We start from the raw sequence: 72,089 nt of genomic DNA on the forward strand, positions 1-72,089 counted from the left end.
ATCTGAAAGTTTCAAAACCGTTAACTAAAACCTCTCTCACGAGCAAGATGTGATCAGACCCCAGAACTATATGGGTGTTGGACTCGTTGAAATTACATGGTGATGTGAACTAGATTATTGACTCTAGTGCAAGTGGGAGACTGTTGGAAATATGCCCTAGAGGCAATAATAAATTAGTTATTATTATATTTATTTGTTCATGATAATCATTTATTATCCATGCTATAATTGTATTGATTGGAAACACAATACTTTTGTGGATACATATACAAAACACTGTCCCTAGTAAGCCTCTAGTTGACTAGCTCGTTGATCAAAGATGGTCAAGGTTTCCTGACCATGGGCAAGTGTTGTCACTTGATAAAGGGATCACATCATTAGGAGAATCATGTGATGGACTAGACCCAAACTAATGAACGTAGCATGTTGATCGTGTCATTTTGTTGCTACTGTTTTTCTGCGTGTCAAGTATTTATTCCTATGACCATGAGATCATATAACTCACTGACACCGGAGGAATGCTTTGTGTGTATCAAACGTCACAACGTAAGTGGGTGGCTATAAAGATGCTCTACAGGTATCTCCGAAGGTGTCCGTTGAGTTAGTATGGATCAAGACTGGTGAAAGGATCGATATGGTTGACTAGAGGGGGGGTGAATAGGCAACGACCACCTTTTAATTAATCTTAGCAAGTTAGGGTAAACAACATACGGGTTCACAAATATTACAACAATGGGGTGAACCTTAATGAAGCTAACAACGAGAGCTCCTAAGACAAGTAAGAGATAGACAACAACATAAGCATACACAAAGTAAAGGTTAGCGATAACCACAAGTGGAACCAATGGAGACGAGGATGTGTTACCGAAGTTCCTTCCCTTTGACAGGAAGTACGTCTCCGTTGGAGCGGTGTGGAGGCACAATGCTCCCCAATAAGCCACTAAGGCCACCGTATTCTCCTCACGCCCTCACACGATGCAAGGTACCGTGATTCCACTATAGGTGCCCTTGAAGGTGGCGACCGAACCTTTACAAACGAGGTTGGGGCAAACTCCACACAAAGCTTGGAGGCTCCCAACAAGACTAAGAAGCTTCACCACAATGGAATGTGGCTTCGAGGTGACCTCAACCGTCTAGGATGCTCAAACACCCAAGAGTAACAAGATCCGCAAGGGATTGGTGGGGGGATCAACTTTTCTCTTGGTGGAAGTGTGGATCTAGGCCTTCTCAACCAATCCCTAAAGAATCAACAAGTTTGATTGGCTAGGGAGAGAGATCGGGCACTTTTGAGCTTAGGGAGCAACAATGGAGCTTAGGAGGGTAAGAGATAAGGTTCCACAGCTAGAAGAACCCTTTATATAGTGGGGGAGAAAATCCAACCGTTTTCCCACTCACAGCCCGTGCCTAGCGGTACTACCGCTGGCTGCAGCGGTACTACCGCTGGCACTCCAACGGTACTACCATTGGTTGCAGCGGTACTACCGCTGGGCCCCTGGTAGTGCATAAGCACTGCCACCGCCAAGAAAGTCTTCGCAAAAAGGTCCGTCCACGTACAACCGCTAGGCAGGCGGTACTAAGCTCCTGGAGCGGTACTACCGCTGACCAGGGGCGGTACTACTGCCAGCTAGCAGTACTACCACTGGCTGCAGCGGTACTACCGCTAGCACTCCAGCGGTACTACCGCTAGGGCTAGCGGTACTACCGCTGGGGGACCATTTGCAAAGAAGAAAGAAACACCAAGGCGGGAGCCACTCCAAAGTTGCCGACAAGGGGGAAAAGAGGTGAAGTGTACGCGTGCAAGATTGATTCCACCCAAACCTTTCCACTACGGTTCCCCTCTTAAGAGTACGGCTTTCCTATGACTCAAATAAAGAGAATCGTAGAGAACACCGTGCTTCTGTTCCACGAAAGAGGGGGCGAGTCATCTTGTGCCGTTGACGTGTGTTATCTGAAATCTTAATACACACGGTTAGTCCTTTGCGGTACTGTCATCAATCACCAAAATTACTTAGGCATAAACTATGCCCCAACAATCTCCCCCTTTTTGGTGGATTGATGACAATACCGGATTTGCACAGTGAATAATATGAGAACAAAAAGATAGAGATATATGAGAATAAGGAGCATATGACTCATAGCATATGATGGAAATAAATCTCACAGAAGTTCATGTCTCACGTCACACAAAGCAAAGATAGCAAAATAGAAGCAAACCAAATTCGAAGAAAAACACGAAAGATAAGCAAAGCTAAGCAAAGTTCAACTCTCAAAGCAAATCCAGCTCCTAGACTCTCTCCCCCTTTGGCACAAGACACCAAAAAGAGGCACACCTAACGCCACAGGTGGTCACTCCTCATCTTCATCATTGCCAGACTCGTCCGTAGCATCCGGATCATCCTGCTCCTCTTCATTGTCCTCTTCCTCCTCAGCGCCAGACCACTGGTAACCTTGAGCCCGCATCCAAGCAGCCTCTAGAGTGATGTCGTCCTCTGATCCACTGGAGATGTCAACATCAAGTGTCCTCAGGACACGCTTGTGCCTCTGACGGTTCTCCTTCTGAGCCACGTGCGTCTGATACTGGCCCTTAGCCTGCATACAGAAAAGAGTCTCCATCTTATCCTGCAGTTTCATGGCCCAAGATGGCATGGCAGAAGAGCGGGACTGAGAGGTGGTTCCTCTGTCAACAGCAGTCTCTGTGTCAGTGTCCATGTGCTGACATGAAGTTGATGGGTTGGCCCATTTGTCCTTGACGCGAAGCTTGACAGGATCGTGCACAATGTAGTCAGCCTGAATGTATAACTCCTCCTGCGGATAGGTGTCTTGCCACTTCTGACGGATATAAGCAAACAAGTAGGGCCCGTAGATGGGAACCTTGCGCATCATGATGCAGTTCCAGAGCTCAGTGAACATCACATCAGAAATATCAAGAGGGACAGACTCCTTCGTCATAGCCTCCTCACAGAGCAGTAGCATCTCAGCCAGAGAGCCATGTACCTCGTCGAAGTTGCCAATGCGAGGAAAGAGGGTGTTGCGGAAGATACGATGCATGATGTCCAGATGCCTGGGGAGCACACCTTTCTTCACATAGAGTTGCTGCAATCTGTCCTTGGCGGAGGCCCTATCAGTGGGAGATGCAGCATGAGGACGCGACCCAAGTGGAGTGTCAGCTCCCTGGAAATCAACCTTGAGGAATGCCATGAATTCACGCCAGGAACCGGTCATCTTCTGAGTCCCAGTCATCCACACCAGGGAGCGCTCGTCATCAGGAGAGAAGTGAACCGTGACATAGAACTGGGCAACAACATTGGGGTCAAAGTTTGTCTTGAAAGAGATGATCTCCTTAATGCCCAGTTTGTCAATCAGAGAGAGAGCATCACCAAAGTAGTCCATGTTCCGCTGAAGGTGAGCCAAGTCAATCCACTGAACGGGGACAAAGTTCTTCTTGAAATGGTTGATGATATCACGGTAGATCTTGCAGTGATCCCTTGTCCAAACATGCTCGACATTCTTGATCACATCCCTCTCTTGGAGATAGTGGTTCTGGTTGCGGAACCTCAGAAAATCCTTAGGGGGCATGGTGCGAATGTTGAGCCCCTTGTCCTTGTGAGCGGTCTTCTTGAAGGCCTGCTTTTTGGGTTGCAGACCTGAAGTGGCAGAGCCCTCTGGAGCCTCTGGATTGCGATAATGCTTTGACTGTGTGTCCCGTGGGTGGTTCGAGCGGCGAGCACCACCTGTGACACAAAACACACACCGAAAAAGAGCGACAAAAAGAGTCAAGCCAATGAACAAGAAAAAGCAGAAAAGAAAACACTCTATGCCAAGCAAATGAAAAGAATACACAAAGAATCCTCATGGCGGTAGTACCGCTACCCCTAGCGGTAGTACCGCTGGGGTCAGAGCGGTAGTACCGCTACCCGTGGCGGTAGTACCGCTGGGGTCCTGGCGGTAGTACCTCTACCCCTGGAGGTAGTACCGCTGGGGTCCTTGTGGTACTACCGCTACCCCTGGCGGTAGTACCGCTTGGGTTTGATTTTCAGATCTGAATATGAAGAGAACCCATGGAGATGGCTACATGGATTTTACGAGGGCCATGGTCTGTGTATAATCACTAAAAACTCCACCACAGCCCGAACCACATGAGGATCACAAGTACCATCTAAATAAGGACATGCCTAGTCAAGAGAATGCAAGTTTGAGATCTAATCCAAACATAGTCCAAGAGCTTGATCTAAAACATGTAAATCCTAGGGCATGGCAATACAAAAGCAAAGATTCATAGGACCTACACTCCCCACGAATACCTCCTTCATGCCATCCAAGAACAAAGCACAATATCAAAGACATGGATCCAAACCACCAATGCTCCTAACCCTACAACAAGAACATCAACCAAGAGAAGAAGGGGAGGAGCTTTACCGGGGTCCATGGCACTTGGAGGAGGAAGGAGAAGTGGAGCAAATCTCCCAACTCAATGGAGAGAAGGAGCTCCACGGATAGAGATCCAAATAGGGGGAGTTCGGGGTTGGGGAGGGAGGAGCCGCGAGGAAGAAGAAAGAGGCAGGAAAAAACGCCCCCCCTCCTTTATATAGCCCAAGGGGTACGGGCCAGCGGTAGTACCGCTGTGGTCCTGGCGGTAGTACCGCTGGCTGCAGCAGTAGTACCGCTGGGGTCCTGGCGGTAGAACCGCTCCCCCTGGCGGTAGTACCGCTCCCCCTGAGACAGCCCTAAAAATATCCTAGTTAGGTCGTGGTAGATTGGGGTCCTGGCGGTAGTACTGCTACCCCTGGCGGTAGTACCGCTGGGGTCCTGGCGGTAGTACCGCTACCCCTGGCGGTAGTACCGCTGCAAATGTCACAACGGGACCTAGGAGATGAGAAGAACGTGGGCAAATGACAAGTAGTGAAAATAAGAAGATAGCACCAGCAAGATATACTGACTTGTCATTTTGTATCCTTTCTTCCATATGAGAGAAAGGTGGGGGGCGGTGGCCGAGGCCACCTATGTTTGAGATAAAGGTATGACACCGTGAAGAATTATCCTTGGGTTCATGACCAACACTCGTCTTTGAAGCACAAGTGCCATTTGGTAATGGCTAAAGTGAAAGACTAGATCAATTTATGCATAATGGGGGGAGGAAGAGTTCATTGAGAGAACAACACTCCCCCTATGTCCATGCCTACATCTAGAACGAGATAAAATGCATAGTAAGGTGCAAAGTGCCTAGCTTCAATCCACATTATCAATGATATTTAGCTCATGCCTTAACTCCCGGAACCTTGCTTCATCTAGGGGCTTAGTGAAAATATCTGCAAGTTGCTCTTCAGTGTGGATGAAGTGAACCTAAATATCACCTAGCTTGATATGTTCACGAATGAAGTGATGGCGAATATCAATATGCTTGGTTTTGCTATGTTGCACTGGGTTGAGGGAAATCTTGATAGCACTTTGATTGTCACATAGAAGAGGCACTTTGTCACAAGTGACACCATAATCCTTTAAAGTTTGCCTCATCCATAGCAATTGTGCACAACAACTTGCAGCTGCCACATACTCAGCTTCGGTGGATGACAGAGAGACGCAATTCTGCTTCTTTGAAGACCAGCTTACCAGTGAGCGACCAAGGAATTGGCATCCTCCAGAAGTTGACTTCCTCTCCACACAATCTCCTGCCCAATCTGAGTCAGAATAGCCAACTAGATTGAAGTTTGCTCCTTTGGTATACCAAAGGCCAAAGTTTGGGGTATGAGCCAAATATCGAAAGATTCGCTCAACATCCATATAATGACTTCCTTTTGGTGCGGATAGAAACCGTGCACATATCCTTACACTCAACATAATATTCGGTCTAGATGCACAAAGGTAAAGGAGGGGTCCAATCATGGAGCGATATACCTTTTGATCCACTGCTTTACCATTGGGATCACTGTCAAGCTTGCATCTTGTTGGCATGGGGAACTTGACCGGTTTGACATCTTCAAGCTCGAACCGTTTGAGCATCTCTTGAGTGTACTTGGCTTGTTTGATGAAGGTCCCTTCTAGGCCTTGTTTAATCTCGAACCCGAGGAAGAACTTCAACTCTCCCATCATGGACATCTCAAATTTCTCAGTCATTAGTGCAGCAAATTCTTCATTGAAGGAAATGTTAGGAGAGCCAAAGATAATATCATCAACATATAGTTGGCATATGAACAAATCCCATTTAACCCTCTTAGTAAAAAGAGTGGGATCTATCTTCCCAATTTCAAACCCACGATCTTGTAACAACTCAGTAAGATACTCATACCACGCACGTGGGGCTTGTTTAAGGCCATAGAGTGCCTTATTAAGTTTGTACACATGATTGGGGAGCTTGGGATGTTCGAATCCCGGGGGTTGTTTGACATAGACCAACTCATTTAAAGGACCATTAAGAAAGGCACTTTTCACATCCATTTGTTGTAATTTGAAGTTATGATGAGAAGCAAATGCAAGCAACATGCGAATAGATTCTAGACATCGACCAACTCATTTAAAGGACCATTAAGAAAGGCACTTTTCACATCCATTTGTTGTAATTTGAAGTTATGATGAGAAGCAAATGCAAGCAACATGCGAATAGATTCTAGACGAGCAACAGGGGCAAAGGTTTCACCATAGTCGATACCCTCGACTTGGTAGTAGCCTTGAGCCACCAATCTTGCCTTGTTTCAAATCACAATCCCATTGGCATCTTGCTTGTTCTTGAATATCCATTTGGTCCCGATGACATTATGTTCCTCCGTTGGCCTTGGCACTAAATCCCACACTTGGTTGCGCTCGAAGTTGTTAAGTTCTTCATGCATGGCCATAAGCCAATCCTCATCATCGAGCGCTTCCTGTACCTGTTGAGGTTCACAATATGAAACAAACGCGTGATGCTCACAATAATTCCAAATCTGTTGACGGGTGGATACTCCCCTTTTTAAACTGCCAAGTACATTCTTCATAAGATGTGACTTGACTCTCAGCTTGTTCGCAATCTTGGCTGCTCGACGCTCCAAGAGTTCTTCATTGGATAGCGGGGGAGCATCGACTTGTTTACTTTGCTTGCCCTTGCGTCTTGAGCCTCCCTTGGCACCGGCTGTTGGTGCTGCAGAAGGGAATTGTGAGACAGTATCCGGATCATCTTGACTTTCGACTTGAGCAGGTTCACTAGTTTGTTCTTGTATTTGTGGTTGCTCTTGATCTTGATCCTGTGCTTCTACTTGGTCTCGATCTCGTGGTTGCACTTGATCTTGATCATGAGAAGGTTCGGAGTCTTGGGAGAGTGCTTGAATATCATGAGATACATCATCATTGTTGGGCAATTTATCTTGACCTTGAGCTTGTTCATTTTGTTGAGAGTCTTCTCTTTGTTCATCGGAAGCGTGTGGGGCTTGTGGAGGTGATGGCTCTGTTTGAGTAGAGCATTGTCCTTCTCCTTCGGCCACAAGGGGTTCCTCAATGGGGAGTATTTGACCAATCCCCATTCTTCTTATGGCTTGGGGAGGAATTTCATCACCTACATCACAAAGACCACTTTGCTCCACTTGGGAGCCATTATTTTCATCAAACTCCACGTTACACGTCTCCTCAATGAGTCCGGTGGACTTGTTGAGGACACGGTAAGATGAGAGTTTGTAGCATAACCAATAAAGATGCCCTCATGTGCTCTAGAATCAAATTTAGCTAAACATGCACCTTTCTTGAGAATGAAACACTTACAACCGAATACCCGGAAGTACTTGAGATTGGGTTTGTTTCCAGTTAGAATCTCATATGGAGTCTTGTTCAAGCCTTTGCGGATATAGAGCCGATTGGACGCACGACATGCTGTGTTGATGGCCTCTGCCCAGAAGTTATATGGAGATTTGAATTCTGCCATCATTGTCCTTGCAGCGTTTATCAAGGTCCGGTTCTTCCTTTCTGCCATGCCGTTTTGTTGAGGGGTATATGGTGCTGAATATTGGTGTTTTATTCCCTCATCACCTAGAAACTCATCCAAGGTGTAGTTCTTGAACTCGGTGCCGTTGTCACTTCTAATCATCAAGATCTTTGCTTCATGTTGACGTTGAGCTTCATTAGCAAAGTTGATGACAGTTTGTTGAGTTTCACTCTTCTTTTTGAAGAAATATACCCAGGTGTATCTTGAGTAGTTGTCAACGATCACCAAGCAATACTTTCTGCCTCCAAGACTATCAAATGATGGAGGGCCAAACAGATCCATATGGAGAAGCTCCAATGGCCTCTTAGTGTAGATGAGAGTCGTTGGACGATGAGTAGTTTCATGAATATTTCCTTCAATGCAGGCATTGCAAACACGATCTTTAGCAAAACTCACATTGTTAGTCCATGAATATGGTCCCCTGTCAGAAGACTTTGCAAAGATCTCATATTGACATGAGCTAAACGGCGATGCCAAAGCCAGCCCACATCAACTTTAGCCATTAAACACGTCGCGGTCTTAGTGGGTCGCTTTGAGAAGTTCACCACATAAAGACCATTTTCGACATATCCAACATAGGCTACTTTAAGATTCTTGCTCCTCAGGAGGACCACAGTATCAAGATTAAAGAATGTGGAAAAACCCATAATTGCAAGTTGACGAACCGAAAGTAAATTGTAGGCAAGTGACTCAACAAGCATGACCTTCTCAATAGATAACTCTTGAGAGACGACCACCTTACCAAATCCCAATACCTTTGACGAGGATGCATCGGCGAATTGGACATGGGTGGGCATAGATGGAGAAGGATGCACATCCACCACTAAGTCCTTGCTTCCGGTCATATGATTTGTTGCTCCACTATCGAGCAACCATGACACCCCACCGGAAGCAAACTCCTGCAATAGATCAAGGCTTGGTTTAGGTACCCATTTTTTAATGGGTCCTTTCATGTTAGAGACAAGGGTATTAGGAACCCAGATAACCCATTCAATGTACTCATCGTAGGAACCAACAAATCTGGCATAAACATGCCCATCACTAGCACGACATAAGACATAAGAAGAATTGAGTTTATCGGCTGTGTTAGTAGGAATGGTTTTGCCCTTCTTGCGGTTTCCATAGTCCACCTTGTTCCTGTTCACCTTCTGAGTCCCCTCACCCTCTTTGACAAAGATGTCCATGAGGGTAGGAGATCGTTTGTTCCTGTTCCTCCTTTTACCTTTTGACTTGGAGGTAAGTCCAAGTCCCTCCTTTCCTACAACACCTTTTTGAGTGCTCAAGAGGTCGTTCAGGCTCTTCTCACCTTGTATGCATGCCACAAGGCCCTTCTCAAGTTTCTCCTTTAACTTGGCATTTTCCTCCACAAGATGTACATGCTCACAACAGGGATTAGTTGCACAAGCATTATCAATTAACACAAAGGGAGGATAAGTAGAGATCTCCTTGGTAAGCTTTGCTTGGAGTTGATCATGAGACTCTTTCAGAGAGAAATGAACACCTTTCAAGACCTTGTGGGCCTTGTCAAGTGTGTCAAACTCCTCTTTGAGTCTGTCATGGCCAACCCCAAGAGCATACTTTTCAGACTTAAGCCTACGAGTAAGAACAACATCATGATCTAGTTTCTTTTGCATTTTAGCGTAGTCATCGTTATATGACTCCTCAAGAGCCAAACGAAGAATGCGCTCCTTTTCTAGAGCAATAGATAATTCAGCAATTTCATCGGCATAGTCACGACTGTGTCCCTGAAGCTCGGAGATGGTCTCCTCATGAGACTCGATGAGGTCAGTGGCCTCACCCAGTTGTTCCAAGAGAGCAACAAAGTGCTTCTTGGATTCTCCCTTAGTAGTGCACAGAAACTTGTCAAGATCATGTTCATTAAGTTCCCCAACATCACTATCATCAACACAATTTAACAATGAAGGAGCAGTAGCGATGTTGGTCTTAATGATGGGGGTTACCTGATTGATACCTTTTTCCATGAGGCACTTGGTGATGTGGTTCTCGTTGGGGGCGTCGAAGAGGGACACCTTCTAGGGAGAGGTAGTGGCAATAGCAACAGTTCCCGTTGCCACTGTATCATTATCATCATCATCATCGGAAGGGTACTCTTCAAGGGCCACCATCCCTTTTGGGTGGGGTTTCTTCACAAAGTTGTTCTTGATTGGAAATGATTTGGTTTTGTCTTTGCGAATGAGCTTGCCCCCGTTGTCTTCCCTTTTCTCATAGGGACATTCGGGCACAAAGTGGCTCATGTTACCACAGTTATAACATGTCCTCACTCCTTGTTTGGGTTTGAATCCACTCGAGTTGTTCTTGGTGAAGGTGGGTCTTGAGTTCCTCTTGTTGCCCCAGAATTGCCTTGATGCAAGAGCCATGTGCTTATGATAGGCATACTTTGTATCTTCAGGGCAGCTCTCCTCTTCCTCATCCTCTTCTTCTTCTTCAAACATTGCTTTTGCTTTTAACGCAAGGTTGGGTGAAGTTGTCTTTGAGCGAACATGAGCAAGTGCATTGTCGGCTGTTTCGTTCATGATTGACATTGCAATGAATTCATCCAACACCTCACTGGAAGACAAGGAGTGGAAGTATGGCCGCTAACGAATGACAGATGACATGGCTTTGTTGAAAGGCATGATGGCTTTGAGAAACTTGCGCTTGACCCATGTATCATCCACATCCTTGCTCCCATGATCCTTGAGTGCCACATCAATAGCAGTCACCCTCCGATAGAGATCACGAGGGTCCTCGTCTTCCTTCATCACAAACTCATCAGCCTTATCAAGTATCACTTCATAGTTGGATCGTTGAATGCTTGAGCTTACCTTGTACAACACCATAATATGCTCCCAACAATCCTTGGCCAAAGTGAAGGGACACAAGTGAGGAAGATCTTCAGGTGGCACTGCGGACTGGAGAATAAACAAGGCGGAGTGATTGTATTGATTGTCTGCATCTTCTCTTGGAGTGAGGTTGCTTGGATCATGGGGATAATATCCTTGCTCGATGATTCTCCACAAGTTTGTTGAGTTGTGATTCAAATGAGACTTAATAGAAAATACCCAGTTAGCAAAGTCACCTTTCACAAGCTTAGGAGGAGGACCAACAGGATTAAGACGCAGTGCGGGAACGGATCCTCCATAGATCATGGGGGGTGGAACTGAGGCATATGTTCCAGTCCCATCCTTTTCGTGAGATGAGGAAGGTCGCATACCTTTAGCCGCTTCCTTAGAGGAATTGGCCTCCGACTCGGTGATGGTGGGTTTAACCACTAACGCCGGTTCGGGTGGACTTTTAAATCCCTCAATTAACTCTTTAAGCATGGTCTTGACTTCGTTCGTCAAGGACGTCTTGAGGGCGGCCATAGCCGTATTCAAGTCGTCCCTTGTGACTGAAGTCAAGTCCATGGCCTCGGGTTGCCCATGGTTAATTCCCTCTTCGCCTTCCATACTCTTCGGGTGGTGAAACCCTTAATAAAGAGACGTGGCTCTGATACCAATTGAAAGGATCGATATGGTTGACTAGAGGGGGGTGAATAGGCAACGACCACTTTTTAATTAATGTTAGCAAGTTAGGGTAAACAACATACGGGTTCACAAATATTACAACAATGGGGTGAACCTTAATGAAGCTAACAACGAGAGCTACTAAGACAAGTAAGAGATAGACAACAACATAAGCATACACAAAGTAAAGGTTAGAGATAACCACAAGTGGAACCAATGGAGACGAGGATGTGTTACCGAAGTTCCTTCCCTTTGACAGGAAGTACGTCTCCGTTGGAGCGGTGTGGAGGCACAATGCTCCCCAATAAGCCACTAAGGCCACCGTATTCTCCTCACGCCCTCGCACGATGCAAGGTACCATGATTCCACTATAGGTGCCCTTGAAGGAGGCGACCGAACCTTTACAAACGAGGTTGGGGCAAACTCCACACAATGCTTGGAGGCTCCCAACAAGACCACGAAGCTTCACCACAATGGAATGTGGCTTCGAGGTGACCTCAACCGTCTAGGATGCTCAAACACCCAAGAGTAACAAGATCCGCAAGGGATTGGTGGGGGAATCAACTTTTCTCTTGGTGGAAGTGTGGATCTAGGCCTTCTCAACCAATCCCTAAAGAATCAACAAGTTTGATTGGATAGGGAGAGAGATCGGGCACTTTTGAGCTTAGGGAGCAACAATGGAGCTTAGGAGGGTAAGAGATAAGGTTCCACAGCTAGAAGAACCCTTTATATAGTGGGGGAAAAATTCAACCGTTTTCCCACTCACAACCCGTGCCTAGCAGTACTACCGCTCGATGCAGCGGTACTACCGCTAGCACTCCAGCGGTACTACCGCTGGCTGCAGTGGTACTACCGATGGGCCCCTGGTAGTGCATAAGCACTACCACCGCCAAGAAAGTCTTCACAAAAAGGTCTGTCCACGTACAACCGCTAGGCAGGCGGTACTAAGCTCCTGGAGCGGTACTACCGCTGACCAGGGGCGGTACTACCGCCAGCTAGCGGTACTACCGCTGGCTGCAGCGGTACTACCGCTAGCACTCCAGCGGTACTACCGCTAGGACCAGCGATACTACCGCTGGGGGACCATTTGCAAAGAAGAAAGAAACACCAAGGCGGGAGCCACTCCAAAGTTGTCGGCAAGGGGGGAAAGAGGTGAATTGTGCGCGTGCAAGATTGATTCCACCCAAACCTTTCCACTACGGTTCCCCTCTTAATAGTATGGCTTTCCTATGACTCAAATAAAGAGAATCATAGAGAACACCGTGCTTCTGTTCCACGAAAGAGGGGGCGAGTCGTCTTGTGCCGTTGACGTGTGTTATCTGAAATCTTAATACACACGGTTAGTCCTTTGCGGTACTGTCATCAATCACCAAAATTTCTTAGGCATAAACTATGCCCCAACAACTGGGATTTGTCACTCCGTGTGACGGAGAGGTATCTCGGGGCCCACTCGGTAATACAACATCACACACAAGCCTTGCAAGCAATGTGACTTAGTGTAAGTTGCAGGATCTTGTATTACAGAACGAGTAAAGAGACTTGCCGGTAAACGAGATTGAAATAGGTATGCGGATACTGACGATCGAATCTCGGGCAAGTAACATACCGAAGGACAAAGGGAATGACATACGGGATTATATGAATCCTTGGCACTAAGGTTCAAATGATAAGATCTTCATAGAATATGTAGGATCCAATATGGGCATCCAGGTCCCACTATTGGATATTGACCGAGGAGTCTCTCGGGTCATGTCTACATAGTTCTCGAACCCGCAGGGTCTGCATACTTAAGGTTCGACGTTGTTTTATGCGTATTTGAGTTATATGGTTGGTTACCGAATGTTGTTCGGAGTCCTGGATGAGATCACGAACGTCATGAGGGTTTCCCGAATGGTCCGGAAACGAAGATTGATATATAGGATGACCTCATTTCATTACCGGAAGGTTTTCGGAGTTACCGAAAATGCACCGGGAATGACGAATGGGTTCCGGATGTTCACGGGGGGGGGGGGCAAGCCCACCCAGGGGAAGCCCATAGGCCTTAGGGGTGCCACATTAGCCCTTAGTGGGCTGGTGGGACAGCCCAAGAAGCCCTATGCGCAGGAGAAAGAAAAATCAAAGAGAAAAAAGGGGAAGTGGGAAAGTGGAGAAGGACTCGACCTTCCAATCCTAGTTGGACTAGGATTGGAAGGGGAGGACTCTCCCCCTTGGTTCGTCCGAACCCCTTGGATCCTTGAGCCCCAAGGTAAAGCCCCCCCCCCTCCCACCTATATATACAGATGTTTTAGGGCTGATTTGTGACAACTTTTCCACGGCAGCCCGACCACATACCTCCACGGTTTTTCCTCTAGATCGCGTTTCTGCGGAGCTCGGGCGGAGCCCTGCTGAGATTAGATCACCACCAACCTCCGGAGCACCGTCACGCTGTCGGAGAACTCATCTACCTCTCTGTCTCTCTTGCTGGATCAAGAAGGCCGAGATCATCGTCGAGCTGTACGTGTGCTAAACACGGAGGTGTCGTCCGTTCGGCACTAGATCGGAGCGGATCGTGGCACGGATCGCTGGGCGGTTCGTGGGATGGTTCGCGGGGCGGATCGAGGGACGTGAGGACGTTCTAGTACATCAACCGCGTTTATTAACTCTTCTGCTGTGCGATCTACAAGGGTACATAGATGAACATCACCATGATAGGTTTTCGTGCGCGTAGGAAAATTTTTGTTTCCCATGCGACGTTCCCCAACAAATACAACATCACACACAAGACTTGCAAGCAACGTGACTAAGTGTAAGTCAGGGATCTTGTATTACGGAACGAGAAAAGAGACTTGTCGGTAACGAGATTGAAATAGGTATGCGGATACCGACGATCGAATCTCGGGCAAGTAACATACTGAAGGACAAAGGGAATGACATACGGGATTATATGAATCCTTGACACTCAGGTTCAACCGATAAGATCTTCGGAGAATATGTAGGATCCAATATGGGCATCCAGGGCTATTGGATATTGACCAAGGAGTGCCTCGGGGCATGTCTACATAGTTCTCAAACCCGCGGGGTCTGCACACTTAAGGTTCGATGATGTTTTAGTATAGTTGAGCTATATGTGTGGTTACTGAATGTTGTTTAGAGTCCCATATGAGATCCCGGATGTCACAGGGTTTCCAGAATTGTCCGTAAACGAAGATTGATATATAGGATGGTTTCATTTGGTCACCGGAAAGTTTCGGGCAATTCTGGCAGTGTACCGGGAGTGACGAATGGGTTTCGGGAGTTCACCGGGAGGGCCCACCCACCCGGGAGTGACCCCAAGGCACTAGGGTGGCTCCACAAGCCCTTAGTGGCCTGGTGGAGTCAGCCCAAGGGGACCGTGGCGCCACGTAAGAAAATACCAAAGGAAAATAAAAGAAAAAGGGAAAAGAGGGAGGTGGGAAGGAAGAGGAGGACTCCTCCTTCCCAAACCGAATTGGAGGAGTCCTCCTCCTCCCCTTGGGAGGCGCACCTTGAGGGCTTGTCCCTCAAGGCTAGCCCTTCCCCTCCCTCCTATATGTAGTGGAGTTTTAGGGCTGATTTGAGACAACTTTTGCCACGTGCAACTCAACCCTAGACCACATAGTTTTACCTCTAGATCGGATTTCTACGGAGCTCGGGCGGAGCCCTGCAGGAGTAGATCATCACCACCACCAGAGCGTTGTCACGCTGCCGGAGAACTCATCTGCTTCTCTGTCTTGCTTGCTGGATCAAGAAGGCCGAGATCATCGTCGAGTTGTATGTGTGCTGAACGCGGAGGTGCCGTCCGTTCGGGGCTAGATCGGAACGGATCGAGGAACGATTCGTGGGACGGTTCGAGGGACGTGAAGACGTTCCACTACATCAACCGCATTTCTTAACGCTTCCTGCTGTGCGATCTACAAGGGTTCGTAGATCCAAATCTCCTCTCGTAGATGGACATCACCATGATAGGTCTTCGTGTGCGTAGGAAATTTTTTGTTTCCCATGCAACGTTCCCCAACATTTTTTATATCTAACTTGTCGCTATCCGACGCACGGTTTAAACACTACGGTCGTTTTAAAATATGCATGTTTTCTAAAATTAATAAATCCGCAAACCTAAAGAAAAATAAACGGACCGAAATCTGCTAGAGGCCGAAACATGGCAGAGCACTAGATAATTAAATAACGCTTGGGCGCGGTATAGTAACAAGAGGTGAGCTTGCTCTTCTCACCTTGTGGGATCAGCCCAAGACGAGGCACATGACCGGCTCGGTCGGCTGGCTATGCGATGGGCTGAGGCGGCGCAGCTAGCAGTCGGGCGAGCTGGACCTCGAGGACTGGGCGATGGAGGCCCACGCTTGAGGTCCAGGCTGCAGCGGCCTGGATCTAGATCCCCTCGATCCAGATCGGGGACGAGAAGGCAGGCGATGCGGCAACTCCCGACGAGCGAAGGCATGACGGCGGTCGGCGGGAGCTGGGGTGACGGCTTCCGACGGGAACGGGCACCCGCAAGCGGCGGTAGTTGGGGTTGCGGCTCCGGTCGGCAGCGAGGCTGTGTCTGGCCGGCGGTGCGCATGCGGGAGGAGCTGCGGCTCCAGGCTAGGCCGCGGGAGCCTTCAAGGCTCGAGGTTTTGAGCGCGGCGGCGGCTCAGGGCGATCCAGGCGCGGGCAGGCCGGATCTGGGCCTCATAGGCCCTGGAGGCTGATGAGGAGGAGAGAGGCTGCTAGTGTTTGTGGGGTCGCGGATCCCGAGGCGGGAGAGGGATTGGCTGTCAAGATTAGGCAAGGAGGTTGTTTAAATAGGCATGGGGCTAGGCTTATTGTTTTTTACCTCCGGTTTCGACCACGCGATCGCGATCAGACGGTTCCGGTCGTGAGCGGAGGCTAGGCTAGGCCGTGTAACCATGATGGGCTGAGAGAAGAGATGAGTTTGTGGCCCGACACGATATTTTTAAACACCGAAAACGTCCGACAATTAAACGACGACGGTGCCGCTACGGTCGGTCTTTCGGGTATCAAACTGACTCCGATTGCGACGAAAATTGGCACGCGACCTACCTACACTATATTAAGACCGCACGCCGAGTTTCAACCCAATCCAAGAATATTTTTGGGACACCTTTAAAGACAATATTTTGAACGATGTCGCGGTCGCGTGCGTGTGTGGTCGGGCTCAAAACGGTCAACGACAAAAACGGAGAGAACCGGCAACTAATAACGGATGCAAATTTGAAAACTGTCGGCAACGGAGTGCCGATGCAATGCAGATGATGCGAATGATGTGATGATGAATGCGACAGACAATCTAACAACACATTGACAATGGAATAAAAGGGGAATCTTCTAGAGCATCGGTCTCGGGCTGTCATAACTCTCCTACACTAACAAGAGATATCGCCCCGAGATCTAAGAATGAAAAGGGGAATAGGAAGAGGTAAACTTAGTTGCTTCTTTGACAAAGGAGTGAAACAAACGATCCTTGAAGGTTGCAAAGAGATGAAGAATGACATGAGAAACAAGCAAGAATTCACACAAAATTTCGGCAGCACTTCGGTAGGAAAAGAGGACAAAATTTGATAAGATGGAAATATCTTGACAAGATTCACAATAAACCAACTAAATTTATAACCAAGGAAAGAACATGATCTTGACAACCGAGATGGTCGACATAAAAAGAGCAACATCACAACATCTACGGAACAAGAGAATAGAAACTATATCATTGGGGAGAAAGAATGAAGAAGAAAATGAGAACTTCTACCACAATTGAATTTGATGAGAATCCTAACAAGAAGAATAGAACAAAGTTGTTGGAAAACCAACAACGAAAAGAACAAGCTTGTTGTGGGCTTATGGAAACCATTTCAATTAATGATTTGACAACCGGCCGCTAGCAGAAACCAAGATAGCTTGGGAGAAACAAGACAGGCAAACTTCTTACACCAAGATGATATATTGAGAACTTGGATCAACGATAATCACCATAATAGCAACAATCCTTAGGAAAAGCTTTAGGTGAAATCTAAATCCAAATAACTCCATGAAGAAACCATGGGTCAAAATATCTCATGATCACGGGATTTGGTGGGCTTACATATTTCATTGTTGAATCAACTTCTCTTCGAGACTCCTCCACTAACAAGAACACTATAACACCACCTCAAAGGATAAAGGAAAAGAAAAGATGGAGTAGTTGGGAAAAGAATTGATATCATGAGCCACTCTGGACGAAGAATTGAAATCACTATGAAACAAGAATAAGAATTATGTTATGATTATCCTTCATCAAGTTAAATTGATGACAAGCAACGGATTTAGCATACCACTTATTCTTCTTGAAAAGATTGAGGAGAGATATGAGCACAAACTTGAAGAAGTCTTAAAGGAGACACCGGTAAGAATTGGAATGAATGGGGATAACAATAATGAATGGAGATACATGAGAATGAAGAGATCATGAGCCACCTGAGAGAAAAACATGAACAAGGCACCAGAATAATTAAGAGACGAACGAAGAGAAAACAATTGAGAAGAATTTGAGGATGAAATCTGAAAGCTGAGAACGAAGAAATCTTCTGAAATGATGACCTTTGAAGGATCAAGAAATAAACAGCACACCGAAATGCACCGGACAGATATGGATCATCGTAGATTGATCCCTACATTGTTTTTTAGATTGGTACTAGTACTAGTAAATTGTGCTTTTTTTGCCCTAAGTGGGGATCATAGTAGAGGGGTGTTTCTATCCTGACTGAATCCTTTATCATTCATTCGATTGATCCCTTCAAGGGATGAAAGGACACTATACATCAGTTATTGGCGTCCATTTTTATTTTGATCCGGATTCAAGACACAAGAGATGGTTCAACGATGTAGGCAAAATAAGCAAACTCAATTTAGTTTCTCCGATAGCACTAAAATACGTGCAAATACACACCATCAATTTAATTTTTTAATTGGAAAGTGCTACTCGTCCACCGGATGATAAACCTATTAGATCAACTGCCTCAACAACTGTCGGATGCCGCCTGAAACAACCATATGATCTATTGTTTTAGCCAACCCAGGACTTTCGTAATAGCTAGCTTGTTGCGCTCAGAGGCTTTGCAACAAGAACCTTGTTGCAAAGGTCCACCGAGACAGCAACATTGCCCCGCAATGGCTTGAGCGCCTCGTCCATGGAGCGTCGGCGACCGACGGAGTTGTCATGCCTCCTTCAACTCAGCACCCCGAGCATGTGGCTCTACTCGAGCATAACTACGATAAGCTCTCACACGGGACACTTCTTTGATGATTTTTGCAATCGAAGGTATATTTGTGAGACATGTGTCATGTTGCAATGCTTGGCCTTACACGCTCCTATACCGGGCGCTCCTCCGACACTTTCTGCAACCGGGGCTATGTTTCTGAAACAAGGCCTGTATTACAAAAGAAAAATATATTCATCATTGAACTATTTATTTTCTTTTTGAAACAAAACCTTTGTTAATACAATCTTTTGAAACTAGCATATTGCTGAAAAAACTTCACCACTCAGAAATTTTCTAAAACAATACGCTTGTTGCAAAGAAAAGAAAACTAGCTGTATGGGATTTATGGTCAACACAAATGCTCGATCAAGATCAATCCAACGGCTAAGCAGGTGGCGAATGGTGTGCATGCATCAGCCCACCGAAAGATAGCGTTTTCCCAATTTAATATGGGAGCGATGCAGTTTTTTCCTTTCTTTCTTTTTTTAGCTAATTGTGCTCCAGGTACAAGAACTTGGCAGGTGGGTTCAATTTCATACAAGAACTTAGAAATCATGCAACACTGGTCGAAGAACTTGGCCTGGGTGCTCATTGGACGTGCAAATCGCCTACATGCCGCCACGTGGACTCCAGCTTGGCTCGGATTGTTTGCAGAAAGTCCCTCGTGGGGCAATAAAATGCTGGTCAACGTCCTTGTGCAGCCATGACCATGGCATTTAGCAGATAACCCCCAACCGCCGGTAGATTCTTTATTTTCCTCCGTCCCTGCGGGTTGTACCTCTGAAGGAGGAGATGGGTGATTCGTCCCGTCCCAGTTGACAACATCGCGGACCTGACGTCCTCGCCTATGAGCCATGGCGCCGGAGCCCATCTACCGACGAGATAATTGCGACCGGCTACCCGATTACGGTAATCTCCCCATCCATCTACCATCCTCTGGCTAGTAATCTGGTTTTCAGTTTACGAAGGTTTAGGTAGGGTTTGGGGCGGTTGGCCTGATCAACTACTTCGCTCAAGATTTTAGTAAGGCAATTTATCTTGTAATAGTATTATTAGTTTTTTATAGAGCCCAATGGTGAAGACAAGCCAAGCGAGTAATTCGTTCGTTGACCCATCGTGCATTCATGTGTTGCTGCTGCTACTAGTCTATCAGTGTGTAGTTATGAGCACTGAAAGGGCACAATGCATGCCGCGATTGGTAAAACAATCTACAAATGACCCCCCTTGGAGGATTGTGGTTGCATCTCCTATTGCTGATATTAATAGCAACTATTACTAGTAATAATAGTAACTAGTACATGCATGATACTATTATGCTGCTCCCGTTTGAATTGTTTTGGTTGTTTTCATTAATTTTTGTAATGTTCATGTTTTCTTTTACAATGCAGATGGTGATGGAGATTTATTTTCAGTTCACATTGAGCACAATGGTATTTTTTGTGGGACAGTACACAATCTTGATTATGTCAGTGGCACATTGGACTGTTGGGACTACTGTCATGCAGACACGTTTTCTTTGCTCTACATTGAAGAATGGCTGAGTTGTCTGGGTTATCCTAAAAAGGAGCACAATGTCTACTGGTGTCTTCCCGGGAAAAGCATTGCAGATGGTTTGAGCCGTGTTTCGACAGATGCTGATATTGTGGCTATGATAAACTCTTCAAAAGAGAACAATGCTTTGCATTTGCTGATTGATCACTCCAATTTCTTAATAGCGTGCAGAAAAGATGTTATTTATAATGCAGGTCGACCCCTTCTAGCAGTGACCAGTCATAGGAAAATGCCCACGTCGAGTATATGCACAAGTGCAGGTGAAGGGCCATCATGCACTGTACGAGTTGTAGCCGATAGCACTGCAGGTGAAGGGCCATCACACAATGCAGACGAGGGAGCAACTAGTAGTGCAGGTGAAGAGGAGGATGGTGACTATGCATGGCTTGAAGAATCTGATTCTGGATCCGAGCTTGACCCAGATTATGATATTGTTGATAGTGATTATGAATTGGCAGAAGGTGACGATGATCTATTTGATCATAATGTGAATGAAGAATTAGGAGATCACAATGTGCAAAAAATAACTGAAGATATGGAAGAATACGTGCTAGATGATGAGCACTTGGACATGTCCACAACAGAAAAACAGAGGCTCGCATATAACTGGAGGGCTTTCAATCCTCAAGTTGACATGAAATCACCAGTGTTCAAAGTTGGCATGGTTTTTGCTAATGTGAAGGAAGCTAGGCTTGCTCTAGAGTCGTATAGTGTGAAGAACAGGGTGCAGGTGGAGAAGGTCAGGAATGAAGCAACAAGGCTAGAAGCTGTATGTGTGCCTGGGTACCCATGGGTTTTTAAAGGTTCAATGGATAACAGAACATGATGCTTTCTAATCAGGACGTATTCTGGTGATCATACTTGTCAGAAAGTTTGGAAACTTAAATCATTGACAGCAAAATTCCTTACTCGAAGATTTATAGATGAGTTTAGGGACAACCAGAAGTTGGATCTAAGGACATTTGGTAAGAAAGTGCTTAGAAAGTTTAATGTTTTACCTAGTAGAGCTAAATTGGGGAGGGCAAGGAAAGCTGCTTTAACTCAAATACATGGTGATGAGGCATCACAATATAACATGCTTTGGGACTACGGACAAGAACTTAGGAGATCAAATCCTGGTTCCAAGTTTTTACTATGCACCAAGCAGGTACTGGATGAAGGAGAAACATAACCAAGACATCACCTCTCAACTCTGCATTGGTCATATGGTGCCTTGAAAAGAGGTTTTCTAAAGGGTTGTAGGCCAATAATTTGTTTGGATGGGTATCACCTCAAAACAAGGTACAAAGGTGTGTTGCTTACAGCGGTGGGCCTAGATCCAAACGACTGCATTTATCCTATTGCTTTTGGCCTTGTGGAGGTGGAGTCCACAAACTCTTGGGAGTGGTTTCTCACTTCACTGAAGGATGATCTAAAAATCATCAATACTGCACCATACACAATCATGAGTGATCAACAAAAGGTACACTATAGTTCATATATATGTTAATCGCCAAAAAACAATTTTGATGACTAGCAATTTCTTATGTTTTGTACAGGGATTAATTAATGCCGTTGGTAAGGTTTGGCCAGATGCCGAGCACAGGTTTTGTGTTCGACATATGTGCCAAAACTATAACAAAGCACGACATAAGTGAGAAACTCTAAAGAATGACCTGTGGGCTGTTGCAAGATCAACAAACGTTCCAAAATATAATGATAATTTGCAGAAACTAAAAGAGGATAGCATTGATGCCTACAAATGGACTGAGAATTATCACCCTAATTGTTGGATTAAAGCATTCTTCAATGACTTCCCAAAATGTGATATTTTGTTGAACAACATGTGCGAAGTCTTCAATAGGTTAGTTTGATTTTGTGATTAATTATAAGCTCTGTTTTATCTCATAGTTGTTGTTACATATAAAATATTTTTATCAGATAGTTGTTGCTAGTTATCAAATATGTTTTTATTTGATATCTTTTCATTCGTACCTATAAGCTTTGTTTTATTTGATGGTTGTCGTTACTTATAAGCTCTATTATTATATGATGACAGTTGTATCTAACAACTTGTTTACTTCCATAGTTACATTCTAGATGCAAGAGAGTTCCCTATTCTTTCCATGTTGGAGAGCATATTTCTCAAGTTACTAAATAGAGTGCAGTCAAAAAAGAAAGAAGCAGAGCAGAAGTGGACTGGTAGTAGATTGTGTCCAAAAATTCAGAAGAAACTTGATAAAAATGCCGAGTTTGCAAGAAATATGTTCCCCACGCATGCAGGTAATGAAGTTTTTAGAGTGTTGTCAGGAGAAACTGAATATGTTGTGGAATTGGGCTTGAGGTCATGTGATTGCAGAAGGTGGCAACTGTCTGGCATACTATGTGGCCATGCAATTGCCTGTTGTAGGTCAGAGAGGGTTGATCCTGCATCTTTGGTGCATGATTGCTACACTGTTGATACCTACCTTCAGGCTTATGGCTACAACCTAGTGCCACTTAGAGACAAATCGCACTGGGAGAAAATGAATGGGGTTCAAGTGCATCCACCCATATTCAAAAAACAAGTTGGCAGGCCGAAGAGAAACAGGAAGAAAGCCCCAGAAGAGATGATCAAACATGGTGCTAAGCATATTAGCAAGCATGGAGTGATCATGCATTGTTCCGTATGTGGTAGGGCAGATCACAACAAAAAAAGGACACAACAAGTACATGCAGAATTTAGCTACAAATCCTGAGGTAGTAGGAGAGGAAGACGAAGTAGATGACTCATCAATTTTGCAGGTGTGTCGCTATTTTTTTGGTTATTGCATAAAGTACATTACACCCTTCAACACATGTTTGCTAACTTCAACAATTATGCAGAACATAATGCCCCATGGAGAAGAAAACCCTAGTCAGGACCCAACAAATGTTCGTGGAAGCATGGTTTTCAAGATGGCGCGCCAGGTAACTAACTAATCTCATGTGTGCACTACGTTACTGACATTTTTTTTTGCAAAATCACTAATTTCCTTTTTACAGGAAAGAAACTATGTAGTACCTGATAGGACATATGGTCCTTTTCCAGAAGAAAGCTCATTTGTAGCTGCTGCCAGGACATCAATTCCACAAGGCAGGGGAAGGCTAACCACATCAATGAGTAGAGGAAGGGCGAGTGCAAGAGCCAGGGGAAGGGGTAGGGCCAGGGCCTCAATACAAGAACAAGCAGAAGTTTCTGCTAGTCGGGGCAGGGGTAGCAATGCGAGAGGGAAAAGGAGTCAACCAGACCAACCTAGTTCCAGGGGACAAACTAGAACACGAAGGGCGCGAAGAAGAGGAGCAACTTCGACTGCTGAAAATCCATTGTACAGCTTCATGTTTGGTCAGGATCTCAATGCAGCTGCAGTGCCTGATCTCAATGTTGAACCAGAAACTCGCCATGAAGAAATTCAGGTCACCTAGAATGCACCTGCAGAGTGAGCGCGTCGTTTATCTGTCTCGCTATCTTTTTCAAACCATATGCGTTGAACCAAGTTATTTTGTGGACATGACAATCGGGTACTGAGTATGTTTTGAACTGAACGTGCGTGATAGATTTACCTGAATGACAATCTTGATGTTGACGTGAATGTGTGTCAGCTATGTGTGTCATTTTTTTAAACTGAATCTCTGAACTGCAGACATGACTATCTCACATGCAGACTTTGTTGTTGTTAAATGCCATTAGCTTCAAGGGTCACGTGCATGTTCCATTCTATTGAGCAGTCTGACTGGGCACATAATTACTCTTCTTATATTTCCCTCGGTCTAGTCTTGCAAGGGTAAAAGCATAAGTTAACTGCATATTACATCAAATTCAATCCATACAAATCTGTTGAACATCACTAGCATAGCAAAAAAATATCACACAACTCTACTGATAATTAGTGCCAAAGCTGCATAGTGCACAACCTTGCCGCAACGCGGTGCCGCGCGCCCTGCGCTATTGAAATCGCCGCCGCTGCCGAGGGTACGCAAAGTGCAAATTTCTTTCTAGACGGCTCAGGGACTCCAATCCGCATTTCATTACCTCATGGGGGGTTTGTTGAGAAAATTCAGAGCAGCCCAGCGCGTTCTTAGCCAAGCTGGAGTCCACGTGGCGGCATATGGGCGATTTGCACGTCCGATGAACGATCAGGTCAAGTTCTTCGACCCGTGTTGCACGATTTCTAAGTTCTTGTATGAAATTAAACCCACCTGCCAAGTTCTTGTAGCTGGAGCACAATTAGCTCTTCTTTTTTCATTAACATTCCCTTCCCCTAGCCGTTGGTTCGACGACTGGAAGCCCTGGCGGCCTGGCCCCAGCACGGCGATGGCCACGCGACCTCTCCTCTTCACGGCGTGGTGCCCTCTCCTCTTCCCCGACCTGCTCCGCGGCAGACATGCGATGGCTTCGCGCCGCCTGTTTCCGCCCCAGATTCGTTCTGGTCCGCGAGGTGCGCACGACCTGTATTATTAGAGCGCCCGTCTTCCTGTTTGCTAGATTTGCTAATTTTGCCCCAGATCTGTCCCCGCTTGTGCTGTCAGGTGTACGCAATGTACCGTCCGCGTTGGTAATATGCATTGTGTACTAGAAACATGGGATTGGAATCTAATTTCGAAGTCTGGGCCAACTTGAATGCGAGTAGTTGATTCCATTCCAATTCTATCTGCTTGTATATTCTAGTTCTTTAGAACCTGAAATTTTGGATTTGTAATCGCCTTGTATATTCCACTTCTTTAGAATTCGAACCCATCTCTGAAATCCAATTCAGTTCTTGGGAGCACTTGTGCTTGTACTAGGATCCGTTTCATGATACTTAGCATATCTGGGCGGTGCCTGCAGGCTGTAGCAAAGGAGATAAGCGAAGGGGCTGGTCGGATTTTAAGTTTAACTCTTTGTGAATTACATCTCTTCACATCCCTCCATGCAGGGGGGGGTCCTTAACGAGTCTCTCTGTGAAAAAATCACCTTCAGCCAGCATTGTACCTGCCTGCTCCAATCTGACAGACTGTTTCTGATAGGAGGGTTTAGAACTCCAGATTGCCCAAGTACAAGAGTGCTGTCAACAGAATGTTGCCTATTTGGAATTGAGGCGTTGGAATTTTTTTTATCTGGCCCCTAGCGCAGTAGCTACTGTCAATGAAGTTAGTATTTCGCCAAAGAGAGGGAGGTGGTAGCAGGCCGAAGGGAGGAAACTTGTGTCAAATCTTTGATGGTCGGTGCAATTGGAATGGAAATGCCATGAGCCAGAGACGGAGGAAGTGAAACCTAATTCTAGGGCTTTGTGTCAGAGGATTTGGTAGGAACTGTGTGGGTCTACATTTGATCTGGTCATTCCATGAGTATTTCACGTAGAAATGCGTGCATCTGGAGAATACACACGGTGAGCATGTTAGGGAATCAGAGTTATGTTTTGCATTGTCAGGTTGTCGCCAAATATTTAATTAATTTGACTGGTATGTTTCCCTCATTCGGCTCTTGGAGTCTGCATTTACTATATTTTGAGATGTATAGAAGTCATTCAAGGGCTCTAGTCAGGCTTAAGACCCTGGCAGTGTGCCACCTATAATTTGGCTGGTATTAGGCCATTTTAAACGCTGGAGTATTTTAGCATTGAGTTAAATAAAAAGAACAGAAAAAACACCATGTTGGGGTGCACCAAGCTTGTGTGTTGTCTGCTAATCCGTGGGGTTGATCTCAAGTTCAATTGTGCCCAAGTGTGTGTGTAGTTCTGTTCTTGCTGATCCCTTGCAATACCTGAAGGCTCAAGCATATACTTTCTTGAGGTTTGGTAGATTGCCGAGTCAGTGGTTAGTAAACAGCTAAACATTGAACGAATATAACTGATCCATCTTCTTGTTTTACGCAATCTTGCCAATACTTCAACAAGGAAGGGCCATTCCAGCCTGTCGTAGCACTTGAAAGTCCCTGTGATGCCATCTACCATTTTGCTGCTTGGCGTTCTAGAGATTTCCTATTACCCTAAACTTTCAAATGTTGGTCAATCATAGTATTTTTGTTCAATCAAATTGGTCATTGAGCCTAATGTGGAACCAAGAAAGTTCTTGAAATCAAATTGCTTATACCAAGCTCCCAAGCTTCAGAGTTTAGAGAACCAACCAACTGGGATTATGGTAACACACTGAAAGAGACTGATTATAACACACTGAAAGAGACTGATTATATGCTTCTCATAACAAAACGTTGATGTTAATTTTTAGAGAGGATGGAGGTGAGAGAAAAGCTAAACGGAGAAAAAAAACAATTAAAGAGCCTTAGACTGTCCTGATCCCTGCTTGTGTCCATGGAATATCAGCTAAAGGGCAGTTTTGGAACCGCTTTACTCATCCTGGCTAAGTTTATTTTAGCTTTAAGTTTCGCCAAACCCAATGAGATCCTAACCGAAGCTCCCCTTTAGAGTTTCTGTAAACTTGCCAATAGCCCACTAGTGTAAACTTGCCTACAATATACCATATTTAAGTTCTTGAGTTACAGCCTTCCAACATACTTCCAATGGATTGTTTTGATGTTTTGGTATTTCCCTGCTTTTGGTGCGGTATGGTTGGTGGCGACTATCTAATAAACGATGTTATAAGGCTATATGCATCTATGATGAAGAGGCCGAGGGTAATAAAGGCCTCCATTATATCTGTAAAAAAACATGCTCTGGATCTCATGAGCTTGGCCTAAATCCATACTCCCTCCGTCCGGTGAAAAGTATGCATATAGAAAATTTAGGACAAATTATGAAGTGAAGTAAAAAATGCATTGGAAAGGTGCAAGCCATCATCTTTCTCTTCTTTAATTACCCAACACCCAATGAGCTAAGTGAATGTAGAAATTTAGGAGACCATGTGTAAAATATTATTGGTCTTGATTACCGCATGATGAGAGAGAAACATTTCCCCCCACTTTGAAGTGTATTGGAAAGATAAAAGTACACTCTTTTGTGGACAAATTTTTAAGCCAAATGTACACTCTTCGCCGGACGGAGGGAGTATGCTATATCTTACCAAAACAATATATCAAAAGCTGATAGCAAGTCACTGGGTTTTGTTGAAGTGTATATGTGGACTGGCTAGCCCTTTCCATCAGTTCGGACTTTTTGTTGCGTTGGCTAGTGCATGAAGCTTAACAGGTTTAACCTTTGCATAAAGTAAATTTCGAAGTATACTGTGTTGGAGCACACGAGATACAGTTATCTTTGGTAACAAATGGAGATCAGTGGTTCATCTCATAATTTTCCTTTTTGTTATTTACAGCATAGGAGTCTTTTCTTTCTCCTTCCAGTAAGTACAGTTTTATTCGCTATGTACATTGTCAGAGTTTGAGAGTTCTAATCTTCTTGCAGCTACGGTAGCCCTGCAGCTGGAGGTCATTGATGAGGGCCTAGATTGGAAAGTCATTGTAATAGATTGGAGAAGAACATATCATTGAATGTAATTGTGTACACATCCTTCCAATCAGCACCTGTAGAAAATACAGAAATGTGATGCTGCAAAGGTCGTGTTGTCTTGCCAGTTCCACGAATGAAATACGGAGTACTAAGGTAAGATGGCCAAACTTGTTTCTACTAACCAATTCTTCGGACTTGTATATTTTCTTCACAGAAGTTATGTTTATCGTTTTCAAAAGTATAGTTCACTTAAAATATGTTTTTCCAAATATTTACTTATCTTCCGTTTTCTCAGTGATCACTTAGGTCCGGTATATCTATATGTGTAAAAAGAACACACTAAACAATTAAGTTGATACATGCAACTCCTGTTGTAATTAATTGTGACTGTAAGGGACTCGTGTTGGACAAATGCATGACTGATTACTTGAGTGGAGGGTTGCTGAGGATCATTCACAGCTAAAATGCACCTTCCCTAGTTACTAGGTTTCCATGATACCTCAAGGGTTGTTATGTCTGTGCACAGCTATAGTTACTTAGGATGGAATATTGTAGTAGATACATGGCACCATTATTGACGGTTTATGATGCTTTATTTTCATACATGAAGATATGGAATTTGGTGTCATTTGCAGGTTCAACTATTCAACAACAACAACAACAACCAAGCCTTTCAGTCCCAAACAAGTTGGGGTAGGCTAGAGTTGAAACCCATAAGATCTCGAAGCCAAGTCATGGCTCTGGAACGTGGATAGCTAACACAGGTTCAACTATTCATTTCTAGTAATTTGGAAACTAAATTTTAAGGAATAGGGACAGTTTAAATTTACTTATTAATAAATAGTACAATAGTAATGTCAAAGAAAAGTAGTATACCTTGTTGCAAGTCCATGGTGCATTTGCCCATATCAGTTATTTGGTTAGACTGAAATTTTAAGCGCTCATCTCCTTTGGAAGACTAATTTCCAGGAAGTACAAGCTGCCAATTGAAGTTTTATCGCACGTCAAGAGACATTTCCGAACACATTTGCACTGATGTGAGGGAAAATGCAACTGGTATAAATGGTACCGGTACGGTACGTCAATCTATGTATCAGTGCATTGTTAGATAATGTAAATCAAATTACGGCCTATGTATCAATTCCTCATTAAATTATGATCTTATATCACTACATGTTTATGAGTTTTCTTCTAGTTGATACAAAGGCCATAATTTGATTATAAACATGATTATATCACGCACATAAAAGGTAATTGCCTTATGTACTTTGAATTGCATTGCATATCATATGAGTGTAACACACCTCATCGACATAAAAGCCATGCCAACGAATACAGCTTTCACAGCATCCTTGCGTCCAGCGTATTCAATTGCTAATGGTAGCATCTCATACAGTGTCAGAAATGCCATTACTCCTCCCACTGTAAAAAATGGAAAATTTGAATAAGTATTATGTTACTTACCAAAACTAATTAACATCTTTGAATTGTTCGTTACTCATTACCTAATCCAAGTAGACCTTCCAATATTTCTGGATTTAAGTTGCTCGGAAATAGGTATGCTGCAAGTAGCACAATTTTATATGCCATTGTTTTGAGATACAAAAGAGGAAAAAATGAAGTGCACAAACTCAATCGAGGATGTTACACATTGAAAAGGAGGGGGGGGGGGGGGATCTGCATGTAATAAAGATAAGTGCTAGAGAAAGATTAGTCGCAACTGGTTGTTCACTGTTTAATGTAGCTCTGCATCTCATTGATTAGAGCGTTTTTTAAACAAGTCACTTGTAATTGATAATAGAATAAGCGAAGTCAACCTACCCACGATAATTACACCTATTGGTTCCGCAAAACCAGCAAGGGTTGCTAGTTTGAACGCTTGCCATTTGCTGCATCATAGACACAAATAACAATATTATTAAACTGTAGTCTTCCTTATAAAACAAATCAGTGTATATTTATTGTAAACATTTTATGTATTTTAGCAATTATACGCGTCTCTTTTTTTATTATACAACAAATCATAAGCTTCTTTAGGTTATAACTAGTTTGGCTAACCTTTTGAATTAAACCAACTAAGTTGTATCTATTTTCTGATCATTTAGGTGAGTTTTTTTATAAAAGGTACCTACATATAAATCAGCACTGTCATGTTAAATTATGTACTTCCTTGTTTAGCTGGAAGTCTCCTCAACCCAGCATTCACACAGACCAAGAAAACACCATATCTAATAAGTTGATGAGGAATGACCACGCATATTCCTAATAAATGAGATACCACAAGCACTTTACTCTTCGAGAGCACATTAAAATCGGTGTAGAATGGAGTATTGCATTAACCTATTAACCCCTCGATGGATAGTTATTTCGAAGTTGAGACTTCTCAGGCCAGGGACAGTTAATAGTGAAGGCCTGAAGGGGAGAGTGTAAAATATATGATGCATATTTGTATAATAATTTTAGCCAGTACCTGCAAGTGGCAAAATATGCAGGGAGAGCTACGGCAATACCCTGCACACGAACAGAAAATTGCTACAAGTATTAGCAGATTCTTTGGTCTTGTAAACTTAGCTATGTCATTAGAAACATACCAATTTTTCATAAGAATCAGTTGTATAAAACTTCACCACAATATAGTATTGTACTATTATATATCTTAAATGACAGATCTCCTATGCATTTGCACCGTAAAAACGTGGGAAGTATCTAAGTCCCAATTTTGTATGTTGGCGGTTGACTGAGACTGGGAATGGAAGTTCCACTTCCAGTTTCCGCCAAAACGGATATAGTTTAGAGCGACTGTAGATACTTAGATGACATTTTCTGCTCCATACCCATTCCCTGTTCCATCTAAAAGCCATTATAGATTCAATTACCTCCGGGATGTAGTGTAGAGCTATAGCAATAACCAAGTTAAGGCCAACACGGAATCCCTGAAAGGTAGATAAGATTAATGGGATATACAACATAAACTACCACTCTACATTAGTCAGTGTCTTGTTCATACTTATTTGATATGTTGGCAGTGTTATGGGCCAGAAATAAACATGCGTCCAGAATAACTGCAAAAATGCTATTCTACTATAACATGCACGAATGGAGATGTAATATTTTTAGACAAATGACCCTTAGATTGAAATATTAATATCTATAAAACGTACTTATCCATGAAATTGAATATGGAGTGTTTAATACTTCAATATGATTTATCAGGTACATACAACAACAACAACAACCAAGCCTTTCAGTCCCAAACAAGTTGGGGTAGGCTAGAGTTGAAACCCATAAGATCTCGAAGCCAAGTCATGGCTCTGGAACGTGGATAGCTAACTTCCACGCACCCCTGTCCATGGCTAAGTCTTTGTCGATATTTCAAACCTTCAGGTCTCTCTTAACGGACTCCTCCCATGTCAAGTTTGGTCTACCACGACCCCTCTTAACATTCTCAGCACGCTTTATCCGTCCCCTATGCACCGGCGCTTCCGGTGGCCTCCGTTGAATATGTCCAAACCATCTGAGACGATGCTGGACCAGCTTCTCTTCAATCGGTGCTACCCCAAGTCTCTCTCGTATATCGTCATTCCGTACCCGATCCTTCCTTGTGTGGCCACATATCCATCTCAACATGCGCATCTCTGCTACACCTAACTGTTGGATATGTCGTCTCTTGGTTGGCCAACACTCCGTGCCATACAACATCGCAGGTCGGATAGCTGTCCTATAAAACCTGTCTTTTAGCTTTTGTGGCACTCTCTTGTCACAGAGTACGCCAGAAGCTTGGCGCCACTTCATCCACCCAGCCTTGATTCGGTGGCCCACGTCTTCATCGATATCGCCATCCTTCTGCAACATGGACCCCAAATATCGAAACGTGTCTCTCTCCGGTACCACTTGCCCACCAAGGCTAACCTTTCCCCCCTCGTGCCTAGTAGCACTAAAACCGCACCTCATGTATTCAGTTTTAGTTCTACTAAGCCTAAAACCTTTCGATTCTAGAGTCCGCCTCCATAACTCTAACTTTCTATTAACCCCCGTTCGGCTATCATCGACTAGCACCACATCATCCGCAAAGAGCACCACATCATCCGCAAAGAGCATACATCAGGTACATAAATCAATAAAAATAATACCAGTCAATTACATATATATAACACTAATTGAAATTTATCGTAAAAAATTAATTCAATTGCAAAGGATAACATATACAAGCTATTTACTGGTTCTGTCAAATGTGATATGCCTGCCTATAATATACTAGTATTTTCTCAAATATATACCTTTGCAGTTCCGAGAAATGCTGCAGTACCCACCGGGAAGTTTTGCAAACTCACACCAGCAACTGTTGACATGAGAACTTCATTCATGAATGTGATCATTAAAAATTATAAGGGCATATCATTGTGTTCTACATAATTTTGAGAACTTTGTAATTTCATGTGCTTGATTTATTTTAGATTTATTCTGCTATCATGCGTACTTTATGGAAAACTACTGCTGCTATCACTTGCCAAGATTGAATTAGTTTCAGGTGTTTAACATGTGCTGTTGAAATAGAACTATTTTCGATCATAACTCTATTAAACACTGAACAGGTCCTAAAGTTTTACTGCCAGTATCACTTGTTAAATCATGTCTATGATCTTAATTTGTATTTAGGCGTTCAATCTGAATCCTTTAATCTAATATTTCTGCACACTGTCTTGTATGAACAAACCCCATACATTTGTTTGGAGTCAATATGCTCGAGGTCAGTACTAAAGTTTTAGGTGTGGTCATATAACAATATCATCTGAAGAACACCTATCACGAAAATGTGGGTTTTATAATGTCTTAAAGGGCATGTTTTCTCTTTCCGGGCTCATGAGTTGAAAAATGCATTTTTGGTACTTTATGTTACAAGTTTTGCTTACTTCATGCTGCACAATGCTATTTTGCATTTGAAAGGTTGAGTACACAAGGATATATTCAATTATTCATACATTGAATGATTGATAGGTTATCTTTAGTTGAGAAACATCAACGTAGATGTGCAAATAGTTTGAGTAGAACATATTTTATATGAAGCTACCAAAGTACATCAGACTTACCAACTGCGGTGACAATTACACTAAAGATGACTCTTCTTCGGTGTCTCATCATAAGTTCCTTCCGTGCTGTACTGTTAGCAGTCTTCTTCCCCAAATGAAAAACATAATGGATAATCCTATGTTACTTTTTCGATAAATGCTGACTGAAAAAGGCTGTTCGTAAAGTTTAGGAAATTTATACTTGTTTGTCGTTTTCATCTGGCGGACTGCATTCTGGCTCAGGGAAAATATCGGCAATTGCTGAAAATAGAAGTGCTCCAGCAAAAAACTGCAAAGCAAGGCTAAAAATAATAAGTAATGGTATTGCAAATGCCTTGCAAAACATCTTGCTTAACGCTCACCCAAAGGTTGCCTTTCAGAAAACCAATGGCATTGACAGCATCATAAGCCAGGTCAAAGAAGGACATGCTCAACATGAGCCCAGTAGCAAATCCCTAAAAAGAGTTGTCAAAACGATTGTTAAATGTTGATTTGTGTACAAATAAACCTATGTTGTTCTTTGAATGTGACCTTATGCTCAGAGTTAAGTAAATTGTTGTAGCATTTCACCTGTAATATCCCAAGCGTTCTGTTGTTTGGGGCATGATTTAGTATTGCCAGTAGTGCACCTGATGAGTAGCAAAAAAGTATCATTGGTAAAAGTAGTAGGCAAATGCTAGCTATCAAGAGGTACACCATCTTGTGTTTGATATCTGCCTAGTCTATATATCATTCCAACACTTTCCAAATAAGTTAATGGGAAAGCTCCCATTAAGAAATAAGATTGCTTTTGGCTGTCACTTAAGTGATAGCAATAATAGTATCTATAAAGCTTCAGCTTATGGGCCCTCGATTCACGTTAGATCCCGGTTATATCATATTGGGTTGCTTACGAACTTAACACTTAAAGGCTTACTAACTAAACACTATAGAAAACTTAAAACCTACAGTTAAAGGCTATTTAGTGGGTAGGGTGAACTGGACATAGACATAGTGCGAAGATGGAGGAGCATACGAATTTGGGGGATGATTGAGTGGAATCTGCTGTGGAAGCGGGTGTGCTGAATTAAGAGATAAGGACGTGTAATCCTCATGCTCATGAGTGCTTCATGAGTCTGTTTTCTCTGAGTTCTTAGATGCTAAGTATAAACTGAAAACATTAGTTAATTATTATTATTATCTTCACAGGATATATGGGAATGCCCCCATGAACTTTTGAGAGGAAACAATAGCAAAGGCAATGCATGCATCAGATTAAAGTTACGCGAGAATAGTATGAACAAACAGCAGGAGTGAAGGGATGAAGAAGATGCATGTAAGCGTACCGAGGGAGGTGCTTAAGCCGCCTACAAGCGACAGGGTGAGAGCAACAGCGACCTTGGGATCCATATGAACGGACCGGCCTTCTGATGGAGATGTATGTGACCTTTATATACAAGGCCAGGATGGGTGGCTATGACGTTAGGTGGTCAAGGAGGCCGTGTGCGCCGCAACGGATGATGTAATTGAATGGGAAGAAGAGGGAGGGAGGGGTGATCAAGTGGAGCAGGAGGCAGGGGTATATATCAGCCAGCTTGAACATCCGCTCTGGTAAGTTGAGGGGGACAAGTTTGGAATGACTTGGCACATGCTTGCTTGCTTGGCATCTGCCCTTAATTCTTGGTCTTCCTGATGGTTGGGGTATGCCTGAGGGTAAGGTCATGCTGTGAGATAATTGAACTATGTGCTGGATTTCTTGTGTGTAGATGGGAAGAAATCTGTTTAGGACTAGGAATCTTACAAGTTGACTGGCAGAGCCTTGCTAAACCTGAGGGACACATTTTATTTTGTTCTCTTATGGAATTATATCAAAAAAAAAAAAACTGTAAAGAAGGTTTAAAGTCCCGGCCTTTGTATCATTGTGATGCACACAGTCATATAAATTGTATCATGTAATGGAAGCACTAAATTCTGTTTTTTCATGGAGTATATCGCTGTGTGAAACGAAGGAGGCCAAATTGTCTAAAGTTTGTAGCACATAGTTACTATTAGCTCCTGGTAATCTGAGGTTGGTCGCGTATCTAGTGCATGCCATGAAACAAGCCTCTTTGTTGCAATGCGCAGTTGCATCACCAACATGATAGTACAATAGTTAACTGATCTTTTGCAGATACAAAGCAAACGAAGGTGGAGCAAGCAGGAGGCGGACGTCACAAAAAGGAGACGCCGAGTGGTGCTCGGGTCAGATTAGCTTTCGAGTTGCGTGTCAATGCCTTCCTGTCCCGTAGCCCAGTAGGAATATGCGTCACAAAGCGAAGCAGAAGCATGCTACGTAGCGGTGCACGAGCCTAGATCTTGACGCGGGTCGCTGTCGTCGGCGGCGGCGCAAATGGAGGGGAGGCGGGCGAGCATGCGGCGGTCGGCGCCGGAGATGGGCGGGCCGGCGAGGAGCAGGCAGAGGCAGGGCCGCCCCAGCTCGCGCACCGCCCGGCAGCACTCGTCGGTGGGCGGCGCCGGGCTGAAGGGCGCCACCGCCGCCTTGCACGGGATCATCAGCCGCAGCAGTGCGCCGAGGTAGTTGTAGCTGCTACTGCCGCATGCCGTCGTCGACTCCCCTCCTCCTGCTCCTGCTCTCGCTGCCGGTGGTGATTCTCCGGCGACGTGGAGCGCCGGTGACAATGACACGGCTAGTAGTAGCAACAAGAAGAAGAGAACTGGTTTCTCGTCACGCCCCCGACGAATCATTCCGAACGGACGCAAGCTTGCTAGTGCAGTATGGTAAAATGCATAAATAAGACGTGACAGGATTGGTCAGTTAGGTAGGTCATGAGGTACGTCTTCTCCAGCAACCAGTAATGAACGAATGCGTGAGCGAAAATTAGAACCACATTAAAACAATAACTGAGGTCCGGTTCAAGGAATGATTCATATATCTCCCATTCTATTGCGTGAGGTTGCACTGGGTGTGAGCTCCATTATACTTGTACCGCGGAACATGGGGATTTCGCATGAAGTATTTCAATTCTTGTTAGTTGAATTTCCTTAGTATCCTATATGTAGGTGTGCAATGACCGAGCATCATGGGGTTGTGCTACCCTATTCTTTTTAAGGAGGGTGGGTGAGGGCCAAGGAACATGAATAATGTGTCGAAAGACGGACGTGATGTTTTTGCACCCGAGCTTAAATGAGCTCGGATGAACAGTAAATTCGAAAAATATTATAAAAATATTCAAAAAAATCTGATTTTTTAACAAACCTTGACAAATGGTCTAAGTGTTCGTAAAATTTCATCATGAAATCACATTTCTGTAAGTCATGGCAAAAAACAAAATTAAAACTTTGAAAATGCTACTTTCAAAAGCATTTTGGAGCACTAATTTTTTTTTGCCACGACTTTAAAAAAGTCATTTCGTACTGAAATTTTGTAAGCTATTAAAACATTTATCAATGTTTGCTGTAAAAAATTATATTTTTTGAACATTTTTAAAATATTTTACGAATTTACGGTTCACTCGAGCTCACTTGAGCTCGGGTATAGAAAAGCACTTTCCTTCGAAAGACCTTGTATTTTGCTTCGTACCATGTGCCTCGTATAATCTAAAATTGCACTTACATAACCAATGCAAGTTTTAGATTAAAGCATTAGCTGGGAATGCTCTCCTGCAAATAGTATATAGCATCCTAACGTTCTTATCCTTTCCACTTTTGCATCATCATTTTGCTTGGCTGGTGACTTTTGACGTTGATTTTAGGGACACAAACTCTTCTTTTGTCCAGAGAAGAGTGCAACCTCTTCTCCCTTCTCCCTTTTCTACGTGTAGCGTGTCAACATAATATTGTCTTTGGTGTGATGAAAGTTCAACTTGAGTTACAAGACTCTACTATGGCGTGTTTATTTTGTGATCTACCATAGAAATTAGCTAAGGCCCTGTTTGAAACCACAATAGATTATAATAATCTGGATTATGAAGATAGATTATATAATCTGGTTTATAAAAATAATCCAGGTGGGTATGTTTGGAGGCCAGATTATATAAACTGTAATTCAGGTTTTACATTGTACAATGACATGCCTGTCCTGTATAAAAATAAGACGATGGCGGTGGCAGTAGGTAATTATCTTTAAGTTTACAAGTGTAATGAGTCATTAATAATCCATAATCTGATTTTAGCTGGGGTAGAGTAGATTATAAGTTTTTAATAATCTGGTCATCTAGTTTTTAAAATCTACAATACAAACTGTCCTGTTTAAAAACATAATAGATTATAAAAACCAGATTATATAATCTGGATGGTTTTAAACAGGGCTTAAGTCTAGTTAAATAGACAAAAATCATGTTGGACAAATCAAGGACGAAATTACATAAATACACAACTTTTAGGGACGAGGTAATAGAAAAACATAACTCTAGAAGACATTAACGGAAGAATGTACCGTGTGTAACAAAAAATACAAACTGCTCCAATTAATCATTTAATAAGAAATATGACGTGTGTGTCTCCATGTGTTAAGCTAGAGGGCCCATCAGGCTTGAGCAGAGCCGAGTAAAAAAAATTAAATATTCAAAGTTAAAAAAAATCTGTAAAAGCGTAACTTTTTTTTAGGAAAAGTCTAGCAACTCTGTCCAGCTATGTTGACCGATATAAAAAATATCTAGCCTATTTTTGGTTCAGCTTTTGTGCCCAACTTCTGCTTTGCGAAAGCTAGAAGCTAACCAAAGGGAGAAAATTGACAGCAATTTTTAGAGATGCTACAACTTTCACATAGTGTAAATTTCAAAGATGGCCAATCCCAACTTTTCTACTCAGCCAACCAATTAACAATGTTTCCTGAAAGTTGAGGGCTATTTCAACCAAACAATTTTTAACCATTTTTCACAGCTCAAAGTTCACATCAACTCTCTCACTGGCCACATCATTTTTTCTTCAGAATCTACAGGTCAACCAAATATAGCCTTAGTCTATCTTCCCTAGTCGTTTTAAAGTTTTCGACTGTTTTTTGCATTGACGTGAATGAGCTGACTTACAAGAGCTATCCAAACTTTAAAACATGTAAGCAAAACAGGCTGGAAATTTTCAAGATTTGTTGGCAAAGATGAATCGAACTACTGTATTTTTCTAAAAAAGGTACAAACTAAATTTTTTAACACTTTAAATATTTAAATATTTTTAGAGAGCTGATCTTGGCTAGGCTTGGCTCGGCTCAAACCGAGCCGCCCCTCTAGTCACTTAACACATGGGACCTACATGTCATATTTCGTGTTTAGTGACTAATCAAAGCAATTTGGTTTCCTTTGTTACTGATTAATCCTAGGTTTGTGTTTTTTTCTCTTTAAAATCGCCTGGAATTATGTTTTTTTACCTTGTTGCTGAATGTTGTGTATTTGTGTAATTTTTATCTAAATCCAACTACAACATTTCATCACAATGTCAACTGTACCTTTTTCTATTTAGAGATTTTTTAATGAATGCGTGTGCACACACATATGGATAACTCTAACATGGGTCACCAAATGACTTCGGACATGTTCCGACGTGTCCGTAGACATCGGGAGAGGTGTCGACCATATAATCGGAGTCACGAAATTTCCGGGCCATTAGAAACGTAACGTGCACAAACATAAACGAAATTGAATCAAAACTGGCAAAAATTAAACAAAGTTCAACATATTACAACCAATGTACAAAATTTAAACAAGTTCAACCTAAATTTAAACTAATCCTAACTAAAACTAGGCAAGGTACCAGACGATGATCTCTTGGGGTGGTCTGTGAGGCCATCGACACCTTCATCATTGTCTACGCCGTCGTCGGAGACGTTGTCACCCAATCAAGAGTAAATGATGGTCGATGTGAACTATGTGAACGAAGTCTATCCTTCTTTTCAGAGCATCTCCAACAGCGACTGTAAAAAATGCGCGCGCGTTAAAACAACATTTTAGCGCGCGGGGGACGGTTTCACGCGCTCTAGCGGAGGCGGTAAACTCAGAGGCGCGGAAAACGATTGCGCGAGCGGGGGAAAATCGGGCGGACGCGCGCAAGATTTGGGACGCGGCGTCCAGCGCCTATAAAATGCAGCGCCCGCCACACGCCCTTCCATCGAAACCGTCGCCCCTCGCCTTGCCATGCGCCCCTCAGCCTCTTTTCTTGCCTCGCTGCCGCCGCGCCACCATGCCGCCGCGCCACCATGCCGCCGCGCCGCCGGGGAACTTCGGGCTACTGCGGCGTCCGCACGCGCCCCTCCGCCACCTTCTACGCCGAGATCCGATCAGGCGACATGCGCCTCGGCCTCGATATGTTCGAGACCACCGACGATGTCGCCTGCGCGTACGACGCGGCGGCTCAATAGACCTCGTAGGGAGATGAATTTCCCCGAGGTGATGACGCTGGAGTGGGTGCAGAACCTCGCGCCTCGTCCATGGGTTGTCACCGAAGAGGACCGTCGCCGGAACCGGAGGCGAGAGCGCCGCCTCAGCATTGCTAAGATGGACGATCATGCCATGGCGGAGTGGCAATGATAGTTCCCGCAGGACGTCCTCGATGAGCGCGAATTCTTCGCGCAAAGGAGTGCAGAAAGGGCGGAGAAGAGGGCGGAGCAAGCCGCCTATCATGAAGATAGGCGTACGCGGAAGCAAGCCGCACTCTTCCAGATGAAGCTGAAGGAATCGTTGACTTGGTCGTCCGACGATGAACGTTGGGCTGACGCCTTCATCACAACGGAGTAATCGGGCACCGGCGCGTCGGAGTCCGACGACGACGATGATTGGTCTTCTATGTATCTAGACTATCTATGCTATGCTATGTATTGTTTTATCGTTCTCTATCTATCTAGGCTATCTATGTTATGTATCGTTTATTAAAAACTATGCTATGTATCACTATGTATCGTTTAAAATATCCTATGTTCAAAAATGCAGGTTGCAAGCACTGAAGTTTTTGCGCGTCTGCTGGAGTGCCGCGCGTGCGCCAAGTTTTGCGCCTTCCGCTGGAGCCAACGCTCGTCGGCGTGCTAAAATTAGATGTGTGCGTGTTGTAAACTCATTTTTTGTGGGTCCCGCGTTGGGCGCCTGTTGGAGATGCTCTCATAGGAGATCAACACATAGTCGTGCTGGATATCCCACACAATGGAATGTGTTTTTGGATTTCAATCCGGGTACCTATTGTGGGTGGGATCCTCCTGCACGACCTCTAACGTATAATGGCGATCCTCCTCCTCCTTCTCAGCGATGAGGACGGCCTCCTGATACGTCTCAATTTTTTGTTCCATGTTATTATATTATCAATTTTGAATACTTTATATGCAATAATATGTTATTTTATATCATTTTTAGGAACTAACCTATTAACCCGGTGCCTAGTGCTAGTTGATGTTTTCTGCTTGTTTTTGGTTTTCCAGGAAATCAATACCAAATGAAGTGCAAACGATACGAAACTTTTAAATGATTTTTTTTTCTAGACAAAAGAGACCCTGGAAGCTTTGGAAGGAGACCACACGACAAATGAAGAGACGACACAACAATAGGGAGTTCCATGATGCCTTGTGGGCCCCTCGTGTCTCCGTCTGACCTAATTCCACCTCATAAATTCTCTAAAATTGGGAAACCAACAGAGAGCCACCAGAAACATTTTTTCCACTGCCGCAAGTCTCTATTCCACAGTGATTCCACCTGAAGACATTTTTCGATGCCCTGCCTGAGGGGGAATCGATCATGGATGCCATCTACATCAACCTTGCTGCCTTAGTGATGATGTGTGAGTTGTCCAACACAGACCTACAGATCCATAACTAGTACTTGGATGGCTTCTTCTCTCTCTTTGATCTTTAATACAAGGTTCATCGTGATTCCCGAGGTGATCTATCCGATGTTATCCTCTTTTACGATGTGTTTGTTGGGATCCGTTGAATTGTGGGTTTATGATCAGATTATTCATGAATATTAATTGAGTCTTCTATGAATTATTTTTATGCATGATTGTTATAACTTCGTATTTCTCTGAGATCTATCGGTTTGGTTTGGCCAACTAAATTGATTTATCTTTAGTGGGAGTGGTGCATTGTAATGTGTTCAATCTTGCGATGCTCAATCCTAGTGACAGAAAGAGACATGACACGTATTTGTATTGTTGCCATTAAGGATATAACGATGGGGTGAAAGCACAATTGCTCCCTAAGGTGGTTTTGGTAATTAATCACAACATATGTGTCATTGAGCTAATGATCTTATCTAAGTATATTTCAAAAAAGTTCAAAGATGCATTGGATAAGGATTGTGAGGAGAACCACTTGATGCAAGGTGTAATGGCCCAGAGTGTAACTTGCCTTATTTGGAACCTTCTTGTATGTGGGTCCATCATGTCAGTGCAATGAGAGTTATATTCCATGTGGTATTTCATGTGCATGCCTTGTTTTCCTTTGCATTCATGCATCCATTCATTCATGCCTCTTTGTGTTTATTGCCTTTGTGAATCCATGTATGTGGTATGTGATGTGTGATGAGATGTGTTGATATGTGAAGTGATGTGGAGTGGTGCATTTAAAAGTAGGGAGCAACTATGTTAGTTTTCAATAGGTTTTAAAACCCCCCCTCTCCATTTTCTCAAGGCTCAAGTTTCACTTGCTCCATCCCTGATTCAAAAATGTTCATGTTTTAGTGGGAATTGTGGTGGATGTGATGCTAGGTTTAAAGTGTTTTGAATCCATGTTTGAGAGGGGAAAATATTCACAAAACAGTGTAAATAATTTTGTTTTGTAAATATTTAAAGACTCCAAAAATTCCTTTTACATTTTATTTAAATGGGTCATAATTCCCTTATGACCAGGAGCATTTTGTTTTATTTTTAGCATCAACAGTGTTGACTGTGTTTTATTTTTTGTCTCTGTTTGTTTTAAAATGGAAAACCCCAGTGGATTTTCTTTTTCTTTTCTGGCGCATCCAAGTGGGCTTCCTCTCGTTGGCTGGCCCAACTCCCTCCTCGTGCGCAGCCCACCTCCTTCTTTCTCCTGTAGATGACGTCTCCTTCCTCTGTTGCCTTTCTGTCAGTCTTCTTCAGAGACAGCGCGACAAACACGACGCCGCCTCACGGACGTCGAGGCCGCGCGTCCCTCGCCTCATCCTCCTCCTATAAAGCCCCCTTGGCGTCCGTGCAGGGCCTAGGGTTCCTCCAAGCCGCCGCCACTCCTTCCTCTTCCTCCTCCCTCTCCCCAGATCAGAATTAGTTGGGCCGAGCTCCTCCTCCGCCATGGCCGTAACTTGAGGAGCTCCTCGCCGTCGTTGCCGTGCGTCTCCGCCCTCTCCGAGCAGCCCAGGAGCACGCGGGACCTCGAAGGGCTCCGTTCCCACAGCTAGGAGGTGCAGATCGGGTCTGCTTCCATGACGTCGATGCCGTACCCTTCTTCCTCTTCTGCTCCGACGATCTCCTCCGCCTCGGCTTCTTCCCCTACTTCCTCTCCGACAGGCTCGACTTCCTCGTCCAGTGGGTGAGCAGAGCAACCTTCCCCCTTCCCCTGTAGGTAGATTGCGTGTAGGAACCGTAGCATCGCCGCCGCCGCCGCGTCGTCGAGCAGTAGGTGTAGGCCTTCTCGTGGCGAGCTTAGGTAGAAATGGAACCGTGGGAGGCCCTTCTCCCTTCCATCGACGAGCCCTTGCTCAATTTGTTGTAGATCGTCGGCGTTGTGCTTCCCCTGTTCCGGCCATCGTCGGGTGTGTGTTAGATCCATAGGGGTTGCTCAAAAGAGCAGAGCCCTTTACTCTGTTAAGCTTCGATGGCACAACGTAGTGGTAGGTGGTGTTTTGCACAGCGTTTGGTCACGGGTTCGAGACCCAGTGGCGACACCCTTTTGTTTTGTGGATTTCTTGGCACAGTAGCTGCAGGGGATAGCTTATCATGTTAAACCCCTCTATTCTGTTGAGCCAAGGCTGCTAGCCCAGTGGTGCTAGTGCTGGTGGTGAACCAGGGGCTCCTGGGTTCGATTCCCCCCAAGCCCCTTTTATTTTTTGCCTATTTCCTTTTGCTGTTTTTCATTGTTTGCCATATTAGTTGCTGTGGTATGCTAGGTCAGCAAGTGTGGTATTTTTTTTGCCTCACAACCATCAGATTTTCCCTTGCTCTAGTTAGTGTGCATGAGTAGTTTGGTATGCTTATGTTAGTGAGCTAGTGCTTGTGTGTAGGGCGTATATGTGATGCAAGCTTGTGTGATATGCATGTGTAGGAGTTAGAGTTTGATGGGTGTGTGTGTAGGTGATGCTAGCATTTGTGTGTGCAAGCATCTATGTGCATGTGTGCTTGTGTGGTGCAAGCACCCAAGGAGTGTGTAGATGTATGTCAACATGTGTATGTGAGTGTGATATATCCATGTGGAGTTGTGTGTGTGTGTGCATGTGTGTGGTGACACCCACATGCCCAAGGCATGGCATAGCCTTAGTGGGCACTTGTGTGCAAGCTTGTAAGTGTGTGAGATAGTGATAGTGATGTGAGTGTATGTATGTGAGTGTGTGTATGCTTGAGGCATGTGTGTGTGAATGGTGATGTGCTATGGCACACACACATGAGGTCTAAACCCTCATGTCACCATTGGATTTGTGAGTGTGTGCAAGTGCATGTGTAGGTGATGATCTAGTGAGAAGCACATGTGATATAGCACTATTTACCTCTATGTGATTCCATGTAGATTTTATTCTTAGCCTTGTGCCCATTTGTTCTATGCAAGTACCTAGGTATTATATATGTTTTGGGGTAGAATCATCCCAGGAATCCATTGGTGGAATCAGATTCTACTTTGGAACACTTTCTGGGAATGTCATATTTATGTTTTGTTCAATGTTTGGGGCTTGGTTCCATGTGATGTGATGAGCCTAAGAGGGTGATTCCTTGTTGTGGCAGTAGAGGGTGAACCCCTCTATAGCATGGTGGTTTTGTTTTATGCTTAGGAGTTTATATGTGCAGGTTGTGCTTTGTCAAAGTAGGCATGTGGCTGAAAATTTCAGCTTAGTGAAAATCTGTGATTTTCACTAAGTCTGAGAAAGTGCTGATATTTTCTTCCCTTGTAGTTGTGCTTGCAAAAGTTCATGTGTTGGGAATCAGCCCTTGCAATCAACTGGAAAGTTGTAGCTTTTATGTTTGTCTAGCTCTCTGTCAATTTTCATTCCATTTGACTTCTTGTAGATATTGTTTTGGGTGCTATCAAAATGCTTCAGAGCATAAACAGCTAGTGAGAATATGATAATTTCACTAAGTCCCTGAAAACTGATATTTTTATCCAAGTTAGAAGCTGTAGATCTTTCTGTGTGTAATTCCTTTGTATAATATTTTTTCTCATGCTTGTAGAGCTTTTGAATAGCTTCTGCCACATATCTTATTTGGCACATTTGGGTGGCTGTAGGTGCTTCGCATGTTGCTCTCAAACTACTATGATGCTGTTTAGGACAGATTGTATAGTTTTGTTGTTTTGATGCTTGTGAGTGCATAGTTGATGGTGAGGTGACTTTCTTTGCACCACCCCATCCATGTTTGGTTGTTTGATCATTTGGCAACCTGGGAATACCAGAAGTATGCCATTGGAGAGTGCTTGTGGTAGTTTGGATCCGTAGGACTCCATTTCTTGTTTTGTTGTTTCCGGTTGATCCGTAGCTCCGTTTGTAACGTTCTTTATATGTTTTTGCATCGTTTTCGCGTGATGCATCTGTTAATGACATCTTCATGCATGTCAAGATAGCTTAGAGTGCAGTTCTGTCCAGAAGTTTGTAGTTTCTTCTCATGCATATGCAAGTGATTAGAATAGAGATGCATGCTACATTCTCATCTCATGCATCATGTGCTTGTTGCATCTTGTGGTGTATTGTTCATTGGATGCTATTTTTATGTTGGGTAGCACCGGGATCGGAGAGCGAGTATGTGGATCCGGGAGAGTACGTGCAGGACGAACAAGAGCAGTTCCAAGCTGAAGACATCACATGCAAGATGACGTGACCTTAATACCATCTCTAGTCTTGTTATGCTTAGATTCACGTTTCCTTCGTCATATGCTCGCTGCCTACCACTAAAATAATTGCCTCCTGATATTGCCATGAAACCCAAACACTTTCCCCTCCTAGCTAATATTGAATGGCTAAGTAGGCTTGCTCAGCTTCTAATGTTAGCGTTGCTAGTTGCAGGTGAAATTGTCTCATGTGATAACATGAGTTTGATATCATTATGTTAAATCTGTTATTTATATAATGCACCTATATACTTGGTACAGACGGGAGGCCTTGCCTTTTTCTGGGTTTTTTGTTCCGTTATTGCCGCCATAGTTTTCGGCTACTGGTGTTTGATTCCATAACTAATCGCTCCTAACACGTTCGGGGTTGTTATGGGGACCCCATTGATAAATCATGTAGTGTTAAGACTTGTCCGGCAGGACCCAACATTGGTTTTAATCTGCTAATCACTTAATAATAATCTGCATAGGGAATAGCCACCCCGAGGAATTAGTCAACAACCCGGGATAGTGCTCCTCATGAGTGTTGGTCCCACCTGAGCGATGTCCGGGGCCCCGTGGTCACCCAGTGCTTTAGCCATCCCGACGTCTAGCTCATCTGTCGTGTCCTGAGACTGAGATATGTGGCTCTTATCGGGGTTGTCGACACGACGGGAGGTCCTGCTAGTCTTGTCTTACCTTAGCGATATATCTTGCGTATAGGAATGCCTGTGAAGCTTTGGTTCTCCCCAGAGTTGAGGTTTTCCTCTAAGGAATCCGACGAGATCACGCGATTCGTGATAGAGGATTACTTTGCGGCCCGTGAATGTTTGTGATGGACTAGTTGGAGCACCCCTGCAGGGTTTAATATTTTGGAAAGCCGTGCCCGCGGTTATGTGGCAACTTGGAATATTTGTTAACATCCGGTTATAGATAACTTGAACTTAATCTAATAAAACTGCCAACCGTGTGCGTAACCGTGACTGTTCCCTTCGGAGGCCTCTTCGACCGGGAACACGGTGGGGTTATGTTTGACGTAAGTAGGTGTTCATGATCAACTAATGATCAGCTAGTCTTCGCCCGCTAGCATAGACCACCATCAATAACTTGTTCTACGTAAGTTAGCCACCATAAATGCTTAGGATGCTGCAACCTAAACACCGAACCTTCCTCACCTAATAACTTGACTAGTTTCGGTACCGAGGTCATAGATTGCTGAGTCCCTGTGGCTCACAGATTACTTCAACACCCCAACAGGTACAGGTACGCCCGACACAGGTGATCCCGATGGCACGCAGCTGGCGTGGCAGTACGATGAGGAGAACGACCGCCTCTACGTGAACTATCCATAAGACTGAGGCATGGTCGTGATCGTGGGCAAGCATGCAGGGTAGCATAGCCTTTTCTCATGTTATGTAGTCCGTAGCGGAACTACCTTGTCTGAATAAATGTGTGATGTAAACTCTGATATTTTCTATGAGATGGCAAACGATTCCCTATTTGTCATTCTTTTATTATGTATGTGCTATGTTATCGTGCTTGCGAAATGCTTAGATGCGCTTCTTTCCATTTTGGGGCCTCGTTCCCTAAATCGGAAAGGACCACATCTTAGTCGTTACACAAGGAAAGGAATATGAGTGGCCAAGCTTCAAGCTACACGACTCTACATTTTATATTTGTGAGAAATCAGATGTGAGTCCATAGGAAAGGCAATACTATTAAAAGGGGTGAGATATCTATGATGAATTGGTTGCTCAAGTGCTTAGAGATAGCCACCAAAAATACTTAGCCATTCTCCCGCAAAATTCTCTATCCAAAAGCCTAAACATCAAAATCGGTGCCACCAATATTCTCCACTCGACCCTAACATTTTTTCCTGAGACAGAACCTTTGCCAAACCCTAGAATCTCGGTACCACCAACAGTCCATTCGGTTCCACCAAAAATCAGTGACCAATTATCTAGTTTGTCGTTTTCAAGATTCGGAAATTCTGAGTCTTGGAATCGGTCTCACTGAGATTTCAAAACTGCCCTAGGTCACCATATCGGTACCATCGAGATATATCAGTCTCACCGAGAATTTGAAAGTTGCCACATTTTGTGCAAATCGGTGCCACCGAGATTCACTTTGGTTTCATCGAGTTGGGCAATAATGTTGTAACGGTTGGATTTTGGGACATGCATATATATACCCATCCGCCAACTCTCATTCATAGAGGAAGCACCCGGAACACACATACACTTGCCATATCCATTTTTCTGAGAGAGAGCCACCTACCCATGTGTTGAGATCAAGATATTCCAATCTATCCATTTGAAACTTGATCTCTGGCCTCCCCAAGTTGCTTTCCATCCAATCAATCTCTTCTACCCAAGTCAAATCTATGAGAGAGTGATTGAGTGTTGAGGAGACTATGTTTTGAAACACAAGAGCAAGGAGTTCATCGTTCTACAACATCTATTACCTTTTCGAGGGTGGTGCGTCCTAGATTGGTTAGCTGTCGCCTGGGGGCTTCCTACTTCACGTTGTGGAGTTGAACCAAGAAGTTTGTAAGGGCAAGTAGATCGCCTACTTTGTGAAGATCTATCACGAGAAAGGCCAGTCCTTTGTGAACATAAGCCGTGGTTGAATAGACAAGGCTACTTCTTTGTGGATCCCTTGTGGGTGGAGCCCTCCGTGGACTCCCATAGCCGTTACCCTCTGTGGGTTGAAGTCTCCACTAACATGGACGTACGATAGCACCACCTATCGGAACCATGCCAAAAATCGCCGTGTCAACCTTTGCGTTTGATCTTCCTATCCCTACCCTCTACTTACATATGCATGTCATTGCTTTCCGTTTCTATACTCTTAGACTTGCATGTGTAGGGTGTGCTTGACTTACAACAACTGCTAAAACTTGCCCACAACTAAAATTGGGAAAATACTAAGTTTCTATTTGGTCAAGTAGTCTAATCACCCCCCTCTAGACATACTTCGGATCCTACAAGTGGTATCAGAGCTTCGGTCTACATTGCATTGGTTTCACAACCTAGGAAAGTATGGCGTCTAGTGAGGGAAACTATCAGCATAGAGGTGCATATTTTGATGGTACAAACTTTGCTAGTTGGAAGCATAAGATGAAAATGCATATTCTTGGTTATGACCCCGTCGTTTGGGTTGTTGTTCGTGTTGGTTTGCAAGGTAAATTCTTTGGTGATGGAAAGGAACCGGACCACGAAGCGACTCCGGAAGAATTTAAGATGTTGCAATACAACGCTCAAGCATGCGCCATTCTGTTCAACTGCCTATGCCCTGAAGAGTTCAACAAGATCAATCGTCTTGAGAATGCAAAGGAAATTTCAAACACTTGGATTGATATGCACGAAGGTACCGAATATGTGAGGGAATCTAAGTTGGATGTGCTACAAAGTCAGCTTTACAAGTTCAAGATGAAGGATGGTGAAGGAGTCGCTGAGATGCACTCTAGGCATGCTCTCATCACAAATGAGATTGCCGGATTAGGAAGCGAAGAGATGGCCGACAAATTCATCATCAAGAAGATACTTAGAGCCTTGGATGGAAAGTACGACACCATGTGCACATTGATCCGAATGATGCCAAACACTACGGGAATCAACTTCTTTGACCAGGTCAAGGATGGCAAACACCTTTGATGTCCGCTGGCTCACGGCCCCACTTTCGACACCGAAGGTCATGGTAATGGGCTTCTTTGCCGTCTGCAAACCCACAACGGATGGCAAAGAAGTTTGCCGCCATCCTTAGTAGGCAAGCTAACGACAAATTATATAGACGACAACGTATGGCGGTTAGCCTTGTTAGGTGGCTAATGGCGAACTTTGTCGTCCACATGCAGATGGCAAACCAAAGCCAACCTTTGTCGTCTACCTATGACATCAGCAGTCCTGCGATTGCACATGACTCCTGCCAAGCCTTTGCCGTTTGCGTGGTACATCTTTGTCGTCTGCCAGATCGCGACAAAATGACCAAATGGGTTAGACCTGGTACTCCGAGGTTGCACAGGTTGCTGCCACGTGTCACCTTTGCCGTCTACATACTCTCTTTGTCGTCGGCTAGCAGGCGACAAAGATCCTATATTACCCCTTTCTTATTTATTTTCTATTATTTCTGCACATTGTCACATCACATATATAATATATAGAGTTGAAACACATATATGATATATATGATATATATGTCAGATCAAAAGAACCAATACATATTAAAAGAACCAATACATACAAAGTTTCACATTGTTCATCCATATATACATACATATAGTTTCACATTGTTCATCAATACAAATCAAAACAAAAACTAAAGCACTCCATAAATGCTAGCTTCCATGAAGTGAATCAAATCTGCAAAATGGGAATAAGAAAGTTAGAGGAGTAGTAGAAGTGGTAGTAGAGTGGTAGTTGTAGTAAAAGAAGAAGAAGAAGAAGAAGAATAGAAGAAGAAGAAGAAGAAGAAGAAGAAGAATAAGAAGACTAGAAGAAGAAGAAAGAGAAGGAAAATAGTAGGAAGAAAGAAAGAAGAAGCTCAGTCTTCTTCTTTTATTCTTTCTTCTTCTTCTCTTTCCTCTTCTATTATTTACTTTTCTTTTTGTGCCATTTTTGAGCTAACTAAGCTTATTATGTCAATTTGGAGGAAAATAAGGTAAAGTATAGGTCATTTTGGTGCTAATTTAGGTAATTATGCCATTTTTGAGCTAAGTAAGCCTATTATGACATTTTGGGGGAAAAAGAAGGTAAGTATAGGTCATTATTGAGCTAACCTAGGTAATTATACCATTTTTAGCTAACTAAGCTTATTATGTCATTTTGGAGGAAAATAAGCTAAGTATATGACATTTATGAGCTAACCAAGGTTATTATGCCATTTTGACCTAACTAAGGTAATCATGTCATTTTAGAGGACAACAAGCTAAGTATATGACATTTATGAGCTAACCAAGGTTATTATGCCATTTTTTTACCTAACTAAGCTAATTATGTCATAAATGAACTAAATAAGCTAATTATGTCATTTTGGAGGATAATTAGCTAATATGTATTTTTGGAGGGAAATAAGCTAAGTATGTGGCATAATAGGGCTAACTAGCATGTACAAAGCTAAGTATGCATTTGTTAAGCAAAATACTAGAGAAAACTTACGATCATCGTCATCACGGATGTGAAGCACCGGGGTTCCTCGGGCCGCTTTCATCTGGAGAAGGGGTGTGCGATGCAGCTCAGGAGTTATTCTACACCAAAGATCATTTTCAATGTCTCGTTAGCATGATGACACTCAAATGTTAAGACTAGTAACTAATGACCATTCAAATGAAACCCACAGTTCCCTCCGCAGTAATGACTGGCATCGGCGGAGGGGTCTGATCGGTCTTCTCACACAGACTGCACATTTGGTTTTGACAAGTTAGTCATATTAGTTAGTAATGAAATGAACATTACATGCATGATTTAGCCAATATGAAGAAGAAACTTACCATGAGGAGCTAGTACATGGCCCGGTGAGCCGCATCATTCCGTGCCCTCTCCTCCTCGAAAAACCAAGTCGTCTTCTCCTCCGTGGCCAGTTCCTTCTCCGCCGCCACCCAGTCCCTCTCCTCCGGAAGCGCCTGGGTTGTCGCTCTCTCTCTCTCTCTCTGAAGAGCAGGATGCAATACCACTACTCGTTAGCATTGTAATCATCGATGGCCACACACACAATGTAATGGAGGAAAGTTATTTGATTCCGTATAACTAACCTCGATGGCGAGATCGACTGGCCATGCACGAGTCCTTATCTCATGACAGGAGCTCGTTTGGAGCACCTTGATCTCCGGGAGAGTGAGAGGACAACGTATCAGCCCATCCCAATGGTTATCGAGCCATGGGGCCTCCTTCCACCAGCTATCATTACCAGTTCTGGAACCAAAGGTTGCTGGCTCGGGTTAAAGTCCTCCCCTTTCCTCGCCTTCCCCTCCTCGTTGTACCTCACGAGCTTGTGGTGGGAGGAGATGTTGGTGAACTTCTTTGGATGATTGAGGTCAGGCTCAGAGAATGCCTTGGCGTTATTGTACGAGGCAGTATGGGACGTGTCATAGAGGTCATACACCTCTGGCACCCTCGTGTTATTCTGTTGTGCCTAAAAGAGAGGAACAAAGTATTAGTAAAGGGCTCAAGCTAGAATGAAGAATTAATTGCATGAATCATGAAGCAAACCACATACCCAGTTCTGCTTGAACTGAAATAAGTTGGCTCTTGTTGGGGAACGTCGCATGGGAAACAAAAATTTTCCTACGCGCACGAAGACCTATCATGGTGATGTCCATCTACGAGAGGGGATGTGTGATCTACGTACCCTTGTAGACCGTATAGTAGAAGCGTTAGTGAACGCGGTTGATGTAGTGGAACGTCCTCACGTCCCTCGATCCGCCCCGCGAACTATCCCGCGATCAGTCCCACGATCTAGTGCCGAACGGACGGCACCTCCGCGTTCAGCACATGTACAGCTCGACGATGATCTCGGCCTTCTTGATCCAGCAAGAGAGACGGAGAGGTAGAAGAGTTCTCCAACAGCGTGACGGCACTTCGGAGGTTGGTGATGATCTCGTCTCAGCAGGGCTCCGCCCGAGCTCCGCAGAAACGCGATCTAGAGGTAAAACCGTGGAGATATGTGGTCGGGCTGCCGTGGCAAAGTTGTCTCAAATCAGCCCTAAAACCCCACTATATATAGGAGGGAGAGGGGGAGCCTTGCCTTGGGGTCCAAGGACTCCCAAGGGGGTCGGCCGAGCCAAGGGGGAAGGTCTCCCCCCCCAAACCGAGTTCTACTTGGTTTGGAAGGTGGAGTCCTTCTTCCCTTTACCACCTCCTTCTTTTTTTTCCCTTTCTCTTTGATTTTTATTCCAATGCGCATAGGGATCTTTTGGGCTTTCCCACCAGCCCACTAAGGGCTGGTGCGGCACCCCCAATGCCTATGGGCTTCCCCGGGGTGGGTTGCCCCCCCGGTGAACTCCCGGAACCCATTCGTCATTCCCGGTACATTCCCGGTAACTCCAAAAATCTTCCGGTAATCAAATGAGGCCATCCTATATATCAATATTTGTTTCCGGACCATTCCGGAAACCCTCGTGATGTCCGTGATCTCATCCGGGACTCCGAACAACATTCGGTAACCAACCATATAACTAAAATACGCATAAAACAACGTCGATCCTTAAGTGTGCAGACCCTGCGGGTTCGAGAACTATGTAGACATGACCCGAGAGACTCCTCAGTCAATATCCAATAGCGGGACCTGGATGCCCACATTGGATCCTACATATTCTACGAAGATCTTATCGTTTGAACCTCAGTGCCAAGGATTCATATAATCCCGTATGTCATTCCCTTTGTCCTTCGGTATGTTACTTGCCCGAGATTCGATCGTCAGTATCCGCATACCTATTTCAATCTCGTTTACCGGCAAGTCTCTTTACTCATTCCGTAATACAAGATCCCGCAACTTACACTAAGTCACATTGCTTGCAAGGCTCGTGTGTGATGTTGTATTACCGAGTGGGCCCCGTGATACCTCTCCGTCACACGGAGTGACAAATCCCAGCCTCGATCCATACTAACTCAACGAACACCTTCGGAGATTCCTGTAGAGCATCTTTATAGTCACCCAGTTACGTTGTGACGTTTGATACACACAAAGTATTCCTCCGGTGTTAGTGAGTTATATGATCTCATGGTCATAGGAATAAATACTTGACATGCAGAAAACAGTAGCAATAAAATGACACGATCAACATGCTACGTCTATTAGTTTGGATCTAGTCCATCACGTGATTCTCCTTATGACGTGATCCAGTTATCAAGAAACAACACCTTGTTCATAATCAGAAGACACTGACTATCGTTGATCAACTGGCTAGCCGACTAGAGGCTTGCTAGGGACAGTGTTTTGTCTATGTATCCACACATGTATATAAGTCTTCATTTAATACAATTATAGCATGGATAATAAACGATTATCTTGATACAGGAATTATAATAATAACTATATTTATTATTGCCTCTAGGGCATAATTCCAACAGTCTCCCACTTGCACTAGAGTCAATAATCTAGCCCTCACATCATCATGCGAATTACATTGTAATAAGTCTAACACCCATACAGTTCTGGTATTGATCATGCTTTGCCCGTGGAAGAGGTTTAGTCAGCGGGTCTGCTACATTCAGATCCGTGTGCACTTTGCATATATTTACGTCCTCCCCTTCGACGTAGTCGCGGATGAGGTTGAAGCGTCGTGTGATGTGTCTGGACTTCTTGTGAAACCGTGGTTCCTTTGCTAGGGCAATGGCACCCGTGTTGTCACAGAACAAGGTTATTGGATTCAGTGCGCTTGGCACCACTCCAAGATCCGTCATGAACTGCTTCATCCAGACACCCTCCTTAGCCGCCTCCGAGGCAGCCATGTACCCCGCTTCACATGTAGAATCTGCTACGACGCTATGCTTGGAACTGCACCAGCTTACCGCACCCCCATTAAGAATAAATACGTATCCGGTTTGCGACTTAGAGTCGTCCGGATCTGTGTCAAAGCTTGCATCGACGTAACCTTTTACGGCGAGCTCTTCGTCACCTCCATACACGAGAAACATCTCCTTAGTCCTTTTCAGGTACTTCAGGATATTCTTGACCGCCGTCCAGTGATCCAGTCCTGGATTACTCTGGAACCTACCTGCCATACTTATGGCCAGGCTAACATCCGGTCTAGTGCACATCATTGCATACATGATAGAACCTATGGCTGAAGCATAGGGGACGGAGCGCATATGCTCTCTATCTTCATCAGTTGCTGGGCACTGAGTCTTACTCAATCTCTTACCTTGTAAAACTGGCAAGAACCCTTTCTTGGACTGTTCCATTTTGAACCTCTTCAAAACTTTATCAAGGTATGTGCTTTGTGAAAGTCCTATCAGGCGTTTTGATCTATCCCTGTAGATCTTAATGCCTAGAATGTAAGCAGCTTCTCCTAGGTCCTTCATAGAGAAACTTTTATTCAAGTAATCCTTTATGCTCTCCAAAAACTCTACGTTGTTTCCAATCAGCAATATGTCATCCACATATAATATTAGAAACGCCACAGAGCTCCCACTCACTTTCTTGTAAATACAAGATTCTCCAACCACTTGTATAAACCCAAATGCTTTGATCACCTCATCAAAGCATTTGTTCCAACTCCGAGATGCTTGCACCAGTCCATAAATGGATCGCTGGAGCTTGCACACCTTGTTAGCATTCTTAGGGTCGACAAAACCTTCGGGTTGCATCATATACAACTCTTCCTTAAGGAAACCGTTAAGGAACGCCGTTTTGACATCCATCTGCCAGATTTCATAATCGAAAAATGCAGCTATTGCTAACATGATTCTGAGGGACTTAAGCATCGCTACGGGTGAGAATGTCTCATCGTAGTCAACTCCTTGAACTTGTGAAAAACCCATTGCCACAAGTCGAGCTTTATAAACGGTCACATTGCCGTCAGCGTCTGTCTTCCTCTTAAAGATCCATTTGTTCTGAATAGCCTTGCGGCTCTCAGGCAGTACTTCCAAAGTCCACACTTTGTTCTCATACATGGATCCTATCTCGGACTTCATGGCTTCTAGCCATTTGTTGGAATCTGGGCCCACCATTGCTTCTTCATAATTTGCAGGTTCAAGGTTGTCTAACAACATGATTGATAAGATGGGATTACCGTACCACTCTGGAGCAGCACGTGGTCTCGTCGACCTGCATGGTTCGACATGAACTTGAACCGGAGTTTCATGATCATCATCATTAACTTCCTCCTCAACTGGCGTCGCAACGACAGAGGTTTCCCCTTGCCCTGCACCACCATCCAGAGGGATGAGAGGTTCGACAACCTCGTCAAGTTCTATCTTCCTCCCACTCAATTCTCTCGAGAGAAACTCCTTCTCGAGAAAAGCTCCGTTTTTAGCAACAAACACTTTGCCCTCGGATTTGAGATAGAAGGTGTACCCAACTGTCTCTTTTGGGTAACCTATGAAGATGCACTTTTCCGCTTTGGGTTCCAGCTTTTCAGGCTGAAGCTTTTTGACATAAGCATCACATCCCCAAACTTTAAGAAACGACAACTTTGGCCTTTTGCCATACCACAGTTCGTATGGTGTTGTCTCAACGGATTTTGATGGTGCCCTATTTAAAGTGAATGCAGCTGTTTCTAATGCATAACCCCAAAATGATAATGGCAAATCGGTAAGAGACATCATAGATCGCACCATCTCTAATAAAGTATGATTACGACGTTCGGACACACCATTACGCTGTGGTGTTCCAGGCTGTGTCAACTGTGAAACAATTCCACATTGTCTTAAGTGAGCACCAAACTCGAAACTCAGATATTCACCCCCACGATCAGGCCGTAGGAACTTGATCTTCTTGTTACGATGATTTTCCACTTCACTCTGAAATTGCTTAAACTTTTCAAATGTTTCAGACTTGTGCTACATTAAGTAGACATAACCATATCTACTCAAATCGTCAGTGAAGGTGAGAAAATAACGATATCCGCCGCGTGCCTCTACGCTCATCGGACTACACACATCGGTATGTATGATTTCCAACAAGTCACTTGAACGCTCCATTGTTCCGCAGAACGGAGTTTTAGTCATCTTGCCCATGAGGCATGGTTCGCACGTGTCAAGTGAATCAAAGTCAAGTGACTCCAAAAGTCCATCGGCATGGAGTTTCTTCATGCTCTTTACACCAATATGACCTAAGCGGCAGTGCCACAAAAATATGGCGCTATCATTGTTAACTCTAACTCTTTTGGTCTCAATGTTATGTATGTGTGTATCACTATCAAGATTCAATATGAACAATCCTCTCACATTGGGTGCATGACCATAAAAGACGTTACTCATAGAAATAGAACAACCATCATTCTCTGACTTAAAAGAGTAACTGTCTCGCAATAAACAAGATCCAGATATAATGTTCATGCTCAACGCAGGCACTAAATAACAATGATTCAAGTTCATAACTAATCCTGATGGTAACTGAAGTGAAACTGTGCCGACGGCGATTGCATCAACCTTGGAACCATTTCCTACGCGCATCGTCACTTCATCTTTCGCCAGCCTTCATCTATTCCACAGTTCCTGTTTCGAGTTGCAAATATGAGCAACAGAACCGGTATTGAATACCCAGGCACTACTACGAGAGCCGGTTAAGTACACATCAATAACATGTATATCAAATATACCTGATTTTTCTTTGGCCGCCTTCTTATCAGCCAAATACTTGGGGCAATTGCGCTTCCAGTGACCCATACCCTTGCAATAGTAACACTCTGTTTCAGGCTTAGGTCCAGCCTTGGGTTTCTTCGTGGGATTGGCAACAGGCTTGCCGCTCTTCTATGAATTACCCTTCTTGCCTTTGCTGTTTCTCTTGAAACCAGTGGTCTTATTCACCATCAACACTTGATGCTCTTTACGGAGTTCAGACTCTGCGACTTTCGGCATCGCAAACAACTCGCCGGGAGACTTGTTCATCCCTTGCATGTTGTAGTTCAACACAAAGCCTTTATAGCTTGGCGGCAGTGATTGAAGGATTCTGTCAGTGATAGCTTCTTGCGGGAGTTCAATCCCCAGCTCAGCTAGACAGTTTGAGTACCCAGACATTTTGAGCACATGTTCACTGACAGACGAGTTCTCCTCCATCTTGCAAGCATAGAATTTATCGGAGGTCTCATACCTCTCGATCCGGGCATTCTTCTGAAAGATAAACTTCAACTCCTAGAACATCTCAAATGCTCCATGACGCTGAAAGCGACGTTGAAGTCCCGGTTCTAAGCCATACAAGACTGCACATTGAACTACTGAGTAGTCCTCCTTACGTGCTAACCAAGCGTTCTTAACATCCTGATCAGCCGTAGCGGGTGGCTCATCTCCTAGCGCAGCATTAAGGACATAATCCTTCTTCCCAGCTTGTAAGATTAGCTTAAGATTACGAGCCCAGTCTACAAAGTTGCTTCCATCATCTTTCAACTTAGCTTTCTCTAGGAACGTATTAAAATTCAGGGTGATTGTCGCGTGAGCCATGATCTACAACACAAATATATTCAAAGTGGACTTAGACTATGTTCAAGATAATTAGAGTTTAACTTAATCAAATTACTCGCTAAACTCCCACTCAAAAAGTACATCCCTCTAGTCATTTGAGTGGTTCATGATCCACTTACACTAGCTCAAGTCCGATCATCACGTGAGTTGAGTATAGTTTCAGTGGTAAGCATCCCTATGCTAATCATATCATCTATATGATTCATGATCGACCTTTCGGTCTCATGTGTTCCGAGGCCATGTCTGCACATGCTAGGCTCGTCAAGCTTAACCCGAGTGTTCCGCGTGCGCAACTGTTTTGCACCCGTTGTATGTGAACGTTGAGTCTATCACACCCGATCATCACGTGGTGTCTTGAAACAACGAACTGTAGCAACAGTGCACAGTCGGGGAGAACACAATTTCGTCTTGAAATTTTAGTGAGAGTCACCTCATAATGCTACCGTCGTTCTAAGCAAAATAAGGTGCATAAAAGGATTAACATCACATGCAATTCATAAGTGACATGATATGGCCATCATCACGTGCTCCTTGGTCTCCATCACCAAAGCACCGACACGATCTTCTTGTCACCGGCGCCACACCATGATCTCCATCAACGTGTTGCTATCGGGGTTGTCGTGCTACTCATGCTATTACTACTAAAGCTACATCCTAGCAAAATAGTAAACGCATCTGCAAGCACAAACGTTAGTTATAAAGACAACCCTATGGCTCCTGCCGGTTGCCGTACCATCGATGTGCAAGTCGATATTATGTATTACAACATGATCATCTCATACATCCAATATATCACATCACATCGTTGGCCATATCACATCACAAGCATACCCTGCAAAACAAGTTAGACGTTCTCTAATTTTGTTGTTGCATGTTTTACGTGGTGACCATGGGTATCTAGTAGGATCACATCTTAATTATGCAAACACTACAACGGAGATATATGAGTTGCTATTTAACCTCATCCAAGGACCTCCTCGGTCAAATCCGATTCAACTAAAGTTGGAGAAACTGACACCCGCCAGTCATCTTTGAGCAACGGAGTTACTCGTAGCGATGAAACCAGTCTCTCGTAAGCGTACGAGTAATGTCGGTCCGAGCCGCTTCGATCCAACAATACCGCGGAATCAAGAAAAGACTAAGGAGGGCAGCAAAACGCACATCACCGCCCAAAAAAACTTTTGTGTTCTACTCGAGAAGACATCTACGCATGAACCTATCTCATGATGCCACTGTTGGGAAACGTCGCTTGGGAAACAAAAAATTTCCTACGCGCACGAAGACCTATCATGGTGATGCCCATCTACGAGAGGGGATGTGTGATCTACGTACCCTTGTAGACCGTACAACAGAAGCGTTAGTGAACGCGGTTGATGTAGTGGAACGTCCTCATGTCCCTCGATCCGCCCCGCGAACTATCCCGCGATCAGTCCCACGATCTAGTGCCGAACGGACGGCACCTCCGCGTTCAGCACACGTACAGCTCGACGATGATCTCGGCCTTCTTGATCCAGCAAGAGAGACGGAGAGGTAGAAGAGTTCTTCGGCAGCGTGACGGCGCTCCGGAGGTCGGTGATGATCTCGTCTCAGCAGGGCTCCGCCCGAGCTCCGCAGAAACGCGATCTAGAGGTAAAACCGTGGAGATATGTGGTCGGGCTGCCGTGGCAAAGTTGTCTCAAATCAGCCCTAAAACCCCACTACATATAGGAGGGAGAGGGGGAGCCTTGCCTTGGGGTCCAAGGACTCCCAAGGGGGTCGGCCGAGCCAAGGGGGAAGGTCTCCCCCCCCAAACCGAGTTCTACTTGGTTTGGAAGGTGGAGTCCTTCTTCCCTTTACCACCTCCTTCTTTTTTTTCCCTTTCTCTTTGATTTTTCTTCCAATGCGCATAGGGATCTTTTGGGCTTTCCCACCAGCCCACTAAGGGCTGGTGCGGCACCCCCAATGCCTATGGGCTTCCCCGGGGTGGGTTGCCCCCCCGGTGAACTCCCGGAACCCATTCGTCATTCCCGGTACATTCCCGGTAACTCCAAAAATCTTCCGGTAATCAAATGAGGCCATCCTATATATCAATATTTGTTTCCGGACCATTCCGGAAACCCTCGTGATGTCCGTGATCTCATCCGGGACTCCGAACAACATTCGGTAACCAACCATATAACTAAAATACGCATAAAACAACGTCGATCCTTAAGTGTGCAGACCCTGCGGGTTCGAGAACTATGTAGACATGACCCGAGAGACTCCTCAGTCAATATCCAATAGCGGGACCTGGATGCCCACATTGGATCCTACATATTCTACGAAGATCTTATCGTTTGAACCTCAGTGCCAAGGATTCATATAATCCCGTATGTCATTCCCTTTGTCCTTCGGTATGTTACTTGCCCGAGATTCGATCGTCAGTATCCGCATACCTATTTCAATCTCGTTTACCGGCAAGTCTCTTTACTCATTCCGTAATACAAGATCCCGCAACTTACACTAAGTCACATTGCTTGCAAGGCTTGTGTGTGATGTTGTATTACCGAGTGGGCCCCGAGATACCTCTCCATCACACGGAGTGACAAATCCCAGTCTCGATCCATACTAACTCAACGAACACCTTCAGAGATACCTGTAGAGCATCTTTATAGTCACCCAGTTACGTTGCGACGTTTGATACACACAAAGTATTCCTCCGGTGTTAGTGAGTGATATGATCTCATGGTCATAAGAATAAATACTTGACACGCAGAAAACAGTAGCAATAAAATGACACGATCAACATGCTACGTCTATTAGTTTGGGTCTAGTCCATCACGTGATTCTCCTTATGACGTGATCCAGTTATAAAGCAACAACACCTTGTTCATAATCAGAAGACACTGACTATCGTTGATCAACTGGCTAGCCAACTAGAGGCTTGCTAGGGACAATGTTTTGTCTAGGTATCCACACATGTATATAAGTCTTCATTCAATACAATTATAGCATGGATAATAAACGATTATCTTGATACAGGAATTATAATAATAACTATATTTATTATTGCCTCTAGGGCATAATTCCAACAGCTCTGCCTTGATGGTGTGGGACACCAACCATTTGGGCACGTCGGTCCATTGCATTGTCATGGACAACTCGCCATTGGCCTATGCACCACTCATCTAGCAACGCCTCCCAACAATCCATCTTATCCGCACACGATCTTAGGGGCACCTAATTTAGTAAAGAGACATTTGAGTAAGACTTCTTCAAAACTTTATCAAGATATGTGCTTTGTGAAAGTCCTATCAAGCGTCTCGATTTATCCCTATAGATCTTAATGCCTAGAATGTAAGCAGCTTCTCCTAGGTCCTTCATCGAGAAACTTTTATTCAAGTAATCCTTTACGCTCTCCAAAAACTCCACGTTGTTTCCAATCAGCAATATGTAATACACATATAATATTAGAAACTCCACAGAGCTCCCACTCACTTTCTTGTAAATACAAGATTCTCCAACCACTTGTATAAACCCAAATTCTTTGATCACCACATCAAAGCGCTTATTCCAACTCCGAGATGCTTGCACCAGTCCATAAATGGATCGCTGGAGCTTGCATACTTTGTTAGCATTCTTTGGATCGACAAAACCTTCAGGTTTCATCATATACAACTCTTCCTTAAGAAAACCATTAAGGAACGCTGTTTTGACATCCATCTGCCAGATTTCATAATCGAAAAATGCAGCTATTGCTAACATGATTCAGACGGACTTAAGCATCGCTACCGGTGAGAACGTCTCATCATAGTCAATTCCTTGAACTTTTGAAAAAACCTTTGCCACAAGTCGAGCTTTATAAACGGTCACATTACCGTCCGCGTCCGTCTTCTTCTTAAAGATCCATTTGTTCTGAATAGCCTTGCAGCTTTCAGGTAATACTTCCAAAGTCCACACTTTGTTTTCGTACATAGATCCTATCTCGGACTACATGGCCTCCAGCCATTTGTTGGAATCCGGGCCCACCATTGCTTCTTCATAATTCGCAGGTTCATTGTTGTCTAACAACATGATTGATAATACAGGATTACCGTACCACTCAGGAGCAGTACATGATCTTGTCGACCTGCGAGGTCCGATAGGAACTTGATCCAAAGTTTCATGATCATCATCATTAACTTCCTCCTCAACCAGCGTCGCTTCGACAGAGGTTTCCCCTTGCCCTGCGCCACCATCTAGATGGATTAGAGGTTCGACAACCTCGTCAAGTTCTATCTTCCTCCCTCTCAATTCTTTCGAGAGAAACTCCTTCTGAAGAAAAGCTCCGTTCTTAGCAACAAACACTTTGCCCTCAAATTTGAGATAGAAGGTGTACCCAATTGTCTCCTTTGGGTAACCTATGAAGACGCACTTTTCTGCTTTGTGTTCCAGCTTTTGAGGTTGAAGCTTTTTGACATAAGCATCACATCCCTAAACTTTAAGAAACGACAACTTTGGTCTTTTGCCATACCACGGCTCGTATGGTGTCGTCTCAACGAATTTTGATGGTGCCCTATTTAAAGTGAATGCAGCTGTCTCTAATGCATAACCCCGAAACGACAATGGCAAATCGGTAAGAGACATCATAGATCGCACCATTTCTAACAAAGTACGATTACGACGTTTCGACACACCATTACACTGTGGTGTTCCAAGCGGTGTCAATTGTGAAACAATTCCATATTGTCTTAAGTGAGCACCAAACTCGAAATTCAGGTACTCACCCCCACGATCAGAATGTAGGAACTTGATCTTCTTGTTACGATGATTTGTAACTTCACTCTAAAATTGCTTGAACTTCTGAAATGTCTCAGACTTGTGCTTCATCAAGTAGATATATCCATACGTGCTCGAATCATCAGTGAAGGTGAGAAAATAACGATATCAACCGCACGCCTCCACACTCATCGGACCGCATACATCGGCATGTATGATTTCCAACAAGTCACTTGCACGCTCCATTGTTCCGGAGAATGGAGTCTTAGTCATCTTACCCATGAGGCATGGTTCGCACGTGTCAAGTGATTCAAAATCAAGTGACTCAAAAAGCCCATCGAAATGGAGTTTCTTCATGCGCTTTACACCAATATGACCTAAGTGGTAGTGCCACAAAAACATGGCGCTATCATTGTTAACTCTACATCTTTTGGTCTCAATGTTATGTATATGTGTATCATCGCTATCAAGATTCAATATGAACAATCCTCTCACATTGGGTGCATGACCATAAAAGATATTACTCATAGAAATAGAACAACCATTATTCTCTGACTTAAACGAGTAACAGTTCATGCTTAACGCAGGTACTAAATAACAATTATTTAAGTTCATAACTAATCCTGATGGTAACTGAAGTGAGACTGTGCCGACGGCGATTGCATCAACCTTGGAACCATTTCCCACGCGCATCGTCACTTCATCCTTCGCCAGCCTTCGTTTATTCCGCAGTTCCTGCTTCGAGTTGCGAATATGAGCAACAGAACCGGTATCAAATACCCACACACTACTACGAGAGTTGGTTAAGTACACATCAATAACCCGTATATCAAATATACCCGATTTTTCCTTGGCCGCCTTCTTATCAGCCAAATACTTGGGGCAGTTGCGCTTCGAGTGACCCATTCCCTTGCAATAATAACACTCTGTTTCAGGCTTAGGTCCAGCCTTGGGTTTCTTCGTCGGATTGGCAATAGGCTTGCCGCTCTTCTTGGAGTTACCCTTCTTGCCTTTGCTGTTTCTCTTGAAACCAGTGGTCTTATTGACCATCGACACTTGATGCTCTTTCCGGAGTTCTGACTCTGTGACTTTCAGCATCGCGAATAACTCGCCGGGTGACTTGTTCACCCCTTGCATGTTATAGTTCCACACAAAGCTTTTATAGATAGGTGGCAGTGATTGAAGAATTCTGTCAGTGATAACCTCTTGCGGGAGTTCAATCCCCAGCTTAGCTAGACGGTTTGAGTACCCAGACATTTTGAGCACATGTTCACTGACAGACGAATTTTCCTCCATCTTGCAAGCATAGAATTTATCGGAGGTCTCATACCTCTCGATCCGGGCGTTCTTCTAAAAGATAAACTTCAACTCCTGGAACATCTCATATGCTCCATGACGCTCAAAGCAACGTTGAAGTCCCGGTTCTAAGCCATACAAGACTACACACTGAACTACTGAGTAGTCCTCCTTACGTGTTAACCAGGCGTTCAAAACATCTTGGCTAGACGTAGTGGGTGGTTCATCTCCTAGCGCAGCATTAAGGACATAATCCTTCTTCCCAGCTTGCAGGAGCAGCTTTAGATTACGAGCCCAGTCTACAAAGTTCCTTCCATCATCTTTCAACTTAGCTTTCTCTAGGAAAGTATTGAAATTCAGGGTTGCTACTGCGTGAACCATTGATCTACAACATAAAATATTGCAAAGTGTACTTAGACTATGTTTAAGATAATTAGAGTTTAACTAATCAAATTACTGATAAACTCCCACTCAAAAAAGTCCAAGGCCTTAAGAATAGGTAATTACCTTCATGTACTACTACTTCTTTAGAAACTTTTCGCGGCACGACAACTTGTCCTTCTTAATACCACACGTGGCGTAGTAGTCTCAAACAGCCTGTGGCTGAGCCTTGTGGCATAAGTTATGTAATGGGCTCTTGCACTCGGTATCAATAACCTTTGTCGCATCCTCATCGTATCCTTCCTCACACCTATAGAAGGTCTGCAATCAAACAAGACAACATTGATTAGTACAATAACTAGCTATTGTTAATTTTAGATTGTGTAAAGGAGAAATTACCCAAAAGATTTTCATCACCATCTCGGCCCTCGTGTGTCACCAGACACCATCGATCATCTCCCCCGGTGGGGGCCTGGGCAGCCTTGTAGTGCTCCCAGCTCAATCCTAGTTGAGGAAGCTGACCCTCATTGGGCAACATGACAAACCTCAAGAAATTTTGCCAGCAAAGCGCACCAAGAACGGTGTTCAGTGTGCGAACTCCACGGGCGTGATACCAACCCCTGTAGTATGACAAGGCCAATGCATTAGATATTTGAAGAAACATGAAGGCAAAAGGTACAAAAAGAATAAATGCACTTACTTCTCCCCATCAGGCCTAATCACCGGTCTCTTCTCGCGGGTCACCTGTAGGGGCGGGAGCCGTGTACCACCACGCTCGTACATGGGGACCCCCTCAACCACCTTGCCCTCACTACCAGTAGTCAGTAGACCCATCCCCGCCACCATTAGCATGGCCACTCGACCCCTCAGGCGGATGGCCAGGTACCCTATCCAGACGTCTCGTGGGACATAGCCCCTAGATCCGGAGTCTCGTTGGCCGAAGCCTCTCGGACCGGAGTCTTGCTGGTCGAAGGCCCGTCGACCCGAGACTCGTGGCCTGGAGTCCCCGTAGCCTCCACCTTAGACGGATCCACCCAAGCAGTCATGTGCTCGGGTGAACGAGCTGGGGGTGGCCGCGAGGAAGGCATGGCAGTCCACCTACCTCTCCTGCGGCCATGTCCTGTACCTCTCTGCTTCTTACCTCCCTCACCTCATCTCCTGGTGGGAAAAAATGATACATCCATTTTGCATCATGCTTTTATATCGATATTTATTACATTATGAGCTGTTAATACACATTATGGTACAATACTTATGCATTTCTCTCTTATTTTACATGGTTTACATGAAGAGGGAGAATGCCGACAGCTGGAATTCTGGACCAGAAAAGGAGCAAATCTGAGAGAACTATTCTGCACAACTCCAAAAGTCCTGGAAACCTACGGAGAATTATTTTGGAATATATAAAAAATACTGGGTGAAAGAAATACATCAGGGGACCCACCAGGTGGCCACAAGCCAGGGGAGCGACCTACCCCCTAGGAGCGTAATGCAGGCTTGTGGGGCCCTTGGCAGGTCTCCAGTGCCCATCTTCTGCTATATGAAGGGTTTTGACCTAGAAAAAATCACATCAGAACTTTCAGAGCGAAGCACTGCGTCTCGAGGCGGAACTATAGCAAAACCAATCTAGAGCTCCGACGGAGCTATCCTGTCGGGGAAACTTCCCTCCCGGAGGGGGAAATCGAATCCATCATCATCACCAACGATCCTCTCATTGAGAGGGGGCCAATCCCCATCAACATCTTCATCAACACCATATCCTCTCCAAACCCTAGTTCATCTCTTGTATCCGATCTTTGTCTCAAAACCTCAGATTGGTACTTGTGGGTTGCTAGTAGTGTTGATTACTCCTTGTAATTGATGCTAGTTGGTTTACTTGATGGAAGATCATATGTTCAGATCCTTAATGATTATTAATACTCCTCTAGTTATGAACATGAATATGATTTGTGAGTAATTACGTTTGTTCCTGAGGACATGGGATAAGTCTTGCTATAAGTAATCATGTGAATTTGGTATTCGTTCGATAGTTTGATGAGATGTATGTTGTCTCTCCTCTAGTGGTGTCATGTGAACGTCGACTACATGACACTTCACCATTATTTGGGCCTCGGAGAAGGCATTGGTAAGTAATAAGTAGATGATGGGTTGCTACAGTGACAGAAGCTTAAACCCTACTTTATGCATTGCTTCGTAAGGGGCTGATTTGGATCCATATGTTTCATGCTATGGTTAGATTTATCTTAATTCTTCTTTCGTAGTTGCGGATGCTTGTGAGAGAGGTTAATCATAAGTGGGATGTTTTTCCAAGTAAGGGCAGCACCCAGGCACCGGTCCACCCACAGACCAAATTATCAAAGTAACAAACGCGAATCATATGAGCATGATGAAAACTAGCTTGATAGAAATTCCCATGTGTCCTCGGGAGTACTTTGCTTTATATAAGAGTTTGTGCAGGCCTGTCCTTTTCTAAAAAAGGATTGGTCCACTCTGCCGCACCATTGCTACATTTTACTTCCTACCCGTTACGAATTACCTTATAACAAAACTATCAGTTACCGATAATTTTAGTGCTTGCAGAGAATACCTTACTGAAAACCGCTTGTCATTTCCTTCTGCTCCTCATTGGGTTCGACACTCTTACTTATCAAAAGGACTATGATAGATCCCCGACACTTGTGGGTCATCAAGAATCTTTTCTGGCACCGTTGTCGGGGAGTGAAGCGCCTTTGGTGAGTGGAACTTGGTAAGGAAAATTTATATATTGTGCTGAAATTACTGTCACTTGTCACTATGGAAAATAACCCTTTGAGGGGCTTTATTGGGGTATCTTCACCCTGGCCGGAAGCACAGAGAGATGCTCCTCAACCTGCTGCACCTACTGAAAATATTTATTATGAAATTCCTTTGGGTATGATAGAAAAACTGCTAGCTAATCCTTATGCAGGAGATGGAACACTACATCCTGATTTGCATCTAATCTATGTGGATGAAGTTTGTGGATTATTTAAGCTTGCAGATCTGCCTGAGGATGATGTCAAGAAGAAGGTATTTCCTTTATCTTTGAAGGAGAAGGCGTTGACGTGGTATAGTCTATGTGATGATATTGTATCACTGAACTACAACCGATTGAAATTGGAATTTCATGAGAAGTTTTATCCTATGCATCTGGTTCATCGTGATCGGAATTATATTTATAATTTTTGGAATCATGAAGGAGAAAGAATTTCTCAAGCTTGGGGAGGCTTAAGTCAATGTTATATTCATGCCCCAATCATGATCTCCCAAGAGAAATTATTATTCAGAATTTCTATGCTCGGCTCTCTCACAATGATCAATCCATGCTCGATACTTCTTGTGTTGGTTCCTTCATGAAGAAAGATATTGAGTTCAAATGGGACTTATTGGAAAGAGTTAAATGCAAATCTGAAGATTGGGAACTCGATGAAGGTAGTGAGTCAGGTATAAGCCTTAAGTTTGATTATGTTAAATCCTTTATAGACACCGATGCTTTTCGTGATTTTAGCCCTAAATATGGACTTGACTCTGAGGTAGTAGCTTCATTAAGTGAATCTTTTGCTACTCATGTTGATCTCCCCAAGGAGAAGTGGTTTAAATATCATCCTCCCATTGAAGTTAAAGTGGTTGAAACTATTAAAGTTGAAGAAGAAACTATTATTTATAATGTTGATCCTGTTATTCCTACTACTTATATTGAGAAACCACCCTTTCCTATTAGAATAAAGGAACATGCTAAAGCTTCAACTGTGGTTCGTAAGACTTGTACTAGAATACCTATACCTCCTGAACAAATTAAAGTTGAACCTAATATTGCTATGGTTAAAGATCTCTTGGTTGATAATATTGATGGGCATGCCATTCATTTCTATGATGAAGCTGTTAGAATTGCTAGACCTGATACTAACAGTAAACATAGACCTATTGTTGGCGTGTGTGTTGTTTGGGTTAAAATAGGAGATCATTGTTATCATGGCTTGTGTGATGTGGGTGCTAGTGTGAGTGAAATTCCCTTTACTTTATATCAAGAAATTATGAATGATATTGCACCAGCTGAATTAGAAGAAATTGATGTTACCATCAAGCTTGCTAATAGAGATACTATTGCACCAATTGGGATTGTTAGAGATGTTTAAGTCTTGTGTGGGAAAATAAAGTATCATACTGATTTTCTTGTTCTTGGTTCCCCACAAGATGATTTTTGTCCCATTATATTTGGTAGACCCTTATTGAATAATGTTAATGCTAAGATTGATTGTGAGAAAGAAACGATTACTGTAAGTTCTGGGGATGTGTCTCATGAGTTCAATTTCTGTAAATTTCGTAAACAACCCCATGACAATGAATTGCCTAGTAAAGATGAAATTATTGGTCTCACTTCTATCGCTGTGCCTCCTCTACCACAACATACCTAGAAGACTTGCAAACGGGACAATAGTTCAAGTCCACATACTCTAGCCTAAATAAGGCACATCCTTCCTCACAAGCATATATCTTCTCATAGGGCATCTTAAGTACACAGAGTATTTTGTCTGACCAGTATAGGTTTGCACGCATGACATGGCCTTTGGGTAGAAAGCGTCCAAATGGTGTCATCATCGCATCGTAGCATTCTGTTCCCAAGTTGAACGGAGCCTTCAGAGCCATTACTTGCGCGATGGCATCCAGCTGACAAAGCTCAGTGTGCTCATAGAGAGGACGTTTTGAACACTCCAACATTTCATAGAAGACCTTTGGAGATTCCTCCATCTCATCATCCAAATCCCGAGCATCATCAAAGTCTTGCACCATGTCTTCGATCCCTGCACCATACTTGTCGGTGCGACGAAGAACAACCTCAGATCTGTTACGTTGGGCAGACTCACCATGCAATGTCCACACTGTATAATCAGGCGTAAAACCCCTCTTCTGCATGTGTTTACCCATTTCATCCTCTGTCATCTATTTAAAGTTGCCGCACCCATGATTGGGGCACCAGATTTTTATATGGCCATTTGCAAATGCGACTTCCACAAACCCCTTGGTTTTTGTTAACCATTCATTGGTCATGCCTTTCTGACTAGTGTGACCAGTGTACATCCACAAACGATCACCCATGTTGGAACTTGCACTGATAGTAGGTGCACCAAATTCATATTCATCAAGTTATATAGAATGTAATTGCGACTAGATACATAACTAATTACTTTTGTTATATTTTTGTACACCAATGTTTTATTTTTTATCATACAAAAGGGAAACGGGCATTCATGGATTGAATCTATCTATAATAGGTAAAGATGGGTCCTAATCCCACCCGAGTACGTGTAGACTGGGTCTCTTTCCCATGCTCTGCTCCGGATCCGACCCAAAATTTTGGTAGCACCTCCCTGTTTTTCTCCTCATACACGTCGCGGCAACAAGCCGAGAGAATGTGTACCCGAAGAACAACGGGGTGGAGCTGATGAAATTTTGCCTGAGACCGAAGTAGAGCATGGGAAACGAAACCCAATCTACACGTACTCGGGTTGTCCATCGATAACACGGAAAATTTGAAAGGATGGCAGTTATAAATATGCAGAGACATGCATTTTTATAGATGCCACCCTTTCGAATGGGACACCCTTGGTTACGAGACTTGACATTAAAATAAAATGAAGTGACATCGGCATGACAACCAGAACATAGCAAATAGGGGAGGGTAGGGGAGGAAATGATATTAGTGCTCCACAAGACCGTGTAGGGGAGGTAGTCGCACGGGGAGGTAGTCGAACACCAGACCCTCGTAGCGATGAAATAACTGCACTTTAAGTCCACACGATCAACACGAATATTCAATCCCGATAGAAAAATATTTATATTTATAACTACTTTTCCACTTCTATTTTATTCTTTTTCTCCTCTATTTCTTCTTCTTCTCCTATTCTTCTTCCTTTTCTTACCTTCTTCTTTGTCTTCTTCTTCTTCTTCTTCTTCTTTTTCTTCTTTTCTTATCCTCTTCTTCTTCTCCTCTTTTTCTTCTACTTTCTCCTCTTCTTATGTTTTTCCTCTTCTTCTCCTATTCTCCTCTTTTTATTCTTCTTGTTATTCTTGTTCTTGTTCTTGTTCTTGTTCTTATATTCTCATCCTCCTCCTCTTCTTATTCTTCTTCTTCTTCTTCTTCTTCTTCTTCTTCTTCTTCTTCCTTATATTCCTTTTCCCTCTTCTCCTCTTTTTCTTCTACTTTCTCCTCTTTTTCTTTCTTTCTTCTTCTTCTTCATTTCTTCTCTTCCTCCTCCTCCTCTTCTTTTTTTATTATTATTCTTCTTCCTTCTTTCCTTTTCCTCTTCTTCTTCTCTTCTTTTTCTTTCTTCTTCTTCTTCTTCTTCTTGTTCTTCTTCTTCCTTATTTTCCTTTTTCCTCTTCTTCTACTTATTCTTATTTTCTTCTTTTTTCTTCTTATTATTCCCTAGACTAACCTAATTGAACTAATCTAATTAACCTAACATAACGCTCTCTAACAGAAAAAAAAATAAATGAAATAAATAAAAAACAGAGAAAATGAAAAAAATGCTCATTAGAGGGAGGCGACGGGGCGAGGAGGTGGGGTGCCAGGGCGGCTGGGTGTCGGGGTGGCGTTGCCGCGGGCCACGGGGCAACGGGTGGCGTGGCTGTTGGGCGGCGAGGCATCTGAGCGGCGGGGGCGACGGGGCGGCAGGGGTGGTCGTAAGAGGCATCGTTGGATATCTGGGAAGAGAGACAAAGAGAGGGAGAGAGAGAGAAAGAGAGAGAGGGGGTGGGGCGGGGACGTCCCTTAGATATTTAGGAATTTTGTCGTCTCCTAGTAGACGACAAAGAGCCTCGTAGCAGGCGGCAAAGATTACACAGACGGCATCCAGGCCGTCTGTTTGAGCTAAATCATCCACATTCTTTGTCGTATCCTTTTTGGCTCTTTGCCATCCGATAGCAGACGAGAAAGTAAGAACAGATGACAACTATTATCTTTGCCATCAGTCATGTCTTTGCCGTTAGCTTATGGACAACTGATGGCAAAGACCATCATTACCGTCCGCTAGCAGATGGAAAAGAGTGACAGATGGAAAATTATGTAATTCTTGTAGTGAAACTACAAAGATATCAAGCCAACGAAAGTCATTGGAACCAGAACAAAGCAAATAGGGGAGGGTCGGGCAGGAAATGATAGTAGTGCACACCACTAGACCGTGTAGGGGAGGTAGTCGCACGGGGAGGTCGTCGAACACCAGACCCTCGTAGCGACGAAACAACTGCACATTTAAATCCACACGATCAACGCGAATATTCAATCCCGATAGAAAAAATTCTATATTTATAACTACTTTTCCACTTCTATTTATTCTTTTTCTCCTCTATTTCTTCTTCTTCTCCTCTTCTTCTTCCTTTTCTTATCTTCTTCTTCTTCTTCTTCTTCTTCTTCTTCTTCTTTTCTTCTTCTTCTTCTTCTTCTTCTTCTTCTTCTTCTTCTTTTCTTCTTCTTCTTCTCTTGTTCTCCTCCTCTTATTCTCCTCTTTTTCTTCTACTTTCTCATCTTCTTATGTTTTTCCTTTTCTTCTCCTCTTCTCCTCTTTTTCTTCTTCTTCTTCTTCTTCTTCTTCTTCTTCTTCTTTTTCTTCTTCTTCTTGTTCTTCTTCTTTTCTTCTCCTCCTCATCATGTTCTTCTTCTTCTTCCTTATATTCCTTTTTCTTCTTCTTATCCTCTTTTTCTTCTACTTTCTCCTCTTTTCTTTCTTTCTTCTTCTTCTTTTCTCCTCCTCCTCCTCTTCTTCTTCTTCTTCTTCTTATTATTATTCTTATTCTTCTTCTTCTTCCTTCTTTTCCTTTTTCCTCTTCTTCTTCTCCTCTTCCTTCTTTTTCTTTTTCTTTTACTTTCTCCTCTTTTTCTTTCTTCCTCTTCTTCTTCTACTCTCTTCTTCTTCTTCCTTCTTTTCCTTTTTCCTCTTCTTCTACTTATTCTTCTTTTCTTCTTTTCTTCTTTTTCTACCCTAGCACTAACCTAATCGAAATAACCTAATTAACCTAACCTAATGCTCTCTAACAGAAAAAATAAAACGAAAAAAATAAAAAACAAAGAAAATGAAAAAAATGCTGATCAGAGGGAGGCGGCGGGGCGGCGGGGGTGCAAGGAAGGTGGGGCGGCGGGGCGACACGGGAGGCGGGGAGGTGGAGCGCCGAGGCAGCTGGGTGTCGGGGCGGCGTTGCCGCAGGGCGACGGGTGGCGGGGCCGCTGGGCGGCGAGGCGTTTGGGCGGCGAGGTGCGGGGGTGGTCGTAAGAGGCATCATTAGTCGTCGGGGGAGAGATGTAGAGAGGAGAGAGAGAAAGAGAGAGGGGTGGGGGCGAGGACGTCCCTTAGATATTTAGGAACTTTGTCGTCTGCTAGTAGACGACAAAGAGCCTCGTAGTAGACGACAAAAATTACACAGACGACATCCAGGCCTTCCGTTTGACCTAAACCATCCACTTTCTTTGTCGTCTCCTTTTTGGATCTTTGCCATCCGATAGCACATGAGAACGTAAGAGCAGATGACAACTAGTATCTTTGCCATCAGTCCTCTCTTTGTCGTTAGCTTATGGATAGCTGATGGCAAAGACCATCGTTATCGTCCACTAGTAGATGGCAAAGAGTGACAGATGGCAAATTCTGTAATTCTTGTAGTGAAACTACAAAGATATCAAGCCAACAAAAGTCATTGGAAGGGTTGTTTCTCATGAAATGTCACTCAAGGACAAAGAAGAGTTGCACAACAAGTCAAGTGGTGCTTACAAAGCTTCAAGCGATGCTCCCACCACTTCAAATGACAACCTTGTCACCAATGAATAGATAAGCCTCATGGTCAAGAAATTCAACAAGTTCTACAAGAGTAGAGGTAAAGAGAGAAGCTCCAACTCAAGATATGAAGAGAAGCGGTCACCCAGTCGTGACCGAAACTGGTACAATTGT

The 72,089-nt window shown here is 43.9% G+C and overlaps 2 protein-coding genes and 1 long non-coding RNA gene across 3 annotated transcripts; 1 reads left to right on the forward strand and 2 right to left on the reverse strand.

Annotated features, from left to right (window-relative positions):
• The first annotated feature begins 24,342 nt into the window (after positions 1-24,342).
• On the forward strand, positions 24,343-28,299 carry LOC123410576. Its single transcript, XR_006613054.1, has 3 exons — positions 24,343-24,679; positions 27,578-27,775; positions 28,258-28,299. It is a non-coding gene; the product is annotated as an uncharacterized LOC123410576 (long non-coding RNA).
• On the reverse strand, positions 27,420-34,192 carry LOC123410574 (zinc transporter ZTP29-like). Its single transcript, XM_045103518.1, has 13 exons — positions 34,014-34,192; positions 33,259-33,317; positions 33,051-33,143; positions 32,891-32,977; positions 32,710-32,791; positions 31,900-31,961; positions 30,499-30,555; positions 30,093-30,133; positions 29,444-29,511; positions 29,128-29,184; positions 28,927-29,044; positions 28,499-28,601; positions 27,420-27,696 (listed from the first exon to the last, which is right to left on the reverse strand). The coding sequence occupies exons 1-12, from the start codon at positions 34,075-34,077 to the stop codon at positions 28,556-28,558; spliced, it is 834 nt and encodes a 277-aa protein (XP_044959453.1). The 5' UTR covers positions 34,078-34,192; the 3' UTR covers positions 27,420-27,696; positions 28,499-28,555.
• Positions 34,193-34,761: 569 nt separating this feature from the next.
• Positions 34,762-35,795, reverse strand: LOC123410575. Its single transcript, XM_045103519.1, has one exon. The coding sequence runs from the start codon at positions 35,410-35,412 to the stop codon at positions 34,996-34,998; it is 417 nt and encodes a 138-aa protein (XP_044959454.1). The 5' UTR covers positions 35,413-35,795; the 3' UTR covers positions 34,762-34,995.
• Positions 35,796-72,089: the final 36,294 nt, after the last annotated feature.

This window comes from Hordeum vulgare, chromosome 7H (genome assembly GCF_904849725.1).
Source record: "Hordeum vulgare subsp. vulgare chromosome 7H, MorexV3_pseudomolecules_assembly, whole genome shotgun sequence".
NCBI lineage: Eukaryota > Viridiplantae > Streptophyta > Magnoliopsida > Poales > Poaceae > Hordeum > Hordeum vulgare.

Excerpts from the sequence above, each read along its gene's own strand:
- LOC123410574 (XM_045103518.1), bottom strand. The coding sequence starts at position 34,077 with ATGGATCCCAAGGTCGCTGTTGCTCTCACCCTGTCGCTTGTAGGCGGC. Across the intron at positions 33,318-34,013 it reads CGGCTTAAGCACCTCCCTCG|GTGCACTACTGGCAATACTA; the intron begins GTACGCTTACAT and ends GCTACTCATCAG. Across the intron at positions 32,978-33,050 it reads TTCTGAAAGGCAACCTTTGG|TTTTTTGCTGGAGCACTTCT; the intron begins GTGAGCGTTAAG and ends CTTGCTTTGCAG.
- LOC123410575 (XM_045103519.1), bottom strand. The coding sequence starts at position 35,412 with ATGATTCGTCGGGGGCGTGACGAGAAACCAGTTCTCTTCTTCTTGTTG.